The sequence below is a fragment of the Scyliorhinus torazame genome, chromosome 25 (genome assembly GCF_047496885.1).
Source record: "Scyliorhinus torazame isolate Kashiwa2021f chromosome 25, sScyTor2.1, whole genome shotgun sequence".
Classification (NCBI taxonomy): domain Eukaryota; kingdom Metazoa; phylum Chordata; class Chondrichthyes; order Carcharhiniformes; family Scyliorhinidae; genus Scyliorhinus; species Scyliorhinus torazame.
Window position 1 is genome coordinate 31,994,387 of NC_092731.1, and position 71,312 is coordinate 32,065,698.

The following is a 71,312-nucleotide window of genomic DNA, read 5'->3' on the forward strand; positions in this document are numbered from 1 at the left end:
GTTGTGGGCAGTGCTCCATGTTTGTTGTGGGCTGTGCTACATGTTTGTTGTGGGCAGGGCTCCATGTTTGTTGTGGGCAGTGCTCGATGTTCGTTGTGGGCTGTGCTACATGTTTGTTGTGGGCTGGGCTCCATGTTTGTTGTGGGCTGGGCTCCCATCATTGTTGTGGACTGGACTCCATGTTTGTTGTGGGCTGGGCTCCATATTTGTTTTGGGCTGGGCTCCCATGTTTGTTGTGGACTGGACTCCATGTTTGTTGTGGGCTGGGCTACATGTTTGTTGTGGGCTGGACCCCATGTTTGTTGTGGATTGGACTCCATGTTTGTTGTGGGCTGGGCTCCATGTTTGTTGTGGGCTGGGCTCCCATGTTTGTTGTGGGCAGTGCTACATGTTTGTTGTGGGCAGTGCTCCATGTTTGTTGTGGGCTGGGCTCCATGTTTGTTGTATGCTTGGCTCCATATTTTTTGTGGGCAGTGCTCCATGTTTGTTGAGGGCAGTGCTCCATGTTTGTTGTGGGCTGGGCTCCATGTTTGTTGTGGACAGTGCTACATGTTTGTTGTGGGCTGGGCTCCATGTTTGTTGTGGACAGTGCTACATGTTTGTTGTGGGCTGGACTCCACGTTTGTTGTGGGCTGTGTTACATGTTTGTTGTGGGCTGGACTCGATGTTTGTTGTGGGCTGGGCTCCATGTTTGTTGTGGACTGGACTCCATGTTTGTTGTGGGCAGGGCTCCCATGTTTGTTGTGGACTGGGCTCCCATGTTTGTTGTGGGCAGTGCTCCATGTTTGTTGTGGGCTGGGCTCCATGTTTGTTGTATGCTTGGCTCCATGTTTGTTGTGGGCAGTGCTCCATGTTTGTTATGGGCAGTGCTCCATGTTTGTTGTGGGCTGGGCTCCATGTTCGTTGTGGGCAGTGCTCCATGTTTTTTGTGGGCAGTGCTCCATGTTTGTTGTGGGCAGTGCTCCCTGTTTGTTGTGGGCTGGGCTCCATGTTTGTTGCGGGCTGGGCTCCATGTTTGTTGTATGCTTGGCTCCATGTTCGTTGTTGGCTGGGCTCCATGTTTATTGTGGGCAGTCCTCCATGTTTGTTGTGGGCTGGGCTCCATGTTTGTTGTATGCTTGGCTCCATGTTCGTTGTTGGCTGGGCTCCATGTTTATTGTGGGCAGTCCTCCATGTTTGTTGTGGGCTGTGCTCCATGTTTGTTGTATGCTTGGCTCCATGTTCGTTGTTGGCTGGGCTCCATGTTTATTGTGGGCAGTCCTCCATGTTTGTTGTGGGCTGGACTCCATGTTTGTTGTATGCTTGGCTCCATATTTGTTGTGGGCAGTGCTCCATGTTTGTTGTGGGCTGTGCTCCATGTTTGTTGTGGGCTGTGCTACATGTTGGTTGTGGGCAGTGCTACATGTTTGTTGTGGGCTGTGCTCCATGTTTGTTGTGGGCAGTGCTCCATGTTTGTTGTGGGCTGTGCTCCATGTTTATTGTGGGCAGTGCTCCATGTTTGTTGTGGGCTGGGCGCCATGTTTGTTGTGGGCTGGGCTCCATGTTTGTTGTGGGCAGGGCTCCATGTTTGTTGCGGGCAGTGCTCCATGTTTGTTGTGGGCTGGGCTCCATGTTTGTTGTTGGCTGGGCACCATGTTTGTTGTGGGCAGTGCTCCATGTTTGTTGTGGGCTGTGCTCCATGTTTGTTGTGGGCTGTGCTACATGTTTGTTTTGGGCAGTGCTCCATGTTTGTTGTGGGCTGGGCTCCATGTGTGTTGTGGGCTGTGCTCCATGTTTGTTGTGGGCTGTGCTACATGTTTGTTGTTGGCTGTGCTCCATGTTTGTTGTGGGCAGTGCTCCATGTTTGTTGTGGGCTGTGCTCCATGTTTGTTGTGGGCTTTGCTACATGTTTGTTGTGGGCAGTGCTCCATGTTTGTTGTGGGCAGGGCTCCATGTTTGTTGTGGGCAGTGCTCCATGTTTGTTGTGGGCTGTGCTACATGTTTGTTGTGGGCAGGGCTCCATGTTTGTTGTGGGCAGTGCTCGATGTTCGTTGTGGGCTGTGCTACATGTTTGTTGTGGGCTGGACTCGATGTTTGTTGTGGGCTGGGCTCCATGTTTGTTGTTGACTGGACTCCATGTTTGTTGTGGGCATGGCTCCCATGTTTGTTGTGGACTGGGCTCCCATGTTTGTTGTGGACTGTGCTCCATGTTTGTTGTGGACTGGACTCCATGTTTGTTGTGGGCTGTGCTCCATGTTTGTTGTGGACTGGACTCCATGTTTGTTGGGGGCTTGGCTCCATGTTTGTTGTGGGCAGGGCTCAATGTTTGTTGTATGCTTGGCTCCATGTTTGTTGTGGGCAGTACTCCATGTTTGTTGTGGGCAGTGCTCCATGTTTGTTGTGGGCTGGGCTCCATGTTTGTTGTGGGCTGGGCTCCCATCATTGTTGTGGACTGGACTCCATGTTTGTTGTGGGCTGGGCTCCATATTTGTTTTGGGCTGGGCTCCCATGTTTGTTGTGGACTGGACTCCATGTTTGTTGTGGGCTGGGCTACATGTTTGTTGTGGGCTGGACCCCATGTTTGTTGTGGATTGGACTCCATGTTTGTTGTGGGCTGGGCTCCATGTTTGTTGTGGGCTGGGCTCCCATGTTTGTTGTGGGCAGTGCTACATGTTTGTTGTGGGCAGTGCTCCATGTTTGTTGTGGGCTGGGCTCCATGTTTGTTGTATGCTTGGCTCCATATTTTTTGTGGGCAGTGCTCCATGTTTGTTGTGGGCTGGGCTCCATGTTTGTTGTGGACAGTGCTACATGTTTGTTGTGGGCTGGGCTCCATGTTTGTTGTGGACAGTGCTACATGTTTGTTGTGGGCTGGACTCCACGTTTGTTGTGGGCTGTGTTACATGTTTGTTGTGGGCTGGACTCGATGTTTGTTGTGGGCTGGGCTCCATGTTTGTTGTGGACTGGACTCCATGTTTGTTGTGGGCAGGGCTCCAATGTTTGTTGTGGACTGGGCTCCCATGTTTGTTGTGGGCAGTGCTCCATGTTTGTTGTGGACTGGACTCCATGTTTGTTGTGGGCAGGGCTCCCATGTTTGTTGTGGACTGGGCTCCCATGTTTGTTGTGGGCAGTGCTCCATGTTTGTTGTATGCTTGGCTCCATGTTTGTTGTGGGCAGTACTCCATGTTTGTTGTGGGCAGTGCTCCATGTTTGTTGTGGGCTGGGCTCCATGTTCGTTGTGGGCAGTGCTCCATGTTCGTTGTGGGCAGTCCTCCATGTTTGTTGTGGGCTGGGCTCCATGTTTGTTGTATGCTTGGCTCCATGTTCGTTGTTGGCTGGGCTCCATGTTTATTGTGGGCAGTGCTCCATGTTTGTTGTGGGCTGGGCGCCATGTTTGTTGTGGGCTGGGCTCCATGTTTGTTGTGGGCAGGGCTCCATGTTTGTTGCGGGCAGTGCTCCATGTTTGTTGTGGGCTGGGCTCCATGTTTGTTGTGGGCTGGGCACCATGTTTGTTGTGGGCAGTGCTCCATGTTTGTTGTGGGCTGTGCTCCATGTTTGTTGTGGGCTGTGCTACATGTTTGTTTTGGGCAGTGCTCCATGTTTGTTGTGGGCTGGGCTCCATGTGTGTTGTGGGCTGTGCTCCATGTTTGTTGTGGGCTGTGCTACATGTTTGTTGTTGGCTGTGCTCCATGTTTGTTGTGGGCAGTGCTCCATGTTTGTTGTGGGCTGTGCTCCATGTTTGTTGTGGGCTTTGCTACATGTTTGTTGTGGGCAGTGCTCCATGTTTGTTGTGGGCAGGGCTCCATGTTTGTTGTGGGCAGTGCTCCATGTTTGTTGTGGGCTGTGCTACATGTTTGTTGTGGGCAGGGCTCCATGTTTGTTGTGGGCAGTGCTCGATGTTCGTTGTGGGCTGTGCTACATGTTTGTTGTGGGCTGGACTCGATGTTTGTTGTGGGCTGGGCTCCATGTTTGTTGTGGACTGGACTCCATGTTTGTTGTGGGCTGTGCTCCCATGTTTGTTGTGGACTGGGCTCCCATGTTTGTTGTGGACTGTGCTCCATGTTTGTTGTGGACTGGACTCCATGTTTGTTGTGGGCTGTGCTCCATGTTTGTTGTGGACTGGACTCCATGTTTGTTGGGGGCTTGGCTCCATGTTTGTTGTGGGCAGGGCTCAATGTTTGTTGTATGCTTGGCTCCATGTTTGTTGTGGGCAGTACTCCATGTTTGTTGTGGGCAGTGCTCCATGTTTGTTGTGGGCTGGGCTCCATGTTTGTTGTGGGCTGGGCTCCCATCATTGTTGTGGACTGGACTCCATGTTTGTTGTGGGCTGGGCTCCATATTTGTTTTGGGCTGGGCTCCCATGTTTGTTGTGGACTGGACTCCATGTTTGTTGTGGGCTGGGCTACATGTTTGTTGTGGGCTGGACCCCATGTTTGTTGTGGATTGGACTCCATGTTTGTTGTGGGCTGGGCTCCATGTTTGTTGTGGGCTGGGCTCCCATGTTTGTTGTGGGCAGTGCTACATGTTTGTTGTGGGCAGTGCTCCATGTTTGTTGTGGGCTGGGCTCCATGTTTGTTGTATGCTTGGCTCCATATTTTTTGTGGGCAGTGCTCCATGTTTGTTGAGGGCAGTGCTCCATGTTTGTTGTGGGCTGGGCTCCATGTTTGTTGTGGGCTGTGTTACATGTTTGTTGTGGGCTGGACTCGATGTTTGTTGTGGGCTGGGCTCCATGTTTGTTGTGGACTGGACTCCATGTTTGTTGTGGGCAGGGCTCCCATGTTTGTTGTGGACTGGGCTCCCATGTTTGTTGTGGGCAGTGCTCCATGTTTGTTGTGGGCTGGGCTCCATGTTTGTTGTATGCTTGGCTCCATGTTTGTTGTGGGCAGTGCTCCATGTTTGTTGTGGGCAGTGCTCCATGTTTGTTGTGGGCTGGGCTCCATGTTCGTTGTGGGCAGTGCTCCATGTTTTTTGTGGGCAGTGCTCCATGTTTGTTGTGGGCAGTGCTCCCTGTTTGTTGTGGGCTGGGCTCCATGTTTGTTGCGGGCTGGGCTCCATGTTTGTTGTATGCTTGGCTCCATGTTCGTTGTTGGCTGGGCTCCATGTTTATTGTGGGCAGTCCTCCATGTTTGTTGTGGGCTGGGCTCCATGTTTGTTGTATGCTTGGCTCCATGTTCGTTGTTGGCTGGGCTCCATGTTTATTGTGGGCAGTCCTCCATGTTTGTTGTGGGCTGTGCTCCATGTTTGTTGTATGCTTGGCTCCATGTTCGTTGTTGGCTGGGCTCCATGTTTATTGTGGGCAGTCCTCCATGTTTGTTGTGGGCTGGACTCCATGTTTGTTGTATGCTTGGCTCCATATTTGTTGTGGGCAGTGCTCCATGTTTGTTGTGGGCTGTGCTCCATGTTTGTTGTGGGCTGTGCTACATGTTGGTTGTGGGCAGTGCTCCATGTTTGTTGTGGGCTGGGCTCCATGTGTGTTGTGGGCTGTGCTCCATGTTTGTTGTGGGCTGTGCTACATGTTTGTTGTGGGCTGTGCTCCATGTTTGTTGTGGGCAGTGCTCCATGTTTGTTGTGGCAGTGCTCCATGTTTGTTGTGGGCAGGGCTCCATGTTTGTTGTGGGCAGTGCTCCATGTTTGTTGTGGGCTGTGCTACATGTTTGTTGTGGGCAGGGCTCCATGTTTGTTGTGGGCAGTGCTCGATGTTTGTTGTATGCTTGGCTCCATGTTTGTCATGGGCAGGGCTCCATGTTTGTTGTACGCTTAGCTCCATGTTTGCTGTGGGCTGTGCTACATGTTTGCCATGTGCAGGGCTCCATGTTTGTTGGGGGCTGGGCTACATGTTTGTTGTGGGCAGTGCTCCATGTTTGTTGTGGGCTGGGCTCCATGTTTGTTGTATGCTTGGCTCCATGTTTGTTGTGGGCAGTGCTCCATGTTTGTTGTGGGCAGTGCTCCATGTTTGTTGTGGGCTGGGCTCCATTTTTGTTGTGGACAGTGCTACATGTTTGTTGTGGGCTGGACTCCACGTTTGTTGTGGGCTGTGTTACATGTTTGTTGTGGGCTGGACTCGATGTTTGTTGTGGGCTGGGCTCCATGTTTGTTGTGGACTGGACTCCATGTTTGTTGTGGGCAGGGCTCCCATGTTGTTGTGGACTGGGCTCCCATGTTTGTTGTGGGCAGTGCTCCATGTTTGTTGTGGGCTGGGCTCCATGTTGTTGTATGCTTGGCTCCATGTTTGTTGTGGGCAGTGCTCCATGTTTGTTGTGGGCAGTGCTCCATGTTTGTTGTGGGCTGGGCTCCATGTTTGTTGTGGGCAGTGCTCCATGTTTGTTGTGGACAGTGCTACATGTTTGTTGTGGGCTGGACTCCACGTTTGTTGTGGGCTGTGTTACATGTTTGTTGTGGGCTGGGCTCGATGTTCGTTGTGGGCTGGGCTCCATGTTTGTTGTTGACTGGACTCCATGTTTGTTGTGGGCAGTGCTCCCATGTTTGTTGTGGACTGGGCTCCCATGTTTGTTGTGGACTGTGCTCCATGTTTGTTGTGGACTGGACTCCATGTTTGTTGTGGGCTGTGCTCCATGTTTGTTGTGGACTGGACTCCATGTTTGTTGGGGGCTAGGCTCCATGTTTGTTGTGGGCAGGGCTCAATGTTTGTTGTATGCTTGGCTCCATGTTTGTTGTGGGCAGTACTCCATGTTTGTTGTGGGCAGGGCTCAATGTTTGTTGAATGCTTGGCTCCATGTTTGTTGTGGGCAGTACTCCATGTTTGTTGTGGGCAGTGCTCCATGTTTGTTGTGGGCTGGGCTCCATGTTTGTTGTGGACTGGACTCCATGTATCTTGTGGGCTGGGCTCCATGTTTGTTTTGGGCTGGGCTCCATGTTTGTTGTGGACTGGACTCCATGTTTGTTGTGGGCTGGGCTACATGTTTGTTGTGGGCTGGACCCCATGTTTGTTGTGGACTGGACTCCATGTTTGTTGTGGAATGGGCTCCATGTTTGTTGTGGGCTGGGCTCCCATGTTTGTTGTGGGCAGTGCTACATGTTTGTTGTGGGCAGTGCTCCATGTTTGTTGTGGGCTGGGCTCCATGTTTGTTGTATGCTTGGCTCCATGTTTTTTGTGGGCAGTGCTCCATGTTTGTTGAGGGCAGTGCTCCATGTTTGTTGTGGGCTGGGCTCCATGTTTGTTGTGGACAGTGCTACATGTTTGTTGTGGGCTGGACTCCACGTTTGTTGTGGGCTGTGTTACATGTTTGTTGTGGGCTGGACTCGATGTTTGTTGTGGGCTGGGCTCCATGTTTGTTGTGGACTGGACTCCATGTTTGTTGTGGGCAGGGCTCCCATGTTTGTTGTGGACTGGGCTCCCATGTTTGTTGTGGGCAGTGCTCCATGTTTGTTGTGGGCTGGGCTCCATGTTTGTTGTATGTTTCGCTCCATGTTTGTTGTGGGCAGTGCTCCATGTTTGTTGTGGGCTGGGCTCCATGTTGGTTGTGGGCAGTGCTCCATGTTTGTTGTGGGCTGGGCTCCATGTTTGTTGTGGGCAGTGCTCCCTGTTTGTTGTGGGCTGGGCTCCATGTTTGTTGCGGGCTGGGCTCCATGTTTGTTGTATGCTTGGCTCCATGTTTGTTGTGGGCAGTGCTCCATGTTCGTTGTGGGCAGTGCTCCATGTTTGTTGTGGGCAGTGCTCCATGTTCGTTGTGGGCTGGGCTCCATGTTTGTTGTGGGCTGGGCTCCATGTTTGTTGTGGGCAGTGCTCCATGTTCGTTGTGGGCAGTGCTCCATGTTTGTTGTGGGCAGTGCTCCATGTTCGTTGTGGGCTGGGCTCCATGTTTGTTGTGGGCTGGGCTCCATGTTTGTTGTGGGCTGGGCTCCATGTTTGTTGTGGGCAGGGCTCCATGTTTGTTGCGGGCAGTGCTCCATGTTTGTTGTGGGCTGGGCTCCATGTTTGTTGTGGGCTGGGCACCATGTTTGTTGTGGGCAGTGCTCCATGTTTGTTGTGGGCTGTGCTCCATATTTGTTGTGGGCTGTGCTACATGTTTGTTGTGGGCAGTGCTCCATGTTTGTTGTGGGCTGGGCTCCATGTGTGTTGTGGGCTGTGCTCCATGTTTGTTGTGGGCTGTGCTACATGTTTGTTGTGGGCTGTGCTCCATGTTTGTTGTGGGCAGTGCTCCATGTTTGTTGTGGGCTGTGCTCCATGTTTGTTGTGGGCTGTGCTACATGTTTGTTGTGGGCAGTGCTCCATGTTTGTTGTGGGCAGGGCTCCATGTTTGTTGTGGGCAGTGCTCCATGTTTGTTGTGGGCTGTGCTACATGTTTGTTGTATGCTTGGCTCCATGTTTGTCATGGGCAGGGCTCCATGTTTGTTGTACGCTTAGCTCCATGTTTGCTGTGGGCTGTGCTACATGTTTGCCATGTGCAGGGCTCCATGTTTGTTGGGGGCTGGGCTACATGTTTGTTGTGGGCTGGGCTCCATGTTTGTTGTATGCTTGGCTCCATGTTTCTTGTGGGCAGTGCTCCATGTTTGTTGTGGGCAGTGCTCCATGTTTGTTGTGGGCTGGGCTCCATGTTTGTTGTGGACAGTGCTACATGTTTGTTGTGGGCTGGACTCCACGTTTGTTTTGGGCTGTGTTACATGTTTGTTGTGGGCTGGACTCGATGTTTGTTGTGGGCTGGGCTCCATGTTTGTTGTGGACTGGACTCCATGTTTGTTGTGGGCAGGGCTCCCATGTTGTTGTGGACTGGGCTCCCATGTTTGTTGTGGGCAGTGCTCCATGTTTGTTGTGGGCTGGGCTCCATGTTGTTGTATGCTTGGCTCCATGTTTGTTGTGGGCAGTGCTCCATGTTTGTTGTGGGCAGTGCTCCATGTTTGTTGTGGGCTGGGCTCCATGTTTGTTGTGGACAGTGCTACATGTTTGTTGTGGGCTGGACTCCACGATTGTTGTGGGCTGTGTTACATGTTTGTTGTGGGCTGGGCTCGATGTTCGTTGTGGGCTGGGCTCCATGTTTGTTGTTGACTGGACTCCATGTTTGTTGTGGGCAGGGCTCCCATGTTTGTTGTGGACTGGGCTCCCATGTTTGTTGTGGACTGTGCTCCATGTTTGTTGTGGACTGGACTCCATGTTTGTTGTGGGCTGTGCTCCATGTTTGTTGTGGACTGGACTCCATGTTTGTTGGGGGCTTGGCTCCATGTTTGTTGTGGGCAGGGCTCAATGTTTGTTGTATGCTTGGCTCCATGTTTGTTGTGGGCAGTACTCCATGTTTGTTGTGGGCAGTGCTCCATGTTTGTTGTGGGCTGGGCTCCATGTTTGTTGTGGGCTGGGCTCCCATGTTTGTTGTGGACTGGACTCCATGTTTGTTGTGGGCTGGGCTCCATGTTTGTTTTGGGCTGGGCTCCATGTTTGTTGTGGACTGGACTCCATGTTTGTTGTGGGCTGGGCTACATGTTTGTTGTGGGCTGGACCCCATGTTTGTTGTGGACTGGACTCCATGTTTGTTGTGGAATGGGCTCCATGTTTGTTGTGGGCTGGGCTCCCATGTTTGTTGTGGGCAGTGCTACATGTTTGTTGTGGGCAGTGCTCCATGTTTGTTGTGGGCTGGGCTCCATGTTTGTTGTATGCTTGGCTCCATGTTTTTTGTGGGCAGTGCTCCATGTTTGTTGAGGGCAGTGCTCCATGTTTTTTGTGGGCTGGGCTCCATGTTTGTTGTGGACAGTGCTACATGTTTGTTGTGGGCTGGACTCCACGTTTGTTGTGGGCTGTGTTACATGTTTGTTGTGGGCTGGACTCGATGTTTGTTGTGGGCTGGGCTCCATGTTTGTTGTGGACTGGACTCCATGTTTGTTGTGGGCAGGGCTCCCATGTTTGTTGTGGACTGGGCTCCCATGTTTGTTGTGGGCAGTGCTCCATGTTTGTTGTGGGCTGGGCTCCATGTTTGTTGTATGCTTGGCTCCATGTTTGTTGTGGGCAGTGCTCCATGTTTGTTGTGGGCAGTGGTCCATGTTTGTTGTGGGCTGGGCTCCATGTTCGTTGTGGGCAGTGCTCCATGTTTGTTGTGGGCTGGGCTCCATGTTCGTTGTGGGCAGTGCTCCATGTTTGTTGTGGGGTGAGCTCCATGTTTGTTGTGGGCTGGGCTCCATGTTTGTTGTGGGCAGTGCTTCCTGTTTGTTGTGGGCTGGGCTCCATGTTTGTTGCGGGCAGTGCTCCATGTTTGTTGCGGGCTGGGCTCCATGTTTGTTGTATGCTTGGCTCCATGTTTGTTGTATGCTTGGCTCCATGATTGTTGTGGGCAGTGCTCCATGTTCGTTGTGGGCAGTCCTCCATGTTTGTTGTGGGCTGGGCTCCATGTTTGTTGTATGCTTGGCTCCATGTTCGTTGTTGGCTGGGCTCCATGTTTATTGTGGGCAGTGCTACATGTTCGTTGTTGGCTGGGCTCCATGTTTGTTGTGGGCTGTACTACATGTTTGTTGTGGGCAGGGCTCAATGTTTGTTGAATGCTTGGCTCCATGTTTGTTGTGGGCAGTACTCCATGTTTGTTGTGGGCAGTGCTCCATGTTTGTTGTGAGCTGGGCTCCATGTTTGTTGTGGGCTGGGCTCCCATGTTTGTTGTGGACTGGACTCCATGTTTGTTGTGGCCTGGGCTCCATGTTTGTTGTGGGCTGGGCTCCCATGTTTGTTGTGGACTGGACTCCATGTTTGTTGTGGGCTGGGCTCCATGTTTGTTGTGGGCTGGGCTCCCATGTTTGTTGTGGGCAGTGCTCCATGTTTGTTGTGGGCAGTGCTCCATGTTTGTTGTGGGCTGGGCTCCATGTTTGTTGTATGCTTGGCTCCATGTTTGTTGTGGGCAGTGCTCCATGTTTGTTAGGGCAGTGCTCCATGTTTGTTGTGGGCTGGGCTCCATGTTTGTTGTGGACAGTGCTACATGTTTGTTGTATGCTTGGCTCCATGTTTGTTGTGGGCTGGGCTCCATGTTTGTTGTGGACAGTGCTGCATGTTTTTTGTGGACTGGACTCCACGTTTATTGTGGGCTGTGTTACATGTTTGTTGTGGGCTGGACTCGATGTTTGTTGTGGGCTGGGCTCCATGTTTGTTGTGGGCAGGGCTCCATGTTTGTTGTGGACTGGACTACATGTTTGTTGTGGGCAGGGCTATCATGTTTGTTGTGGACTGGGCTCCCATGTGTGTTGTATGCTTGGCTCCATGTTTGTTGTGGGCTGGGCTCCATGTTTGCTGTGGGCAGTGCTCCATGTTTGTTGTGGGCTGGGCTCCATGTTTGTTGTATGCTTGGCTCCATGTTTGTTGTGGGCAGTGCTCCATGTTTGTTGTGGGCTGGGCTCCATGTTTGTTGTGGACAGTGCTACATGTTTGTTGTGGGCTGGACTCCACGTTTGTTGTGGGCTGTGTTACATGTTTGTTGTGGGCTGGACTCGATGTTTGTTGTGGGCTGGGCTCCACGTTTGTTGTGGGCTGGGCTCCATGTTTGTTGTGGGCTGGGCTCCCATGTATGTTGTGGACTGTGCTCCATGTTTGTTGTGGACTGGACTCCATGTTTGTTGTGGGCTGTGCTCCATGTTTGTTGTGGACTGGACTCCATGTTTCTTGTGGACTGTGCTCCATGTTTGTTGTGGACTGGACTCCATGTTTGTTGTGGACTGGACTCCATGTTTGTTGGGGGCTTGGCTCCATGTTTGTTGTGGGCTGTGCTCTGTGGTAGGCTATATTAGTATAGCCTACCACAGATTATTGCGGGACCTAGGTGGGATGTACCTTATACTGGAGTATGAGTGGTAGAACTTGCCTGCTGGTTCCGCCCATAAGACTCTGTGCTTCACCCACAGCAGTCATTCTGTACCGGAGCTGCTGGGGTAACTACTTGTTCAATAACGCCTTCAATTGGATCCCAGTCTCGCTTCAGTAGCGATTGATTGTGCATCAGGCTCCATGTTTGTTGTGGGCTGCGCTACATGTTTATTGTGGGCTGGGCCCCATGTATGTTGTGGGCTGGGCTCCATGTTTATTGTGGGCTGGGCTCCATGTTTGTTGTGGGCTGTGCTCCATGTTTGTTGTGGGCTGGGCTCCATGTTTGTTGTGGGCTGGGCACCATGTTTGTTGTGGGCTGGGCTCCATGTTTGTTGTGGGCAGGGATCCATGTTTGTTGTGGACTGGGCACCATGTTTGTTGTGGGCTGGGCTCCATGTTTGTTGTGGGCTGGGCACCATGTTTGTTGTGGGCAGTGCTCCATGTTTGTTGTGGGCTGTGCTCCATGTTTGTTGTGGGCTGTGCTCCATGTTTGTTGTGGGCTGGGCACCATGTTTGTTGTGGGCTGGGCTCCATGTTTGTTGTGGGCTGGGCACCATGTTTGTTGTGGGCAGTGCTCCATGTTTGTTGTGGGCTGTGCTCCATGTTTGTTGTGGGCTGTGCTACATGTTGGTTGTGGGCAGTGCTCCATGTTTGTTGTGGGCTGGGCTCCATGTTTGTTGTGGGCTGGGCTTCATGTTTGTTGTGGGCTGTGCTACATGTTTGTTGTGGGCTGTGCTCCATGTTTGTTGTGGGCAGTGCTCCATGTTTGTTGTGGGCTGTGCTCCATGTTTGTTGTGTGCTGTGCTCCATGTTTGTTGTGGGCAGTGCTCCATGTTTGTTGTGGGCAGTGCTCCATGTTTGTTGTGGGCTGTGCTACATGTTTGTTGTGGGCAGGGCTCCATGTTTGTTGTGGGCAGTGCTCCATGTTTGTTGTGAGCTGTGCTACATGTTTGTTGTATGCTTGGCTCCATGTTTGTAATGGGCAGGGCTCCATGTTTGTTGTATGCTTAGCTCCATGTTTGCTGTGGGCTGTGCTACATGTTTGTCATGGGCAGGGCTCCATGTTTGTTGGGGGCTGGGCTACATGTTTATTGTGGGCTGGGCTCCATGTTTGTTGTGGGCTGTTCTACATGTTTGTTGTGGGCAGGGCTCCATATTTATTGTGGGCAGGGCTCCACGTTTGTTGTATGCTTGGCTCCATGTTTGTTGTATGCTTGGCTCCATGTTTGTTGTATGCTTGGCTCCATGTTTGTTGTGGGCTGGACTCCACGTTTGTTTTGGGCTGTGTTACATGTTTGTTGTGGGCTGGACTCGATGTTTGTTGTGGGCTGGGCTCCATGTTTGTTGTGGACTGGACTCCATGTTTGTTGTGGGCAGGGCTCCCATGTTGTTGTGGACTGGGCTCCCATGTTTGTTGTGGGCAGTGCTCCATGTTTGTTGTGGGCTGGGCTCCATGTTGTTGTATGCTTGGCTCCATGTTTGTTGTGGGCAGTGCTCCATGATTGTTGTGGGCAGTGCTCCATGTTTGTTGTGGGCTGGGCTCCATGTTTGTTGTGGGCAGTGCTCCATGTTTGTTGTGGGCTGGACTCCACGATTGTTGTGGGCTGTGTTACATGTTTGTTGTGGGCTGGGCTCGATGTTCGTTGTGGGCTGGGCTCCATGTTTGTTGTTGACTGGACTCCATGTTTGTTGTGGGCAGGGCTCCCATGTTTGTTGTGGACTGGGCTCCCATGTCTGTTGTGGACTGTGCTCCATGTTTGTTGTGGACTGGACTCCATGTTTGTTGTGGGCTGTGCTCCATGTTTGTTGTGGACTGGACTCCATGTTTGTTGGGGGCTTGGCTCCATGTTTGTTGTGGGCAGGGCTCAATGTTTGTTGTATGCTTGGCTCCATGTTTGTTGTGGGCAGTACTCCATGTTTGTTGTGGGCAGTGCTCCATGTTTGTTGTGGGCTGGGCTCCATGTTTGTTGTGGGCAGTGCTCCATGTTTGTTGTGGGCAGTGCTCCATGTTTGTTGTGGGCAGTGCTCCATGTTTGTTGTGGGCAGTGCTCCATGTTTGTTGTGGGCTGGGCTCCATGTTTGTTGTGGGCTGGACTCGATGTTTGTTGTGGGCAGGGCTCCCATGTTTGTTGTGGACTGGACTCCATGTTTGTTGTGGGCTGGGCTCCATGTTTGTTTTGGGCTGGGCTCCATGTTTGTTGTGGACTGGACTCCATGTTTGTTGTGGGCTGGGCTACATGTTTGTTGTGGGCTGGACCCCATGTTTGTTGTGGACTGGACTCCATGTTTGTTGTGGAATGGGCTCCATGTTTGTTGTGGGCTGGGCTCCCATGTTTGTTGTGGGCAGTGCTACATGTTTGTTGTGGGCAGTGCTCCATGTTTGTTGTGGGCTGGGCTCCATGTTTGTTGTATGCTTGGCTCCATGTTTTTTGTGGGCAGTGCTCCATGTTTGTTGAGGGCAGTGCTCCATGTTTGTTGTGGGCTGGGCTCCATGTTTGTTGTGGACAGTGCTACATGTTTGTTGTGGGCTGGACTCCACGTTTGTTGTGGGCTGTGTTACATGTTTGTTGTGGGCTGGACTCGATGTTTGTTGTGGGCTGGGCTCCATGTATGTTGTGGACTGGACTCCATGTTTGTTGTGGGCAGGGCTCCCATGTTTGTTGTGGACTGGGCTCCCATGTTTGTTGTGGGCAGTGCTCCATGTTTGTTGTGGGCTGGGCTCCATGTTTGTTGTATGCTTGGCTCCATGTTTGTTGTGGGCAGTGCTCCATGTTCGTTGTGGGCAGTGGTCCATGTTCGTTGTGGGCTGGGCTCCATGTTTGTTGTGGGCTGGGCTCCATGTTTGTTGTGGGCAGTGCTCCCTGTTTGTTGTGGGCTGGGCTCCATGTTTGTTGCGGGCAGTGCTCCATGTTTGTTGCGGGCTGGGCTCCATGTTTGTTGTATGCTTGGCTCCATGATTGTTGTGGGCAGTGCTCCATGTTCGTTGTGGGCAGTCCTCCATGTTTGTTGTGGGCTGGGCTCCATGTTTGTTGTATGCTTGGCTCCATGTTCGTTGTTGGCTGGGCTCCATGTTTATTGTGGGCAGTGCTACATGTTCGTTGTTGGCTGGGCTCCATGTTTGTTGTGGGCTGTACTACATGTTTGTTGTGGGCAGGGCTCAATGTTTGTTGAATGCTTGGCTCCATGTTTGTTGTGGGCAGTACTCCATGTTTGTTGTGGGCAGTGCTCCATGTTTGTTGTGAGCTGGGCTCCATGTTTGTTGTGGGCTGGGCTCCCATGTTTGTTGTGGACTGGACTCCATGTTTGTTGTGGCCTGGGCTCCATGTTTGTTGTGGGCTGGGCTCCCATGTTTGTTGTGGACTGGACTCCATGTTTGTTGTGGGCTGGGCTACATGTTTGTTGTGGGCTGGACCCCATGTTTGTTGTGGACTGGACTCCATGTTTGTTGTGGGCTGGGCTCCATGTTTGTTGTGGGCTGGGCTCCCATGTTTGTTGTGGGCAGTGCTCCATGTTTGTTGTGGGCCGTGCTCCATGTTTGTTGTGGGCTGGGCTCCATGTTTGTTGTATGCTTGGCTCCATGTTTGTTGTGGGCAGTGCTCCATGTTTGTTAGGGCAGTGCTCCATGTTTGTTGTGGGCTGGGCTCCATGTTTGTTGTGGACAGTGCTACATGTTTGTTGTATGCTTGGCTCCATGTTTGTTGTGGGCTGGGCTCCATGTTTGTTGTGGGCAGGGCTCCATGTTTGTTGTGGACTGGACTCCATGTTTGTTGTGGGCAGGGCTCCCATGTTTGTTGTGGACTGGGCTCCCATGTTTGTTGTATGCTTGGCTCCATGTTTGTTGTGGGCTGGGCTCCATGTTTGCTGTGGGCAGTGCTCCATGTTTGTTGTGGGCTGGGCTCCATGTTTGTTGTATGCTTGGCTCCATGTTTGTTGTGGGCAGTGCTCCATGTTTGTTGTGGGCTGGGCTCCATGTTTGTTGTGGGCTGGGCTCCATGTTTGTTGTGGACAGTGCTACATGTTTGTTGTGGGCTGGACTCCACGTTTGTTGTGGGCTGTGTTACATGTTTGTTGTGGGCTGGACTCGATGTTTGTTGTGGGCTGGGCTCCACGTTTGTTGTGGGCTGGGCTCCATGTTTGTTGTGGGCTGGGCTCCCATGTTTGTTGTGGACTGTGCTCCATGTTTGTTGTGGACTGGACTCCATGTTTGTTGTGGGCTGTGCTCCATGTTTGTTGTGGACTGGACTCCATGTTTCTTGTGGACTGTGCTCCATGTTTGTTGTGGACTGGACTCCATGTTTGTTGTGGACTGGACTCCATGTTTGTTGGGGGCTTGGCTCCATGTTTGTTGTGGGCTGTGCTCTGTGGTAGGCTATATTAGTATAGCCTACCACAGATTATTGCGGGACCTAGGTGGGATGTACCTTATACTGGAGTATGAGTGGTAGAACTTGCCTGCTGGTTCCGCCCATAAGACTCTGTGCTTCACCCACAGCAGTCATTCTGTACCGGAGCTGCTGGGGTAACTACTTGTTCATTAACGCCTTCAATTGGATCCCAGTCTCGCTTCAGTAGCGATTGATTGTGCATCAGGCTCCATGTTTGTTGTGGGCTGCGCTACATGTTTATTGTGGGCTGGGCCCCATGTATGTTGTGGGCTGGGCTCCATGTTTATTGTGGGCTGGGCTCCATGTTTGTTGTGGGCTGTGCTCCATGTTTGTTGTGGGCTGGGCTCCATGTTTGTTGTGGGCTGGGCACCATGTTTGTTGTGGGCTGGGCTCCATGTTTGTTGTGGGCAGGGATCCATGTTTGTTGTGGACTGGGCACCATGTTTGTTGTGGGCTGGGCTCCATGTTTGTTGTGGGCTGGGCACCATGTTTGTTGTGGGCAGTGCTCCATGTTTGTTGTGGGCTGTGCTCCATGTTTGTTGTGGGCTGTGCTCCATGTTTGTTGTGGGCTGGGCACCATGTTTGTTGTGGGCTGGGCTCCATGTTTGTTGTGGGCTGGGCACCATGTTTGTTGTGGGCTGTGCTCCATGTTTGTTGCGGGCTGGGCTCCATGTTTGTTGTATGCTTGGCTCCATGATTGTTGTGGGCAGTGCTCCATGTTCGTTGTGGGCAGTCCTCCATGTTTGTTGTGGGCTGGGCTCCATGTTTGTTGTATGCTTGGCTCCATGTTCGTTGTTGGCTGGGATCCATGTTTATTGTGGGCAGTGCTACATGTTCGTTGTTGGCTGGGCTCCATGTTTGTTGTGGGCTGTACTACATGTTTGTTGTGTGCAGGGCTCAATGTTTGTTGAATGCTTGGCTCCATGTTTGTTGTGGGCAGTACTCCATGTTTGTTGTGGGCAGTGCTCCATGTTTGTTGTGAGCTGGGCTCCATGTTTGTTGTGGGCTGGGCTCCCATGTTTGTTGTGGACTGGACTCCATGTTTGTTGTGGCCTGGGCTCCATGTTTGTTGTGGGCTGGGCTCCCATGTTTGTTGTGGACTGGACTCCATGTTTGTTGTGGGCTGGGCTACATGTTTGTTGTGGGCTGGACCCCATGTTTGTTGTGGACTGGACTCCATGTTTGTTGTGGGCTGGGCTCCATGTTTGTTGTGGGCTGGGCTCCCATGTTTGTTGTGGGCAGTGCTCCATGTTTGTTGTGGGCAGTGCTCCATGTTTGTTGTGGGCTGGGCTCCATGATTGTTGTATGCTTGGCTCCATGTTTGTTGTGGGCAGTGCTCCATGTTTGTTAGGGCAGTGCTCCATGTTTGTTGTGGGCTGGGCTCCATGTTTGTTGTGGACAGTGCTACATGTTTGTTGTGGGCTGGGCTCCATGTTCGTTGTGGGCTGTGCTACATGTTTGTTGTATGCTTGGCTCCATGTTTGTTGTGGGCTGGGCTCCATGTTTGTTGTGGACAGTGCTGCATGTTTTTGTGGGCTGGACTCCACGTTTATTGTGGGCTGTGTTACATGTTTGTTGTGGGCTGGACTCGATGTTTGTTGTGGGCTGGGCTCCATGTTTGTTGTGGGCCGGGCTCCATGTTTGTTGTGGACTGGACTCCATGTTTGTTGTGGGCAGGGCTCCCATGTTTGTTGTGGACTGGGCTCCCATGTTTGTTGTATGCTTGGCTCCATGTTTGTTGTGGGCTGGGCTCCATGTTTGCTGTGGGCAGTGCTCCATGTTTGTTGTGGGCTGGGCTCCATGTTTGTTGTATGCTTGGCTCCATGTTTGTTGTGGGCAGTGCTCCATGTTTGTTGTGGGCTGGGCTCCATGTTTGTTGTGGACAGTGCTACATGTTTGTTGTGGGCTGGACTCCACGTTTGTTGTGGGCTGTGTTACATGTTTGTTGTGGGCTGGACTCGATGTTTGTTGTGGGCTGGGCTCCACGTTTGTTGTGGGCTGGGCTCCATGTTTGTTGTGGGCTGGGCTCCCATGTTTGTTGTGGACTGTGCTCCATGTTTGTTGTGGACTGGACTCCATGTTTGTTGTGGGCTGTGCTCCATGTTTGTTGTGGACTGGACTCCATGTTTCTTGTGGACTGTGCTCCATGTTTGTTGTGGACTGGACTCCATGTTTGTTGGGGGCTTGGCTCCATGTTTGTTGTGGGCTGTGCTCTGTGGTAGGCTATATTAGTATAGCCTACCACAGATTATTGCGGGACCTAGGTGGGATGTACCTTATACTGGAGTATGAGTGGTAGAACTTGCCTGCTGGTTCCGCCCATAAGACTCTGTGCTTCACCCACAGCAGTCATTCTGTACCGGAGCTGCTGGGGTAACTACTTGTTCATTAACGCCTTCAATTGGATCCCAGTCTCACTTCAGTAGCGATTGATTGTGCATCAGGCTCCATGTTTGTTGTGGGCTGCGCTACATGTTTATTGTGGGCTGGGCCCCATGTATGTTGTGGGCTGGGCTCCATGTTTATTGTGGGCTGGGCTCCATGTTTGTTGTGGGCTGTGCTCCATGTTTGTTGTGGGCTGGGCTCCATGTTTGTTGTGGGCTGGGCACCATGTTTGTTGTGGGCTGGGCTCCATGTTTGTTGTGGGCAGGGATCCATGTTTGTTGTGGACTGGGCACCATGTTTGTTGTGGGCTGGGCTCCATGTTTGTTGTGGGCTGGGCACCATGTTTGTTGTGGGCAGTGCTCCATGTTTGTTGTGGGCTGTGCTCCATGTTTGTTGTGGGCTGTGCTCCATGTTTGTTGTGGGCTGGGCACCATGTTTGTTGTGGGCTGGGCTCCATGTTTGTTGTGGGCTGGGCACCATGTTTGTTGTGGGCAGTGCTCCATGTTTGTTGTGGGCTGTGCTCCATGTTTGTTGTGGGCTGTGCTACATGTTGGTTGTGGGCAGTGCTCCATGTTTGTTGTGGGCTGGGCTCCATGTTTGTTGTGGGCTGGGCTTCATGTTTGTTGTGGGCTGTGCTACATGTTTGTTGTGGGCTGTGCTCCATGTTTGTTGTGGGCAGTGCTCCATGTTTGTTGTGGGCTGTGCTCCATGTTTGTTGTGTGCTGTGCTCCATGTTTGTTGTGGGCAGTGCTCCATGTTTGTTGTGGGCAGTGCTCCATGTTTGTTGTTGGCTGTGCTACATGTTTGTTGTGGGCAGGGCTCCATGTTTGTTGTGGGCAGTGCTCCATGTTTGTTGTGAGCTGTGCTACATGTTTGTTGTATGCTTGGCTCCATGTTTGTCATGGGCAGGGCTCCATGTTTGTTGTATGCTTAGCTCCATGTTTGCTGTGGGCTGTGCTACATGTTTGTCATGGGCAGGGCTCCATGTTTGTTGGGGGCTGGGCTACATGTTTATTGTGGGCTGGGCTCCATGTTTGTTGTGGGCTGTTCTACATGTTTGTTGTGGGCAGGGCTCCATATTTATTGTGGGCAGGGCTCCACGTTTGTTGTATGCTTGGCTCCATGTTTGTTGTATGCTTGGCTCCATGTTTGTTGTATGCTTGGCTCCATGTTTGTTGTGGGCTGGACTCCACGTTTGTTTTGGTCTGTGTTACATGTTTGTTGTGGGCTGGACTCGATGTTTGTTGTGGGCTGGGCTCCATGTTTGTTGTGGGCTGGGCACCATGTTTGTTGTGGGCAGTGCTCCATGTTTGTTGTGGGCTGTGCTCCATGTTTGTTGTGGGCTGTGCTCCATGTTTGTTGTGGGCTGGGCACCATGTTTGTTGTGGGCTGGGCTCCATGTTTGTTGTGGGCAGTGCTCCATGTTTGTTGTGGGCTGTGCTACATGTTGGTTGTGGGCAGTGCTCCATGTTTGTTGTGGGCTGGGCTCCATGTTTGTTGTGGGCTGGGCTTCATGTTTGTTGTGGGCTGTGCTACATGTTTGTTGTGGGCTGTGCTCCATGTTTGTTGTGGGCAGTGCTCCATGTTTGTTGTGGGCTGTGCTCCATGTTTGTTGTGTGCTGTGCTCCATGTTTGTTGTGGGCAGTGCTCCATGTTTGTTGTGGGCAGTGCTCCATGTTTGTTGTGGGCTGTGCTCCATGTTTGTTGTGGGCAGGGCTCCATGTTTGTTGTGGGCAGTGCTCCATGTTTGTTGTGAGCTGTGCTACATGTTTGTTGTATGCTTGGCTCCATGTTTGTCATGGGCAGGGCTCCATGTTTGTTGTATGCTTAGCTCCATGTTTGCTGTGGGCTGTGCTACATGTTTGTCATGGGCAGGGCTCCATGTTTGTTGGGGGCTGGGCTACATGTTTATTGTGGGCTGGGCTCCATGTTTGTTGTGGGCTGTTCTACATGTTTGTTGTGGGCAGGGCTCCATATTTATTGTGGGCAGGGCTCCACGTTTGTTGTATGCTTGGCTCCATGTTTGTTGTATGCTTAGCTCCATGTTTGCTGTGGGCTGTGCTACATGTTTGTCATGGGCAGGGCTCCATGTTTGTTGGGGGCTGGGCTACATGTTTATTGTGGGCTGGGCTCCATGTTTGTTGTGGGCTGTTCTACATGTTTGTTGTGGGCAGGGCTCCATATTTATTGTGGGCAGGGCTCCACGTTTGTTGTATGCTTGGCTCCATGTTTGTTGTATGCTTGGCTCCATGTTTGTTGTGGGCTGTGCTCCATGTTTGTTGTGGGCAGTGCTCCATGTTTGTTGTGGGCTGGGCTCCATTTCCGTTGTGGGCTGGGCTCCATGTTCGTTGTGGGCTGGGCTCCATGTTTGTTGTGGGCCGGGCTCCGTTTTCTTTCACAAAATAAACGTTTGATGATGTCAATACCAAGAATGTTTCTGGAGCGTTCATGATGTCACCTCCCGCCTCAAACATGCCACCTCCATGCTGCCATTGGTCTGACATGTCCACTGTCGGGGTGCCCACCTTTCCAAACCAATTGGAGAGTGAACAGACTCTTTGTCATCTGATTGGGTGTTTTTTCAGAAACAGCTTTTCCCTCCCACCCCCAGTTTCTCTCCAATTAACAAATGCGTTGAAATAAAATCGGAGAAGACCATGTTGTTAAAGGGCAGCAATGACCTTATCCCCTCAGTTATGTGGAATGTGTTCCCGGAGGATTCATCTTTCGTTCCTGAAATCTCCAGGACAATTCTTCAGAGTTGGGAACCCAATTTGAGGCTTGTTTGGAATCATTAATCCCCTGACTGAGTTTCAGTCTCTCCGTGAAAAACTTACATCTGAAATCATATCTCTTGTTTGTCACCCACTCAGATGCTGTAAAGTGCACGATGACTGTTCTAGAGAAGCTGGAATTATGAGTTGTCCCGTCTTTTATATATGGCACCTTTCAAGTTGTGAAAATGGAATTCCCAAGTGCGGTAAGTTAACACCAAACAAAATCGAAGTTGACCTCGGGAAGTTGCTCTGATTCCCTGTCCTCTCACTTCCCTCAATAGTTCAACATCAGTAAAGTACAACAACAACTTATATTTATGTGGTGCCTTCAGAGTAATGAAACATCCAAAGTGACCGACCAAAAGCTTCTGTTAAAGATGTTTTAAGGAATGTCTCAATAGAGACGGAAAGGTGGAGGGAGGGAATTTCGGAGCTTGGGGACAAGACACCTGAAGACACGGTTGAAGTGTTGGGTGCTCTGATACACAGACGAACCAACAGGGTTGCGAATGGTACAACGCAGTTTTATTTCAATCAACTATTAACACGGTAAACTTTGGTATTCAGCACATGGTGAATATCTGAGTGGCTGGCAATGAGGTCTGTGCCCTGAGCCGTCTCCTGCTCGAGTGCTCAGGAAGTGCCGTGTTCCCTGTTTTGTACTGTGTATGCTCTTGTCTATGATTGGCTGTCGTGTTTTGTGTGTTGATTGGTCCGTTGATCTGTCCATCATTATGTGTGTATGTATGTGCTGTGGTGTTCACCTGAATATCATGACATCCCCCGTTTTTTACAAGATTATGTGCCTACGTGATTCTAAATAGAGATGTGTAGTGAGTGCAGCTAAATGTGTGTTTGTGTAATATTTACAGCATGTACATAAGACCATAAGACCATAAGGCAAAGGAGCGGACGTAAGGCCATTCGGCCCATCGAGTCCACTCCACCATTCAATCATGGCTGATTTCAACTCCATTTACCCGCTCTCTCTCCATAGCCCTTAATTCCTCGAGAAATCAAGAATTTATCATCTTCTGTCTTAAAGACACTCAATGTCCCGGCCTCCACCGCCCTCTGTGGCAATGAATTCCACAGACCCACCACTCTCTGGCTGAAGAAATTTCTCCTCATCTCTGTTCTAAAGTGACTCCCTTTTATTCTAAGGCTGTGCCCCCGGGTCCTAGTCTCCCCTGCTAATGGAAACAACTTCCCTACGTCCACCCTATCTAAGCCATTCATCATCTTGTAAGTTTCTATTAGATCTCCCCTCAACCTCCTAAACTCCAATGAATATCATCCCAGGATCCTCAGACGTTCATCGTATGTTAGCCCTACCATTCCTGGGATCATCCGTGTGAATCTCCGCTGGACCAGCTCCAGTGCCAGGGGCTGTTTAGCGCAGGGCTAAATCGCTGGCTTTGAAAGCAGACCAAGGCAGGCCAGCAGCATGGTTCAATTCCCGTAACAGCCTCCCTGAACAGGTGCCAGAATGTGGCGACTAGGGGCTTTTCACAGTAACTTCATTGAAGCCGACTTGTGACAATAAGTGATTTTCATTTCATTTCATGTCCTTCCTGAGGTGTGGGGCCCAAAATTGCACACAGTATTCTAAATGGGGCCTAACTAATGCTTTATAAAGCTTCAGAAGTACATCCTGCTTTTATATTCCAAGCCTCTTGAGATAAATGACAACATTGCATTTGCTTTATTAAGTACGGACTCAACGTGCAAGTTTACCTTTAGAGAATCCTGGACTAGGACTCCCAAGTCCCTTTGCACTTCAGCATTATGAATTTTGTCACCGTTTAGAAAATAGTCCATGCCTCTATTCTTTTTTCCAAAGTGCAAGACTTCGCAAATGAGGCTTAACTATCTACAAAGGGCGATGTCGGGTGTGACATAATAACGAGGTTGTACCATAACAAAGAAGGAGGAATTGTTGAACGATAAAACGAGTTCCTGTAATGATAAGAACATAAACATATTAACACAGCGGTTGCATGAGTTCAATGTATAAACAGTCTCATAAGTCCAGTCTAGTAGGTGGGCGCCGAATTCGGGTTGACCGCCTCAAGGGTAGATCTGGAACCGCCGGCTGAGGAACGGGCCTGGCCACGGGCGACGACGGAAGGGGCATGGTAACAGGCAGCTCCACGAAGTCGATATCAGGAACAACAGGAGGACACGGTGTCAGTGTAAGGTCTCGTAGCGAGCGTGGAAGTAGGCGAAGAGCCCGGCGATTGCGCCGACGAACGGATCCATCAGGCATGCGAACCAGGAACGAGCGGGCAGCCACGCGTCGGAGAACTTCGGCAGATGCTGACCAGCCACCGTCTGGTAGGTGGATGCGGACTTCATCTCCAGGGGCCAGGGCGGGAAGATCAGTTGCACGTGCGTCATATGACCTCTTCTGGCGACCGCGCTGCAGTTGCATCCTATGCAGTACCGGAGCATGGTCGATTGTGGGCGCCAGAATGGAGGGCACAGTGGTCCTGAGGGCGCGACCCATCAACAGCTGGGCTGGTGAGAGACCAGTGGCTAGTGGGGCCGAGCGATAGGCCAGCAGGGCGAGGCAGAAGTCCGATCCGGCAGCAGCAGCCTTGCAGAGGAGCCGCTTTACAATGTGAACGCCCTTCTCCGCCTTTCCATTGGACTGGGGATGCAGAGGGCTGGACTTCACGTGTGTAAATCCAAATGAGGCCGCAAACGATGACCATTCCTGGCTGGCGAAACAGGGCCCATTGTCCGACATGACAGTCATCGGAATGCCGTGTCGAGTGAAGGTGTCTTTGCAGGCCCTTATGACAGCAGACGACGTGAGATCGTGCAGGCGTATGACCTCTGGGTAGTTGGAAAAGTGGTCAACGACGATGACATAGCCCCTGCCGAGCGCGTGAAAGATGTCCACACCCACCTTCGCCCAGGGGGGCGTCACCAGCTCATGGGGCAGAAGCGTCTCAGGAGGTTGCGCCGGCTGAAACCTTTGGCAGGTGGGGCAGTTGAGCACCATATTGCCAATGTCATCACTGATGCCCGGCCAGTATACCGCCTCTCGGGCCCTCCGTCTGCAGTTCTCGACCCCCAAATGGCCTTCGTGTAGTTGGTCGAGAACTAGCTTGTGCATGATGTACGGAATCACAATCCAGTCCAGCTTCAGAAGGACACCATCAATGACGGCCAGGTCGTCTCAGACGTGGTAGAACTGCGGGCACTGCCCTTAGAGCCACCTTCCCGTCATGTGGCGCATCACACGTTGTAGAAGGGGGTCGGCCACAGTCTCTCGGCGAATACGGGCCAAACTGGAGTCGTCAGCTGGCAGATTTGCCTCGACCTGACATACAAACCCCTCCGAATCTGGCGGAGTGCTCACTGCTCTAGAGAGGACATCCACAATGATAAGGTCCTTCCCTGGGGTGTAGACCAGTTGGAAGTCGTACCTCCTGAGTTTAAGTAAGATGCGCTGGATGCGAGGGGTCATCTCATTCAGGTCCTTGTTTATTATGCTGACCAGGGGGCGGTGGTCAGTTTCAACAGTGAACCAGGGAAGACCATACGCATAATCATGGAACTTGTCTCAACCGGTTAGCAAGCCCAGGCACTCCTTTTCGATCTGCGCGTAACGCTGCTCTGTGGGGGTCATGGCCCGCGAGGCATAGGCGACCGGGGCCCATGAGGCAGTGTCATCCCGCTGCAGGAGCACTGCCCAATGCCGGACTGGCTGGCATCAGTCGAGATTTTAGTGGCACGAGACGTGTCGAAAAACACCAATACCGGTGCAGTGGTGAGCTTGAGTTTGAGCTCCTCCCATTCCAGCTGGTGTGTGTGTTGCCACTGGAACTCTGTGGACATTTTGACGAGGTGGCGCTGAGCTGTCATGTGGGAGGCAAGGTTGGGAATGAACTTCCCCAGGAAGTTGACCATGCCTAGGAAGCGTAGCACTGCTTTCTTGTCTGCCGGCTGCGGCATGGCTGTGATGGCGCTCACCTTGTCTGCATCCGGACAGACCCCTGACCGGGAAATGTGGTCCCCCAGGAACTTCAGCTCGGTTTGGCCGAAAGAACACTTGGCTCGGTTGAACAACAGGCTCAGGCCTGTTTCCTGTATGCGTGCAAAAACGCGTTGGAGACGATAGTTGTGCTCCTGTGGTGTGGTGGACCAGATGATGACGTCGTCCACGTAGACGCGCACCCCTTCGATGCCTTCCATCATCTGCTCCATGATTCTATGAAAGACCTCGGATGCCGAGATGATGCCAAATGGCATCCAGTTGTAGCAGAACCTGCCGAAAGGGGTGTTGAAGTTGTACAGCTTTCGGCTGGACGGATCGAGTTGGATCTGCCAAAACCCCTTAGAGCCATCCAGTTTCGTAAATATCTTCGCCTGGGCCATTTCACTGGTGATCTCTTCCCGTTTGGGCATGGGGTAGTGTTCCCTCATGATATTGTTATGAGGTCTTTAGGGTCAATGCAGATCCGGAGCTCGCCGGAGGGCTTCTTGACACACACCATGGAGCTGACCCACGGCGTGGGCTCCGTGACCCTGGATAGGACCCCTTGGTCCTGGAGATCCTGCAGCTGCTGCTTGAGGCGGTCTTCGAGTGGCGCAGGGACTCTGAGCGGTGCGTGAATGACCGGGGTGGCGTCTGGTTTGAGCCAAATTCTGTAGGTGTATGTCAGTGTTCCCATGCCCTCGAATGCCTCCTGGTTGTCGGCGAGGAGCGATTGGAGCTGTGCATTAAACTCTGCTTCCGGGAAGGCAGACGTGCTGTCTGGAGAGAGAGAGTGGACTCGTTGCATGAGGTGGAGAGCCTTGCATGTCTGTGCACCTAGCAGGGAGTCCTTCGATGAGCCGACTATCTCGAACGAGAGTGTGGCCGCGTGTGTGTTGTGTGTCACCTGGAGCTGGCAGGATCCCATGGCCAGGATAACGTTCCCGTTGTAGTCGACCATCTTGCACCAGGACGGCCAAATTGGTGGTCTGACCTTCATGGCGTAAAAGTCTGACCATGCTATGAGGTTGGCGGAGGCGCCAGTGTTCAGGCGGAAAGTGATCGGCGATCGGTTGACCGTCAGGGTGGCACTCCATTCATCACCTGGATTGATTGTGTTGACTAGGTTCCCATCAATGACCGCAACCCCCAAGGCGTCTCGGTCATCTGTGTCACCGGTCTGGATGTCGTCTGGGCACGATTCGTAATGGGGAGGCTGAATGGTCCGCACGTCCCTACGAGGTTGTCGGAGTTGTGGAAGATCGACAGGTTGAGCCGCTCGACAGCAGGCAGCGTAGTGGCCCCCCTTGCCACAGCGTAGGCATTGTCGGGTTCTTGCGGGACATTGCCGCTTTGAATGTGCAGCTCCACAGTTGCCGCACGTTGTGACATCATAGCGTTCGTTGCGCCACTGCGCATGCGCAGTTTGGTCTTGCGTCGAGCGCGCCTGCGCATCACGTCCCTCAGTGTTGCCGTAGGTTTTGGCGCGCACAAGCGCAGGAGGTCCCGAAAAGCGCGCGAATTGGCCGCCCTCGTCCGGGCCGCGGGCCGGGAGGAACTCGATCACCTAGACCCGTTCGGCCTCGTGGGGCACTGGCTCCCCGATCCGGCCGCGTAGGACCCCCGCCGCGCCGATTCGGTCGCCTGAAATTGGGCATAGCGGCTAGTCGCGTTTTCGTGCAGGACACAGGCTTCGATTGCAGAGGCTAAGGTTAGGCCTTTCATTTTTAAAAGCTGCTGGCGTAGGGTGCCCGAGGCGACCCCAAAATCGATCTGGTCCCGAATCATGGAGTCTGAGGTGGTGTCGTAACCGCAGGACTGCGCGAGGATGCGGAGATGCGTCAGGAATGACTGAAAGAGCTCATCCTTACCTTGCAGGCGCTGCTGGAAGACATATCTCTCGAGGCTTTCGTTGACCTCGACGTTGAAGTGTTGGTCGAGCTTGAGAAGGACCGTCTTGTATTTGGATTTGTCCTCACCTTCCGCGAACACCAGGGAGTTGTAGACATGGATGGCGCGCTGCCCTGCGGTGGTGAGGAGGATGGCGATCTTTCTGGTGTCCGAGACGCTCTCTTTGTCGTTGGCTTCCAGGAAGAATTGGAAGCGCTGCTTGAACAGCTTCCAGTTTACGCCGAGGTTTCCAGCGACTTGCAGCGGCTGCGGTGTGTTGACGGTGTCCATGGCGCAGGATGGCAGATTTGTGGATAGGTGTAAAATCATTCCTGGTATCTTGAAGTGTTGGGTACTCTGATCCACAGACGACCCAACACGGTTGCGAATGGTACAACGCAGTTTTATTTCAATCAACTATTAACATGGTAAACTCTGGTACTCAGCACATGGTGAATGTCTGAGTGGCTGGCAATGAGGTCTGTGCCCTGAGCCATCTCCTGCTCGAGTGCTCAGGAAGTGTCGTGTTCCCTGTTTTGTACTGTGTCTGCTCTTGTCTGTGATTGGCTGTCGTGTTGTGTGTGTTGATTGGTCCGTTGATCTGTCCATCATTATGTATGTGTGTATGTGCTGTGATGTTCACGTGAATATCATGACAACGGCCACCAATGGTGAAGCGATTAAAATTTCGAATGTTCAAGAGACCAGGCCCGGAACTTTCCGATTGGGAGACTAAGGGCCGGATTCTCCGTCGCATCGGGAAATCCGCTACCAGCGGCGGGCAGCGGAGAATCCAGCGCGGGCAGGAAACGGGATTGCCGACGGGCACCATCGGGAGAATGTGAATGGGTCATTAAGATTTATTTGCATCCTATTATTGGGCTGTGCCCCATATTCTCCGAATCGTCGGGATTCTCCGGTCCTCTGGGCCGGGAATCACGTGGGCAGGAATTAGTGCCGGTCTTGACCAGCGTGGCCCTGATGTGGTGGGCCTCACGGTGGGCCAAGGGGGTAACTCTTTACGGGAGTTGCCCCCAAAGTCCAATGGAGGGCCACCCTCCCCACCACCCACAATGCAAGACCTTCCCACCCCACCCCCACCAGACACCCCCTCACCAGAGGCCCCCTAATTAAAGAGACCCCCACCAGAGACCCCGCCACAAGAAAGACCCCGGCCTGGAAGCCCCCCAGAACAGAGACACCTGCCAGAAGCCCCTTACGGGTGGGGCAGGTCATCCCCATGCTGCGGGGGCTGGGGGGCAGTCGCTTCCTGATTTGTGCTCCCAGTGGGAATGCAAATCAGTGGAATTCAGCTCCGGTGTGAGAACATTGGGCTGGATTCTCTGCCTCGCGACACCGGAAACGGGAATCACGGTCGGGCGGAGGATCAGGGGCGGGATTCTCCCGCAATTGTCGGGGTGGCCCGTACCGGCGCAAATAACTCCGGTCTCAGGCGTCCCGGAAGTTCCGGAATCCTCCGCACTTCCGAGCGCTCGGCCAGCGCTGGAGGGGTTGGCACCGCGCCAACCGGCGGCGAAGGGCCGCGGCCAGCCTGCGCGAGTTGGCACACGTGCCGGACTGCCATCGTGTACCGGCCCTGGGGAGGGGGTGGGGATGTCCCCACGGTGGCCGTGCCCGCGATCGGGGCCCACTGATCTGCAGGCGGGCCTGTGCTGTGGGGGCACTCTTTCCCTCCGCGCCAGCCTTGACAGAGCCTTACAGAGGCGGGCGCGTAGGGAAAGAGTGCCCCCACGGCACAGGCCCGCCTGCAGATCTGTGAGCCCGGATCGCGGGCCAGGCCACCGTGGGGGCATCCCCCCCCTCCCCCCGGGGCCGGATCCCCCCTGCACCCCCCTGAGGGCCCCGCTAGATGGCCGGCAAGCCAGGTCCCGCCGTGATGGACCATGTCCATTTCACGCCGACGGGACTGGCTGAAAACGGGCGGCCGCTCGGCCCATCGGGGCCCAGAGAATTGCCGGGGGGGCCGCTGCCAACAGCCCTCGACCGGCGCGGTGTGATCCCCGCCCCCGCTCGTAAACTGGCGGCGGAGAATTCGGCAGCCGGCGTCGGAGCGGTGGTGCAGGATTCATGCTGCCCCCCAGCGATTCTCTGACCCAGCGGGGGGTCTGTGCCGATTTGGGCGGCATGCTCCGGACCCTCCCCGGCGGCAAAAATAATTTGTGACTCGCACCGGCGGGGAAATGCGGAATCAGCATTGAAATGCGATTAGCAGCGTGGACATTTCATTCTTCCCCTTCCCGCGATGCTCCGGCCCCTCGACGCCTGCACCGTGGCCTTTGGAGGCCTCCCTGGTTCTCTGCCCCTCTCAGGGCAGAGGCCTCACCAGTGACCCCCACCCCTCAGGATCACCAGCTGTCTCCTCCCGGCGAGTCTGTTCTCCACTCTCTCTCACTGACCGACTCTGCCACCACCTCCCAGGCAGTGTTCAGGAGGACAGGCGCGAGCCTGCGGCCCACACTGGGGAAGAGGGTGTCCCCCCGCTCCTCACTGGCCTGGAGCTGTGGGTCCACCTGGGCCTCCCGACCTTGGGGGGCAGGTCTTCTGTGAACCATCTTGGTGGTTGCAGTGAGTGTGGTAAGTGGAGGGTTTCAAAACAGCTCCAGCTTCCAGGGTCTTTAGCGCTAACTCCAGCTCCAGAGGTTAGAGCGCCCGCTGGGCCGGGAATCGCTCGGAATTCTCACCGGCAGAGTGCTGACTCATTTGCATATCCTTCCTCTCTTTGTGAATAGCGCCCCCAACGAGGATGTGGGGGCTTCCCAGCGACGTGGGCGGTTTCTGGGACAGCCACAGCGACAACAATGAAAATGGACTTTAATGAACAATTGCCTAGGATAAATTTACGTCATTACGAATTTACAACTCCCAGTGAGGTCTCCCAGTGAGCCCTATGGTCTCACACCGGAGCTGAATTGCACCTGATTTACAAATCGGCACAGAGTGAGACAGCAAAGAGTGAGTTTGGGAATTTGAATCTAGGTGGGAATTCGAAGCTGGGTGGGGAGGAGGTGCTGTTTATCCCTGGTAAGTGACTGGTAAGTAGTGTTTCTGTTTTCTTTTTCTTTTCATTGGTATATATATTCATTTTTTTCTTCGTTGTTTATTTATTTTGGTAAATTGTAATTGTTGAAGTTTACCGAAGGTTTAAGACATGGCAGGAGATCTCAGACCCGTGTCATGCTCCTCGTGTGCGATGTGGGAGCTCAGGGACACGTCCACTGTCCCTGGCTACTTCACGTGCAAGAAGTGTGTCCAGTTGAAGCTCCTGTTAGACCGCTTGACGGCTCTGGAGCTGCGGATGGACTCACTTTGGAGCGTCCGCGATGCTGAGGACATCGTGGATAGCACGTTTAACGAGTTGGTCACACCGCAGGTGAAAGGTACTGAGGGAGATAGAAAATGGGTAACCAAAAGACAGAGCAAGAGTAGGAAGGCAGTGCAGGTGTCAACAAAGAACAAAGAACAAAGAAATGTACAGCACAGGAACAGGCCCTTCGGCCCTCCAAGCCTGTGCCGACCATGCTGCCCGACTAAACTACAATCTTCTACACTTCCTGGGTCCGTATCCCTCTATTCCCATCCTATTCATGTATTTGTCTAGATGCCCCTTAAATGTCACTATCGTCCCTGCTTCCACCACCTCCTCCGGTAGCGAGTTCCAGGCACCCACTACCCTCTGCGTAAAAAACTTGCCTCGTACATCTACTCTAAACCTTGCCCCTCTCACCTTAAACCTATGCCCCCTAGTAATTGACTCCTCTACCCTGGGGAAAAGCCTCTGACTATCCACTCTGTCTATGCCCCTCATAATTTTGTAGACCTCTATCAGGTCGCCTCTCAACCTCCTTCGTTCCAGTGAGAACAAACCGAGTTTATTCAACCGCTCCTCATAGCTAATGCCCTCCATACCAGGCAACATTCTGGTAAATCTCTTCTGCACCCTCTCTAAAGCCTCCACATCCTTCTGGTAGTGTGGCGACCAGAATTGAACACTATACTCCAAGTGTGGCCTAACTAAGATTCTATACAGCTGCAACATGACTTGCCAATTCTTATACTCAATGCCCCGGCCAATGAAGGCAGGCATGCCGTATGCCTTCTTGACTACCTTCTCCACCTGTGTTGCCCCTTTCAATGACCTGTGGACCTGTACTCCTAGATCTCTTTGACTTTCAATACTCTTGAGGGTTCTACCATTCACTGTATATTCCCTACCTGCATTAGACCTTCCAAAATGCATTACCTCACATTTGTCCGGATTAAACTCCATCTGCCATCTCTCCGCCCAAGTCTCCAAACAATCTAAATCCTGCTGTATCCTCTGACAGTCCTCATCGCTATCCGCAATTCCACCAACCTTTGTGTCGTCTGCAAACTTACTAATCAGACCAGTTACATTTTCCTCCAAATCATTTATATATACTACAAAGAGCAAAGGTCCCAGCACTGATCCCTGTGGAACACCACTGGTCACAGCCCTCCAATTAGAAAAGCATCCTTCCATTGCTAATCTCTGCCTTCTATGACCTAGCCAGTTTTGTATCCACCTTGCCAGCTCACCCCTGATCCCGTGTGACTTCACCTTTTGTACTAGTCTACCATGAGGGACCTTGTCAAAGGCCTTACTGAAGTCCATATAGACAACATCCACTGCCCTACCGGCATCAATCATCTTAGTGACCTCCTCGAAAAACTCTATCAAGTTAGTGAGACACGACCTCCCCTTCACAAAACCGTGCTGCCTCTCACTAATACGTCCATTTGCTTCCAAATGGGAGTAGATCCTGTCTCGAAGAATTCTCACCAGTACTTTCCCTACCACTGAAGTAAGGCTCACCGGCCTGTAGTTCCCGGGATTATCCTTGCTACCCTTCTTAAACAGAGGAACAACATTAGCTATTCTCCAGTCCTCCGGGACATCACCTGAAGACAGAGAGGATCCAAAGATCCTCTGCGGTCATCTCCATGCAAAACAGATATACCGCTTTGGATACTGTTGAGGGAGATGGCTCTCCAGGGGAAGGCAGCAGCAGCCAGGTTCATGGCACCGTGGCTGGCTCTGCTGCGCAGCTGGGCAGGAAGAAGAATGGCAGGGCTATAGTGATAGGGGACTCAATTGTAAGGGGAACAGACAGTCGGTTCTGCGGACGCAATCGAGACTCCAGGATGGCATGTTGCCTCCCTGGTGTAAGGGTCAAGGATGTCTCGGAGCGGCTGCAGAACATTCTGTGGGGGGAGGGTGAACAGCCAGCTGTCATGGTGCATATAGGCACCAACGATATAGGTAAAAAACGGGACGAGGTCCTACAAGCTGAATTCAGGGAGTTAGGAGTTAAACTAAAAAGTAGCACCTCAAAGGTAGTAATCCCAGGATTGCTATCAGTGCCACAAACTTGTCAGAGTAGGAATGTCAGGATAGATAGGATGATTGCGTGGCTCGTGAGATGGTGCAAGAGGGAGGGATTCAAATTCCTGGAGCATTGGAACCGGTTCTGGGGAGATGGGACCAGTACAAACCTGACGGTCAGCACCTGGGCAGGACTGGAACCGATGTCCTATGGGGGGTGTTTGCGAGAGCTGTTGGGGAGAGTTTAAACTAATGTGGCAGGGGGATGGGAACCGATGCAGGAAGTTGGAAGGTAGTAAAACAGGGACAGAAACAAAAGGCAGTAAGGGGGAAAGTGTAAGGCAGAGAAGCCATAGTCAAAAATCAAAAAGGGCGACAGTACAAGGTACAGTGACTGACGGGAGCTCAGTGAAGAAGACCAGGAATACTAAAAGGAATAAAACGGGAAGTGAAAACATTAATGGTAAGCGACGTGGCAGGTTGTTACATGAAGATATGGGTTCAACGACAAGGAAAATTAGGAGGAAAGTTGAGAGGAAATATAACTTAGGAGGGGTTACTGATCGAGGTGTTAAGATTCAGAACGGAGGTAAAAAAGCCAACATAAGTGTACTTGACCTGAATGCTCGTAGTATTCGGAATAAGGTAAATGAGTTGATGGCGCAAATCATCATGAATGACTCTGATTTAGTGGCCATTACTGAAACATGGTTAAAGGATGGTCACGACTGGGAGTTAAATATCCGAGGGTATCAAACTATTCGGAAGGACAGAGTGGATGGTAAGGGAGGTGGTGTAGCTCTGATATTTAAGGATGACATCCGGGCAACAGTAAGGGATGACATCGGTGCTATGGAGGATAAGGTTGAATCCATTAAGGTGGAAATCAGGAATAGTAAGGCGAAAAAGTCACTGATAGGAGTAGTCTACAGGCCACCAAATAGTAACATTATGGTGGGGCAGGCAATAAACAAAGAAATACCTGATGCATGTAGAAATGGTACAGCAGTTATCATGGGGGATTTTAATCTACATGTCGATTGGTTTAACCAGGTCGGTCAAGGCAGCCTTGAGGAGGAGTTGAGAGAATGTATCCACGGTAGTTTCCTAGAACAGTATGTAATGGAACCTACGAGGGAACAAGCGGTCCTAGATCTGGTCCTGTGTAATGAGACAGGATTGATTCAGGATCTCATAGTTAGGGATCCTCTCGGAAGGAGCGATCACAATATGGTGGAATTTAAAAATCTATGGACAGAATCCACAGCAGACGATTACAGGCCACCCACGTTAAAGACTCTCCACAGCTTCAGACCCCACCCACCCCCTCAGTACCAAAGTATTAGATTAAAAATTAATGACCATCCAGAACTTGAGGACGGCCATTTGCACAACATCAGAGACATTCGAAGACGTTAGCTGCCCCGTTGTTTAGGAAGCTTCAAGAACATTATTTGGCCCCAACCATTGTGAGTCACCCACAACATTAAGGACCCAACAACAATGAAGATTTTTCAACGATGCGGAATCTCACATCCTTAACCCCACCCAGCACATTAGTGTGTACATTAATGTGTGTGTATTGCAGTGTGTGTTTCCATGGAGACATTACTGTGCATATTTTACACTGTGTATATTTTGTTGTTCTCTCCTCTTTTTCAGATGATTTCTCGGTGACGTCTTACTTCGCAGGGTGTGTTAAGAAGTTGTGCGACTGTGGCATTGCAGCTGCCCTGTGCATCAAGGAGAACAGCCACAAATTCAACCCAAAGTTTGTGGATTATGACCGAAACCTGTGCAAGACCGTCCCATAGCTCCAGCTCGCAATGAAGCGATGGGGATGTGGCCGAGAGTCACACTGACAAGAATCTCTCCAATAGAATATTCCGGGTGTGATTGATGGGATTTCTCTCTCGCCGTCTCCCTGATTTCTAATTGCTCACTGAGTCTCTCTCAGATCTCGCTTTTGTTGCTGTTTTACCTTTAATTCATTTCAAATGTACTTTACAATTCTGGTGAAATAAAATACACTGATTGAAGCATGCAATGCTGGGAGTGGGAGTGTTTATTCATTATTGATACAGGGGGCAATGTCCAATTAGTTTCCTCACAGACATTCTGATCTTTCGCAGACAGTATGGGATCCTGCTGTTCTCTTTGTACTTTGTGGTGCGACACTGCCACCTGCTGGTGTAACAGCAGCAGCAGCCGTCACGTCTCTGCTCTCAAATGATGACAGAGACACCCCTGGTGTCAGTCTGAAAATACCAACTTCATTGAGCCGAATGCTGCAACTCGTGGGGTAATTTCGACATTGCTGCAATCGGTGTAAATATAAATTGGGAGAGATATAAAGTGGGCTCTCAAACCCGGGTCACAATTACCCCCAGTAAATAGTGTTAAATCTCTCATTCATTCAGACTCCTGCCCCAAGTTATTGCAAAGTGTTTAATTCTTTAGCAATGTGAGACCAAACTGTGTTCACTACAGGAATCTTCTCACCAGAGACATTGTCAAATATCATAAAAACATGAGAAATGGGAACAGGAGGAGGCCACTCGGCCCCTCGAGTCTGCTCCACGTTCAAAATTATTATGGCCGATCCTTGCCTCAATTCCTCTTTCCTGTCCACTCCCCACATCCTTGATTCCCTGAGTGACCAAAACTCTGTCCATCTCAGCCTCAGGACCAATGGATCCAGGAGAGACTCCCGACAATGTCAGGGTGGTGACCTCCTCCCCTGTTGGTCACCCTGCTCCAGGGCTGCTGGTTAGTTTACCTCCTGCTGAGGGTCATTTCCTGGCCCTTTGCAAACTCTTGCTGAGATGAGGCTGTGGGTGGGTCAGGAGACTGAGATTCAATTGGAGGGTAAAGACATCTTCCACGTGATGCCATCCTCCCAGCTCCGGAATGTCGCCATGGCAGCCGGATCAGGGAGAGCTTGCTGTTTCTGGGGCCCGGTTAGAAGTTGATGCGATGAGAAATTGCCCTTTGCTGTTTGACCATGAGTTCATTTAAAGATGAGGTTGTGGTGAAATAAAGCAGAGTGAGGTAGCCTCTCTGCTGCTCTCACTGATTGGAGCTTGCAATGCTGGCAGTGGGAATGTGTGTTAATTACTGACACAGAAATCGCTCTTGGCTCCGGTTGTCAGGACCCCGGGGGAGACGAACAACAATGTGGGAACAGGCAGACCCAGGCAATGCTTGTCATTTGTTATCCTGAAATGTCATTGTCAATTCCAAAGCAGATATCTTCAATTCTTGATTCCATGCACCTCCAGACACACAGACTAATTAATAGTCTTTCTTTTATTTAGCTAATTAACTTAAAAGTTGCTGTTTGGTTTAGAAGGTGAATTTTCAATCAGCTTTAAACAAGCTTCTACTTGTAGGCACTTGCAGCTGGAGCTTGTTAATTAGTTAATTGGATTAGGCCAGTTTTCAGAGGCTAGATTCACAGTATAAAAGTGATCCCCTGCAGTGCAGACTTTGTTTGCACTGAGTGCTGAATTTGGTGCATTTTGAGTGCTATAGTAAGAGTTTGGTGACCGAGGGAGTGCTGAATTTGGTGCATTTTGAGTGCTATAGTAAGAGTTTGGTGACCGAGGGAGTTTGAAGAGGAGGGAGTAAGGTGCTCCTTTCATTTTGTTTCTGACATTTCCGCAAAGAGTGAGAAGAGATTCAGGAGTTTACAGAAAGTGTAGCTGACTGGAAGCAGAGTCGGAGGGCGGAGATCTAGTTAGTCCACAGGGAAGCTATATTCTGTCAGGTAAGAGGGGATGGAGGCTAGGCCAGTTGCATGCTCCTCCTGTAGGATGTGGGTGGTGAGGGATACCACCGGTGTCCCCGCTGACTATACCTGCGGGAAGTGCACCCAACTCCAGCTCCTCAGAGACCGTGTTAGGGAACTGGAGCTGGAGCTGGATGAACTTCGGATCATCCGGGAGGCAGAGGGGGTGATTGAGAAGAGTTACAGGGAGGTAACCACCCCCAAGGTACAGGACAAGAATAGCTGGGTTACAGCCAGGGGGAAAAAAACAAACAGGCAGACAGTGCAGGGATCCCGCGTGGCCGTTCCCCTTCAAAACAAGTATACCATTTTGGATGCTGTTGGGGGGGGTGACCTACCGGGGGAAGGCCCTAGCGGCCAGGTCTCTGGCACAGAGTCTGGCTCTGGGGCTCAGAAGGGAAGGGGGGAGAATAGAAAAGCAATAGTTGTAGGAGATTTAACGGTTAGGGGAATAAATAGGAGATTCTGTGGTCGCGAGCGAGACTCCCGGAAGGTATGTTGCCTCCCGGGTGGCAGGGTCAGGGATGTCTCAGATCGTGTCTTCAGGATCCTTAAGGGGGAGGGGGAGCAGCCAGAAGTCGTGGTGCACATTGGTACCAACGACATAGGTAGGAAAAGGGGTGTGGAGGTAATAAACAAGTTTAGGGAGTTAGGCTGGAAGTTAAAAGCCAGGACAGACAGAGTTGTCATCTCTGGTTTGTTGCCGGTGCCACGTGATAGCGAGGCTAGGAATAGGGAGAGAGTGCAGTTGAACACGTGGCTGCAGGAATGGTGTAGGAGGGAGGGCTTCAGGTATTTGGATAATTGGAGCGCATTCTGGGGAAGGTGGGACCTGTACAAGCAGGACGGGTTGCATCTGAACCAGAGGGGCACCAATATCCTGGGAGGGAGGTTTTCTAGTACTCTTCGGGAGGGTTTAAACTAATTTGGCAGGGGAATGGGAACCGGATTTGTAGTCCAGCAACTAAGGTAGCCGATATTCAGGATGCCAAAGCGTGTAATGAGGCAGTGGGGAAGGGAACACTGACAAAGGAGAGTACTTGCAGGCACGGAGATGGGTTGAAGTGTGTATACTTCAACGCACGAAGCATCAGGAATAAGGTGGGTGAACTTAAGGCATGGATCAGTACTTGGGACTACGATGTGGTGGCCATCACGGAAACTTGGATAGAAGAGGGGCAGAAATGGTTGTTGGAGGTCCCTGGTTATAGATGTTTCAATAAGATTAGGGAGGGTGGTAAAAGAGGTGGGGGGGGGGGGGTGGCATTGTTAATTAGGGATAGTATAACAGCTGCAGAAAGGCAGTTCGAGGAGTATCACCCTAATGAGGTAGTATGGGTTGAAGTCAGAAATAGGAAAAGAGCAGTCACCTTGTTAGGCGTTTTCTATAGGCCCCCCAATAGTAGCAGAGATGTGGAGGAACAGATTGGGAAACAGATTTTGGAAAGGTGCAGAAATCACAGGGTAGTAGTCATGGGTGACTTTAACTTCCCAAATATTGAGTGGAAACTCTTCAGATCAAATAGTTTGGATGGGGTGGTGTTTGTGCAGTGTGTCCAGGAAGCTTTTCTAACACAGTATGTAGATTGTCCGACCAGAGGAGGGGCAATATTGGATTTAGTACTTGGTAATGAACCAGGGCAAGTGATAGATTTGTTAGTGGGGGAGCATTTTGGAGATAGTGACCACAATTCTGCGACTTTCACTTTAGTAATGGAGAGGGATAGGTGCGTGCAACAGGGCAAGGTTTACAATTGGGGGAAGGGTAAATACGATGTTGTCAGACAAGAATTGAAGTGCATAAGTTGGGAACATAGTCTGTAAGGGAAGGACACAAGTGAAATGTGGAACTTGTTCAAGGAACAGGTACTACGTGTCCTTGATATGTATGCCCCTGTCAGGCAGGGAAGAGATGATCGAGTGAGGGAACCATGGTTGACAAGAGAGGTTGAATGTCTTGTTAAGAGGAAAAAGGAGACTTATGTAAGGCTGAGGAAACAAGGTTCAGACAGGGCATTGGAGGGATACAAGATAGCCAGGAGGGAACTGAAGAAAGGGATTAGGAGAGCTAAGAGAGGGCATGAACAATATTTGGCGGGTAGGATCAAGGAAAATCCCAAGGCCTTTTACACATGTGAGAAATGTGAGAATGACTAGAGCGAGGGTAGGTCCGATCAAGGACAGTAGCGGGAGATTGTGTATTGAGTCTGAAGAGATAGGAGAGGTTTTGAACGAGTACTTTTCTTCTGTATTTACAAATGAGAGGGGCGATATTGTTGGAGAGGACAGTGTGAAACAGACTGGTAAGCTCGAGGAAATACTTGTTAGGAAGGAAGATGTGTTGGGCATTTTGAAAAACTTGAGGATAGACAAGTCCCCCGGGCCTGACAGGATATATCCAAGGATTCTACGGGAAGCAAGAGATGAAATTGCAGAGACGTTGGCAATGATCTTTTCGTCCTCACTGTCAACAGGGGTGGTACCAGGGGATTGGAGAGTGGCGAATGTCGTGCCCCTGTTCAAAAAAGGAACTAGGGATAACCCTGGGAATTACAGGCCAGTTAGTCTTACTTTGGTGGTAGGCAAAGTAATGGAAAGGGTACTGAAGGATAGGATTTCTGAGCATCTGGAAAGACAATGCTTGATTAGGGATAGTCAGCACAGATTTGTGAGGGGTAGGTCTTGCCTTACAAACCTTATTGAATTATTTGAGGAGATGACCAAGCATGTGGATGAAGGTAAAGCAGTGGATGTAGTGTACATGGATTTTAGTAAGGCATTTGATAAGGTTCCCTACTGTAGGCTTCTGCAGAAAGTAAGGAGGCATGGGATAGTGGGAAATTTGGCCAGTTGGATAATGAACTGGCTAACCGATAGAAGTCAGAGAGTGGTGGTGGATGGCAAATATTCAGCCTGGATCCCAGTTACCAGTGGCGTACCGCAGGGATCAGTTCTGGGACCTCTGCTGTTTGTGATTTTCATTAATGACTTGGATGAGGGAGTTGAAGGGTGGGTCAGTAAATTTGCAGACGATACGAAGATTGGTGGAGTTGTGGATAGTAAGGAGGGCTGTTGTCGGCTGCAAAGAGACATAGATAGGATGCAGAGCTGGGCTGAGAAGTGGCAGATGGAGTTTACCCCTGAAAAGTGTGAGGTTGTCCATTTTGGAAGGACAAATATGAATGCGGAATACAGGGTTAACGGTAGAGTTCTTGGCAATGTGGAGGAGCAGAGAGATCTTGGGGTCTATGTTCATACATCTTTGAAAGTTGCCACTCAAGTGGATAGAGCTGTGAAGAAGGCCTATGGTGTGCTTGCATTCATTAACAGAGGGATTGAATTTAAGAGCCGTGAGGTGATGATGCAGCTGTACAAAACTTTGGTAAGGCCACATTTGGAGTACTGGGTACAGTTCTGGTCACCTCATCTTAGGAAGGATGTGGAAGCTTTGGAAAAGGTGCAAAGAAAATTTACCAGGATGTTACCTGGAATGGAGAGTAGGTCTTACGAGGAAAGGTTGAGGGTGCTAGGCCTTTTCTCATTAGAACGGAGAAGGATGAGGGGCGACTTGATAGAGGTTTATAAGATGATCAGGGGAATAGATAGAGAAGACAGTCAGAGACTTTTTCCCCGGGTGGAACAAACCATTACAAGGGGACATAAATTTAAGGTGAAAGGTGGAAGATATAGGAGGGATATCAGAGGTAGGTTCTTTACACAGAGAGTAGTGGGGGCATGGAATGCACTGCCTGTGGAAGTAGTTGAGTCGGAAACATTAGGGACCTTCAAGCAGCTATTGAATAGGTACATGGATTACGGTAAAATGATATAGTGTAGATTTATTTGTTCTTAAGGGCAGCACGGTAGCATTGTGGATAGCACAATTGCTTCACAGCTCCAGGGTCCCAGGTTCGATTCCGGCTTGGGTCACTGTCTGCGGAGTCTGCACGTCCTCCCCGTGTCTGCGTGGGTTTCCTCCGGGTGCTCCGGTTTCCTCCCACAGTCCAAAGATGGGCAGGGTAGGTGGATTGGCCATGATAAATTGCCCTTGGTGTCCAAAATTGCCCTTGCTGTTGGGTGGAGGTGTTGAGTTTGGGTAGGGTGCTCTTTCCAAGAGCCAGTGCAGACTCAGGGGGCCGAATGGCCTCCTTCTGCACTGTAAATTCAATGGTAATCTATGATTAATCTGGGACAAAGGTTCGGCACAACATCGTGGGCCGAAGGTCCTGTTCTGTGCTGTATTTTCTATGTTCTATGTTCAATTATGCCATTTTTAAGCATATTCTCAATCTCTTTGTTAACCTGTGCCAATTGTAAAGGGTTAAGTCTGTATGGATGTTGTTTGATTGGAACCTTACTGGCAATACTACTTGATGAACTTCTGCCCACTTTTCATCCGCCTGCATATGTAAAGGTCACCATTTTTCGTCAAGACATCACTTTTACAGAAATAACACTCTGGTATACACTCAGATTCCTCTTCCGTGTATGCTTTCTGATACATCTATTTTATTTCTATATATTTTTGTTGTAACTCCGCCAATTTTCCTGAACTAAAAATATCCGCCTCATCCTCCACCTGGTCTTGTTCTTTTTCAACCATCTGATCAAAAATTGTTTCTGATAATTGCACTTCAACTTCATCTTCACTCTTTGATTCATCCTCTTGTCTTAACCTGTGACTTTGCGACCTTGCTCCGACACAATCTGGAAAAATCCCAGGATATTCATCCCTCAACCCTTCAGTTGTCTGATTTTCCACTGGCTTATCAACCACATTAGGCATCACTCCCACCTGTGATCCAGCTATATCATTACCCAAGATAAACTGTATTCCTGGACAAGATAGTTTCTTTATTACTCCTACTACCACTTCACCACTCTTCACTGGACTTTTCAACCTTACCTGAGATAATTGAACACTTCTCCTCTCACCCTGAATTCCACATATTACCACCTTTTCTGGAAACATTCTTCCCAGACTACATAACTCCTCATCTCTTACCATTAAAGATTGACTAGCTCCCGTATCTCTTAAAATTGTGACTTCTTTACCTGCTCCTCCTGATACACATGAATAAACTTTACCCACACGAGTAAATTCTTTAAAGAGATCTGGCACCTTCTTATCAATCACCTCTTGATCAGGCTGTACAATCTTTCGCACCTCCTTCGCTTCACTTGGGATTTCCTTGACCACTCTAACAAACCCCACTGTCTTATCCTGTTTTACCACATCAGCCTTCCCAGTGCTTTTCTTCAACCACCAACACTGTGACTTTACATGGCCTAGTTTATAACAGTGAAAACATTTGAAACTTTTCATGTCTCTTCCATCCTCCTGAATTTCATTTTTAATCTGAGGTACACTCTCCTTATTATCTCCCATCAGATCACCTTTACCTTTACCACTTGAGTATTTCTCATGTCCCCAGTTTCTATCACTCACAGGCTGAAACTGATGTCGGAAACCAAGCTTTGATTTATGAACTAATTCATAATCATCTGCCATTTCGGGAGCTAATCTTGCAGTTTTAACCCTCTGCTCTTCCACATGAGTTGGGCATTTTGAAAAACTTGAGGATAGACAAGTCCCCCGGGCCTGACGGGATATATCCAAGGATTCTATGGGAAGCAAGAGATGAAATTGCAGAGACGTTGGCAATGATCTTTTCGTCCTCACTGTCAACAGGGGTGGTACCAGGGGATTGGAGAGTGGCGAATGTCGTGCCCCTGTTCAAAAAAGGAACTAGGGATAACCCTGGGAATTACAGGCCAGTTAGTCTTACTTCGGTGGTAGGCAAAGTCATGGAAAGGGTACTGAAGGATAGGATTTCTGAGCATCTGGAAATACACTGCTTGATTCGGGATAGTCAGCACGGATTTGTGAGGGGTAGGTCTTGCCTTACAAATCTTATTGAATTCTTTGAGGAGGTGACCAAGCATGTGGATGAAGGTAAAGCAGTGGATGTAGTGTACATGGATTTTAGTAAGGCATTTGATAAAGTTCCCCATGGTAGGCTTCTGCACAAAGTAAGGAGGCATGGGATAGTGGGAAATTTGGCCAGTTGGATAACGAACTGGCTAACCGATAGAAGTCAGAGAGTGGTGGTGGATGGCAAATATTCAGCCTGGATCCCCGTTACCAGTGGTGTACCGCAGGGATCAGTTCTGGGTCCTCTGCTGTTTGTGATTTTCATTAATGACTTGGATGAGGGAGTTGAAGGGTGGGTCAGTAAATTTGCAGACGATACGAAGATTGGTGGAGTTGTGGATAGTAAGGAGGGCTGTTGTCGGCTGCAAAGAGACATAGATAGGATGCAGAGCTGGGCTGAGAAGTGGCAGATGGAGTTTAACCCTGAAAAGTGTGAGGTTGTCCATTTTGGAAGGACAAATATGAATGCGGAATACAGGGTTAACGGTAGAGTTCTTGGCATTGTGGAGGAGCAGAGAGACCTTGGGGTCTATGGTCATACATCTTTGAAAGTTGCCACTCAAGTGGATAGAGCTGTGAAGAAGGCCTATGGTGTGCTCGCGTTCATTAACAGAGGGATTGAATTTAAGAGCCGTGAGGTGATGATGCAGCTGTACAAAACTTTGGTAAGGCCACATTTGGAGTACTGTGTACAGTTCTGGTCGCCTCATTTTAGGAAGGATGTGGAAGCTCTGGAAAAGGTGCAAAGAAGATTTACCAGGATGTTGCCTGGAATGGAGAGTAGGTCTTACGAGGAAAGGTTGAGGGTGCTAGGCCTTTTCTCATTAGAGCGGAGAAGGATGAGGGGCGACTTGATAGAGGTTTATAAGATGATCAGGGGAATAGATAGAGTAGACAGTCAGAGACTTTTTCCCCAGGTGGAACACACCATTACAAGGGGACATAAATTTAAGGTGAAAGGTGGAAGATATAGGAGGGATATCAGAGGTAGGTTCTTTACCCAGAGAGTAGTGGGGGCATGGAATGCACTGCCTGTGGAAGTAGTTGAGTCGGAAACATTAGGGACCTTCAAGCAGCTGTTGGATAGGTACATGGATTACGGGAAAATGATATAGTGTAGATTTATTTGTTCTTAAGGGCAGCACGGTAGCATTGTGGATAGCACAATTGCTTCACAGATCCATGGTCCCAGGTTCGATTCCGGCTTGGGTCATTGTCTGTGCGGAGTCTGCACGTCCTCCCCGTGTCTGCGTGGGTTTCCTCCGGGTGCTCCGGTTTCCTCCCACAGTCCAAAGCTGTGCGGGTTAGGTGAATTAGCCAATGATAAATTGCCCTTAATGTCCAAATTGCCCTTGGTGTTGGGTGGAGGTGTTGAGTTTGGGTGGGGTGCTCTTTCCAGGAGCTGGTGCGGACTCGAGGGGCCGGCTGGCCTCCTTCTGCACTGTAAATTCAATGATAATCTATGATTAATCTAGGACAAAGTTTCGGCACAACATCGTGGGCCGAAGGGCCTGTTCTGTGCTGTATTTTCTATGTTCTATGTTCTATGAGTTCTCACTACATCAGGAATTGAATTTTTAAACACCTCCCAAAGTATAATTTCTCTGAGAGCTTCATACGATTGGTCTATTTTCAAAGCCCTTATCCACCTATCAAAATTACACTGTTTGAGCCTTTCAAACTCCATGTATGTTTGACCAAATTCTTTCCTTAAATTACTAAACCTTTGTCTGTAGGCTTCAGGCACTAGTTCATATGCACCTAAAATGGATATTTTTATCCTCCTCAGACGTCCCAGATACCTCCGCCGGTAGTGATGCAAACACTTTACTAGCCCAGCTACCAGCTTTGTTTGAATCAGTAATACCCACATGTCCTGTGGCTATTTCATTTGTTTTGCTACCTTCTCAAATGAAATGAAAAAGGCTTCTACCTCCTTCTCATCAAACCTTGGCAATGCTTGGACATATTTAAATAGATTCCCACCAAGCCTTCGACAATGATGCTCTCTCTCACTATCCTCATCACTATCCACCAACTGTACGTTTCGCTTTACGTCTGCAAATTTTAACTGACTGTCATGTTTCATGGCCATTTCCTGAAATTCCAACTCTCTCTCATTATCTTTTTCCATGATCTATATCTCCCTTTCTCTTTCTTTTTTGGTCTGCTCGGGCTATTCTTTTTGTTTTCCCTTCTTCTTGATCTTTTTCTTCTCTCTCCCTTTATCTTTCTCTTTCTTTTTCCTCTCTCTTTCTTTCTCTTTCTCTTTCTTTTTCTTCTCTTTCTCTTTCGTACTCAAGCTGCTTTAATTGTTTCTCATGTTCCATTTGTTTAATTCGTAACTGAATTTTTGCTATTTAAAATGAGTCAAACTGTCTCTCAGGCAACTTTAAATACTTAGCCACTGCCATAATGACCTCATCTTTTCGCATTTTCTCAGGCAATGTTAACTGCAATGTTTTTGCCAAATCTAACAGTCTGTTTTTTGTCTCTGTCCGTAAGGTACTGCGTGTGACCGTCTCCACCCCAAAAACTTCACAGACTCTGAAAGAGCCATTGTCCACAACTCACTCCCTGCTTAAATTAAAATACCACACCTGAAAAGCACCCACAATATGCTCACACCTCACTGTCTTTAAGTTCACAAAGCGAATCTAATAGATAGACTTTTATCTTGGATGAGTCCCCAATTTGTTGTGGGCCAAGGTTTAGAGAACCCCAAAGTGTATCTTGGAGTTCACCTGACCCACAACTTTTAATAGATTGTGGTATGGGGAGCACACGGCCCACTCTACAGGTGTGGGACAGCAGAAATGGAAAAGTATTTTTTTCTGCAAAACAATGTTTATTCTATGAACTCAAGTTAACCTTTTTAAAACATACATTGAACATCTTAGCAACCATCAATTCAAATACAACCCCCAAAGAATACAACACTAAGCAAACCTTTAAGCTTTCCTTTTCAACATCGATACGAGTTCAAAACAAAACCTTTGTCAGAAGCACATCAGGTTAAAGTCACTACTGAAAATATGTATAATTCTGAATTCACCAAATGATCAAGAGATAATCTTTTGATGGAAGAGAGAACAAAGCAGTACACCTGCTTGGTCTGGCTTCAGCTCCAACATTGAAAATGAAACTAAAACACCTGCTCAAAAATGAAAGTAAAAAGCTGACAGAAAGCCCAGCTCCACCCACTCTCTGACATCACTGCAGTAATAAATATCCATTTCTTAAAGGTACTCTCACTGCAGATATTTATATACACACCCATTTATAAACACCCATTCCTTAAAGGTACTCTAACATGACAGTACCCTAACAGTTTGATTGCCATGTTGCAAAATAATTGTTTTGCCATCGTTGCCTATGATCTTCCCTGGGCCGTTCCATTGTTTAAAATTGTCTCTCTTATAGTACACCATGTCTCCTTGCTGAAAAACGGTGTTTGCTGGCCGTACATTATGTCATAAAGCTCTGTGAATTCTTTCAGAGACTTCTGCTTCCAAAAAAGCTTTTCTATTTCTATTTAATGCGTTTAAATGCTCAGCAAAGGCTGAGCTAATTGTAGTCCCTTCCCAAGCTGGAGGCTGGTCATCTAAAATGGATGGAATTTTAGGATTTCTACCAAACACTAATTGGTAAGGACTATAGGCCCCAACCATCTGCAATAAATTTTTTTGCATGTACCGCCCATGCTAAAGCTGAATTTAGCTTGCAGTTTGGTCTCTGCCAAAATTTTCCAGAGCATGTCATCTATTACCGCATGGTTTCTTTCACACACACCATTACTAAATGGGCTTTCCACAGCCATATTCATAACTGTGGATATTTACATTTTCACATATATCCCTAAACTCATCATAAGCAAATTCTCCCCCATTGTCCGTAAGGAACTTTGCCGGTGGGTCCATTCCTGTCCCTATCCATTTTTCTACGATTTGATCCAGAATTACTCACTTTTCTTTACTTTGTACAATTGTTGAATGAATAAATCTGGTTGCAAAATCTACAAAATGCAAAATAAATATATTATTGGCTTTCTCCCAGTTCTTAATGTCCATGGCCACAATGTCGTTGAAATCTCTGGCCAAAGGTAGGGTTACTATCGGTCGTGCTGGCGTCCTTCTGTACTTCCTGTTATGGGCCATGGTTTAGAGAACCCCAAAGTGTATCATGGAGTTCACCTGACCCACAACTTTTAATAAATTGTGGTATGGAGAGTTCACAGCCCACTCTACAGGTGTGGTACAGCAGAAATAGAAAAGTATTTTTTAAAATAAAACAATGTTTATTCTATGAACTCAAGTTAACCTTTTTAAAACATACATTGAACATCTTAGCAACCATCAATTCAAATGCAATCCCCAAAGAATACAACACTAAGTAATCCTTAAGCTGTTCTTTTAACATCCATAAAACTTAAGAAAAACCTTTAAACAGAAGCACATCAGGTTAAAGTCACTACTGAGAGCAGGTATTAGTCTTAAATCACCAAAGGATCGATTTACAGTTTTTAGATTACTGAGAGAGATACTCAAGCCCCTTCTGGCTGTGACTGCAGCTCTGAAAACAAAACTAAAACACACCCTGCAGCAAACAACCTAAAACAAAGGTAAAACGCTGACAGACAGCCCAGCTCCACCCACACTCTGACATCACTGATAAATCCCCATTTCTTAAAGGTACATTTCTTAAACACCCATTTCTTAAATGCACTCTCACATGACATTCCTACAAACTTCACAGCGATCACTAACCTGTTCTATCAGTTTAGTACAGTCTTCATCCCTTACCCTTGCATCCATTAATAAATTTGTCAGCCTCCAATGAGACGGATGTGCAAATTGCCTATGCAGTTATAATACAACATGATTTATATCAGCTAAAGTTCCATTTTCAACTGCTATTAACACATCCTTAACAACTGTACTTGAAATATTATTTGTCGGTAATGGAATACAATCGTGTACCGACTGTGTAAATTGTAAGTCCACCATCTTTGCAAAAACTGTTGCCTTATCCTATTCCATATCCAGTTTCATGTGTGCTTTCTTCATCGACGGTCTGCTCAGAAGCAAAGGTATCTCACTTGATACAACATCTGTGCTAATGAAATGATTCACTCTGGCAATATTGCAAGGGATCACCACTCTTTTCAGCGACTGCAGAGTATTATCATCCCCAAACATGAAACTTGTGGAACTTTCAAATTCCTTAACCTTGTTACGATTTTCAGCATTCAAGGAGTCCAGGTAACATTTTAACCAATCAATTCCACACCCAGTAGATGTTCAGCCACCGTCCAATACAGCACAGCTGAAGGATTCTGCAACCAACACCCTCATTACCGGCGTAAAACTGTTTGTCAATAGGACAATACCTTCTTCCTGGTCACTATCTTTTTCCTCTTCTGTGTCATGTGTCACTTCAAACACTCTATTATAACGTGTTGGACAGTTGAAAGCATCATGGTATTGAGAGTCACATCGAAAACATCGATTTATCATGCCCCGTGCATTTCTGGTGTTCATCTTCCTATTGTAGGTTCTAACTGGGTTTCTGTCTTCATAATTTCTGGGTCCCGGTCTCCTTCTATAGTCATGGAACCTGTTTGTAGCCGTGCGATTTCGCCATCCTGTTAGGTGTGTATCTTCCATATTCTGCTTTGTGGAAAAATTACCTATTTGGGTCATCAGAGCCATCGGAATCGAATGTTTCCCCAGAAACTTTTTTACATCTTCTGTCATCTGATTGAATAAGGTATCCTTATCCTCAAACTGAACTCCTGTCAAAACCAGGAGCCTATCCATGTTGCTCACTCTAGCACAGTCAAGTAATATAAAGGCTAACACAGACTGTGGAAATTCCAGGTTCTGTTTCTGCAGCCTTTTATATCGTCTGCCAAATTCCAATATATATTCTTCAATGGAGAAATCCTCTATTTTCCAGAACCTATCAAAATCTGACCATGCTTCATACGCACTTAACAAGTCATCCTTTTAAGAAATCGTATCCAAATAACGTAATAGAGTCTCCAGACCTTCTTCTGAGTCGAACTCTTCCAAATCCAGTTCAGAAAACACTTTGTTTCGGATTTTACTGCCATATGGTAGAGAAAGAGCCAATGCCATACCTTGTTTTCTCTTTCCCAAAGCAGTTACCTTAGTCCACATAAATACTGCACTTCTCCATTCGTTGTACGATACCCTTTCAGATAAGAAGGGGGGGTAGTCAGATCTGGCCATCTTTATCCTGGGTACAGCCATATATCTTTTTTTTTCTCACTCACACCTTGGTTTGATCTGGAAAAGTTGTATCTTTCAACCCTTCACATTTACACAGCAGCTATCCTCTGCTGCCATTTGTAAGATGTTTAGATGATGGTGTACAAAGAGTCAAAGGTACTGCTCCTTTTTACAAACACCTTTATTTTACTTTAACAGACTCTGCACAAAAGTCTATCTTCACATCACCAGACACAAAGGCCACCTGTAGCCTCTATACACACCAGTGTCAATTATTGGATACTTAACATAAATGAGACAACTAATTGGAATGTCTCTTAACCCATTACTTAACATGGGGTACCGTTCCTGAAGGTGCTGACTCTCACTGGGGTATAGTTCCTGAAGGTGCTGACTCTCACTGGGGTACAGTTCCTGAAGGTGCTGACTCTCACTGAGGTACAGTTCCTGAAGGTGCTGACACTCACTGGGGTACCGTTCCTGAAGGTGCTGACTCTCACTGGGGTATACTTCCTGAAGGTGCTGACTCTCACTGGGGTACAGTTCCTGAAGGTGCTGACTCTCACTGGGGTACAGTTCCTGAAGGTGCTGACTCTCACTGGGGTACAGTTCCTTAAGGCGCTGACTCTCACTGGGGTACAGTTCCTGAGGGTGCTGACTCTCACTGGAGTACAGTTCCTGAAGATGCTGATTCTCACTGGCGTACAATTCCTGAAGGTGCTGACTCTCATTGGGGTACAGTTCCTGAAGGTGCTGACTCTCACTGGGGTACAGTTCCTGAAGGTGCTGATTCTCACTGGCGTGCAATTCCTGAAGGTGCTGACTCTCTCTGGGGTACAGTTCCTGAAGGTGTTGTCTCTCACTGGGGTACAGTTCCTGAAGGTGCTGACTCTCACTGGGATACAATTCCTGAAGATGCTGACTCACACTGGGGTACAGTTCCTGAAGGTGCTGACTCTCACTGGGGTCCAGTTCCTGAAGGTGCTGACACTCACTGGGGTACAGTTCCTGAAGGTGCTGACTCTCACTGGGGTACAGTTCCTGAAAGTGCTGACTCTCACTCGGGCATAGTTCCTGAAGGTGCTGACTCTCGCTGGGGTAAAGTTCCTAAATGTGCTGACTCTCACTGGGGTATAGTTCCTGAAGGCGCTGACTCTCACTGGGGTACAGTTCCTGAAGGTGCTGACTCTCACTGGGGTACAGTTCCTGAAGGTGCTGACTCTCACTGGGGTACAGTTCCTGAAGGTGTGGACTCTCACTGGGTACAGTTCCTGAAGGTGTGGACTCTCACTGGGTACAGTTCCTGAAGGTGTGGACTCTCACTGGGGTACAGTTCCTGAAGGTGTGGACTCTCACTGAGGTACAGTTCCTGAAGGTGCTGACTCTCACTGGGGTATAGTTCCTGAAGGTGCTGACTCTCACTGGGGTATAGTTCCTGAAGGTGCTGACTCTCACTGGGGTACAGTTCCTGAAGGTGCTGACTCTCACTGGGGTACAGTTCCTGAAGGTGTGGACTCTCACTGGGGTACAGTTCCTGAAGGTGTGGACTCTTCCTAGTTCACTCATCGGAATTCTCCTTGTTTGTGGGTGAACCACTTTGCAAATTGTGGCAGGATATTTAACCAAGTGGTGCATCACTTCGTGCAATTTTTAAAAAAAAATTGCTATTATCCAATTCAACTTCTACCCAGAGATGGAGCCAATGCTCCCGAGGAGCTTCATTATCTCATCCAGAGTGGATACTGGGTATGTCATATAAAGAAGCAGGTCATCCGTGTACAAGGACACCGTCTGCTCCACCCCTCCTTGATTCGTCCCCCTCCACTTACTGGAAGATCTCAGCCCGATGGACGGCAGATCTATTGGCAAAGCAAACAGGAGACAATGAATATTCCTGCCTCGTGCCCCTATTCAGCGGAATGTCACCGAATTCCCCGTATTTGTGTGAACACTCGCAGTGGGGGCCCGAGACAATAAACAATCCAGGATATAAACTTTTGTCCAAATCCGAACCTGCCATGAATCTCAAAGAGAGATGCCCACTCCACCCTATCAAAGGCATTTTCAGCGTCTCGGGAACCTATCACCTCCGGCTCGAGCACCGAAGAGGGGGAGAGGACAACATTTAATAGGCGATGTATTTTGGCCAACAGTTGCCGACCTTGACGACGCCAGTCTGGTCTTCCTAGATCACCTCTGGGAGGCAGGACTCCAACCGCTGCCAACACTTTGGCAGTAACTTAGTGTCCGCATTTAAAAGTCAAATAGGTCGGTGCGACCCTCATTCTGTCGGTAACGAGCAACAAACCCGGGACAAGGAGTCGCTGAACATATCGAAAATTAGAGCGACCAATTGTTCCACAAAGTTCAAACTCAGTGGGGAATCCATCAGGGCCAGGAACTTTACCCGTCGGCATCACCCCAACGCATTTCCTCATTTTCTCTGGGCCCAACCGGGATTCCAACTCTTCCCGCCTCTCCCGCTCCATCACTGGGATGGGTAACCCATCCAAAAAATCCGTCATGGTCGAAACCCCCCACCGGGGGCTCCGATGTACTGAGATCCTGATCAAATGTTTCAGGAGCTGCATTGAGCTGAGGCGGGTGGAAACCAGGCTGCCACTCGAGACCCGTCTCTGCTCAATCTCCCGGGAAGCTGCCTGCTGTCTGAGCTGGTGAGCTAAGAGGCGACTGGCCTGCTCCCCGTGTTCATAAATACTCCCCTCGAACGTCACAGCTGGCCCACCGCCTTATCCAGTGATAAGAATTCTTTTTTAAAATCTAAATTTAGAGTGCCCAATTCTTTTTTCTTCCATTTCAGGGGCAATTTAGCGTGGCCAATTCACCGACACTGCACATCTTTGTGATGTGGGGTGAGACCCACGCAGACACGGGGAGAATGTTAAACTCCACACGGACAGTGACCCGGGGCCGTGATCGAACCCGGGTCCTCGGCGCCGTGAGGCAGCAGTGCTAACCACTGCGCCACCGTGCCGTCTTATTGATAATAATTCAAATTGTGTCTGCAGCTTTTTCCTACTTGGCAACAACTGGGACAAGTGAGTATTGATGATGCACCTCAAGGATGGAGTCCACCAGCCTCTGCCACTCCGCCCTCACTTTCCTTCCCATGGGCACTTTGAGGGAAATTATCTCCCCCGATAACCACCTTAAGGGCTTCCCACAGCGTAGAAGATGAGAAAGATGAGACGATGAGAAAGGGTAGAACGGTAGCCTTGTGGATAGCACAGCTGCTTCACAGCTCCAGGGTCCCAGGTTCGATTCCGGCTTGGGTCACTGTCTGTGCGGAGTCTGCACGTCCTCCCCGTGTGTGCGTGGGTTTCCTCCGGGTGCTCCGGTTTCCTCCCACAGCCCAAAGATGTGCAGGTTAGGTGGATTGGCCGTGCTAAATTGCCCTTAGTGTCCAAAATTGCCCTTAGTGTTGGGTGGGGTTGCTGGGTTATGGGGATAGGATGGAGGTGTGGATCTTGGGTCGGGTGCTCTTTCCAAGAGCCAGTGCAGACTCGATGGGCCGAATGGCCTCCTTCTGCACTGTAAATTCTATGATCTGTGATCCAAGTCTCACTTTTATTACATTTAAATCTATTCCCCAATGGCGGTGGACATGCGTTCACAAACTCTCTTGTCCGTTAATAATGCCGGATCCAATCTCCATGGCGGACGCTGGGAGGGGCCTGACTCTGGAACCAAATCAATACAATGTGGGGCATGATGGGAAATCACAATGGCCGAGTAGCTCGTCCCCTCCACCAAAGGGAGGAGAGATTATCCACCACAGAAAAGTCGATAGGCGAGTATACCTGGTGGACACGGGAGAAAGAGGAAAAGTCTTTATCACCCGGGTACAAAAATCACCACGGATCTGCCCCCCCCCCACATCTGCTCCATGAAAACCAACAATACCTCGGCCACCCCTGACGGGGTCAGAGATTTGGGTCTGGGTCCATCCCAGTGTCCGCAACACAGTTTAAATCGCCCACAAAATAAGCTGAAATGAATCCAAATTGGGGATGGAGGCTAGCAGCTTGTTAATAAAACCCGGATTGTCCCAGTTTGGAGATGAGACGTGAACCAGGACCATCGAGGTGCCCGTCAAAGACCCACAGACAATAACATTTCTGCCATTGGGGTCAGCCAAGATCTTAGCGGCAGAAAACTGAACCCTTTTATTGATTAAAATTGCCTCACCCCGGACCCCACCATCAAAACCCGAATGAAAAACTTGTCCCACCCACACCTTCCCCAACCTCGTCCCGTCGCTGAGCCAGAAATGAGTCTCTTGCAGAAACACCACATCGGCAGTTAAACCTTTAAGGCGAGGAAATACCCTCGACCTTTTCACTGGGCCATTCAACCCCCCCCTCATTCCAGGTGACAAAACGAATTGGGGGCCACCACCCCTCGATCCGGAGTCAGCCATTTCCACCAAGAGGTATTATCCAACAGTTCCATCGAAAGTGCAGCAACCAGGCCCACCCAAGATGGCCGCCAAACCCACTGACAAGATTAAACAAAGAGAAAACTGCAATCACGTTCAGCAAACTGCCCCTCCCCCCTCCTCCCCACCCTCAGGCACGACTACACCCAAATATGCAGACAGAAAACGGCAAGGTGAACATAAACCACGAAAACCTACTTCTAATAAACCTCACCCCAAACTGAACAAAAACACAGCTCATTATCTAAAACAGAACTAATATACTGAGCTGCAGTCAATCCCTCAGCACCGCTCCCGTTAGCTAACTCTTCAGCTGGCAGGGCGGCTCCCACCCAGAGTGAAGAAAGATGCGAACAGAAAAAAGTCACAAAGTTTATAAACTACATAAAACATAGTATTCCAACAGGGTGCGATATATTTTCACAACGGTTAGAACAAATAGAGCAAAAACCCACATAAAAATAAATCCCCTGTCCAAGTCCAACTTGCAAAACATTCAACCCAAACAAAAACAGAAAAATACAAACATGAACAAGGATCCCCGACAATTCCACATCTGGACCTCCGGTGATGACATGTGAAAGTGGGTAGCATGAAATGTGGCTCCTGCCATAGTCCCGGTATTTTGATTCCTTTTCCTGTTGTTTTGGGGGATTTGGGGCTCTAACCCAGTCGGTTGGTGTGGAGATCGGAAAGGCGGCAGAGGAATATCAAAAGCCTCGGCGGAAGCTCCGGCTGGAAGGCCGGCAAAGGAATCTGGGAAGAAAAGATGGCGGAGGCGGCCACACCCATCCCGTTAGAGACGCTGGCTGGGGTGCTGGTGCAGGAGTTGGGAAGGTTTGATCAAATTAGCTACAAGGGAAGGAGATTAAAGAGTCGTTCAAAACCGGAGACTTTCAGCGGCGGCCATCGTGTGACTGGTCGCACATTCGGTGGCTCCCGCTCGTCATGGATTTTTTGGGCCTTTTCCCCGATTAACGGCGGAGCTGAGTGATGGTGTAAGGTGCAGGAGGAGTGGAAGACAAGAGTATCCCACTGGTGTATGGATTTGTGGACCAGAAGTGGTTGAAAAAAGAGGGACAATTTCTCAACGCTGGTGTGGAGCCTGCGACACAGGGGAAGGTGGTGAAGGGTCAGGGTCCGGGTCTGCGAGACAGTGGAAGGTGGTGAAGGGTCAGGGTCCGGGTCTGCGACACAGGGGAAGGTGGTGAAGGGTCAGGGTCCGGGTCTGCGAGACAGTGGAAGGTGGTGAAGGGTCAGGGTCCGGGTCTGCGAGACAGTGGAAGGTGGTGAAGGGTCAGGGTCCGGGTCTGCGAGACAGTGGAAGGTGGTTGAAGTGTTGGGTACTCTGAGACACAGACGAACCAACACGGTTGCGAATGGTACAACGCAGTTTTATTTCATTTATCTATTGACATAGTAAACTCTGGTACTCAGCACATGGTGACTGTCTGAGTGGCTGGCAATGAGGTCTGTGCCCTGAGCTGGCTCCTGATGGACTGCCCAGGAAGTGTCCTATTCCTTGTTTTGTACTGTGTATGCTCTTGTCTGTGATTGGCTGTTGTGTTGTGTGTGCTTATTGGTCCGTTGACCTGTCCATCACTATGTCTGTGTGTATGTGCTGTGATGTTCACTTGAATATCATGACATCCCCCTTTTTTTACAAGATTATGTGCCTACGTGGTTAGAAATAGAGATGTGTACTGAGTGCAGCTAAATGTGTGTGTGTGTAATATTTACAGCATGTACCTGGGGCTTAACTATATACAAGGGGCGATGTCGGGTGTGACATAACAACGAGGTTGTACCACAACAAAGAACGGGGAAATGTGGAACGATAAAACAAATTCCTGTAATGATAAGAACATAAACATGTTAATACAGTGGTTGCATGAGTTCAACGTGTTCAACAGTCTCATAAGTCCAGTCTAGTAGGTGGGCGACGAATTTGGGTTGACCGCCTCAAGGGTAGATCTGGAACCACCGGCTGAGGTGCGAGCCTGGCCACGGGCGACAACGGAAGGGGCATGGTAGCAGGCAGCTCCACGAAGTCACTATCAGGAACAACAGGAGGACACGGTGTCAGTGTAAGGTCTCGTAGCGAGCGTGGAAGTAGGCAAAGAGCCCAGCGATTGCGCCGACGAACAGATCCACCAGGCATGCGAACCAGGAACGAGCGGACAGCCACGCGTCGGAGAACTTCGGCAGGTGCTGACCAGCCACCGTCTGGTAGGTGGATGCAGACTTCATCTCCAGGGGCCAGGGCGGGAAGATCAGTTGCCCGTGTGTCATATGACCTCTTCTGGCGACCGCGCTGCAGTTGCATCCTGTGCAGTACCGGAGCATGGTCTATTGTGGGCGCCAGAATGGAAGGCACAGTGGTCCTGAGGGCGCGACCTATCAGCAGCTGTGCTGGCGAGAGACCCGTGGCTAGTGGGGCCGAGCGATAGGCCAGCAGGGCGAGGCAGAAATCCGATCCGGCAGCAGCAGCCTTGCAGAGGAGCCGCTTTACAATGTTAACGCCCTTCTCCGCCTTTCCATTGGACTGGGGGTGCAGAGGGCTGGACGTCACGTGTGAAAAACCATATGAGGCAGCAAACGATGACCATTCCTGGCTGGCGAAACAGGGCCCATTGTCCGACATGACAGTCATCGGAATGCCGTGGCAAGCAAATGTGTCTTTGCAGGCCCTTATGACAGCAGACGACGTCAAATCGTGCAGGCGTATGACCTCTGGGTAGTTGGAGAAGTAGTCAACGATGATGACATACTCCCTGCCGAGCGCGTGAAATAGGTCCACACCCACCTTCTCCCAGGGGGACGTCACCAGCTCATGGGGCAGAAGCGTTTCAGGAGGTTGCGCCGGCTGAAACCTTTGGCAGGTGGGACAGTTGAGCACCATATTGGTAATATTGTCACTGATGCCCGGCCAGTATACCGCCTCTCGGGCCCTCCGTCTGCACTTCTCGACCCCCAGGTGGCCTTCGTGTAGTTGGTCGAGAACCAGCTTGTGCATGCTGTGCGGAATCACAATCCGGTCCAGCTTCAGAAGGACACCATCAATGACGGCCAGGTCGTCCCGGACATTGCAGAACTGCGGGCACTGCCCTTTGAGCCACCCTCCCATCATGTGGCGCATCACACGTTGTAGAAGGGGGTCGGCCGCAGTCTCGCGGCAGATACGGGCCAGACTGGAGTCATCAGCTGGCAGATTTGCCGATGTTAAGGCCACCTGCGCCTCGACCTGACAGACGAACCCCTCCGAATCTGGCGGCGTGTTCACTGCTCTGGATAGGGTATCCGCCACGATGAGGTCCTTCCCTGGGGTGTAGACCAGTTGGAAGTCGTACCTCCTGAGTTTCAGTAGGATGCGCTGGAGGCGAGGGGTCATCTCGTTCAGGTCCTTGTTTATTATGCTGAACAGGGGGCGGTGGTCAGTTTCAACAGTGAATCGGGGAAGACCTTACACATAATCATGGAACTTGTCTAAACCAGTTAGCAAGCCCAGGCACTCCTTTTCGATCTGCGCGTAGCGCTGCTCTGTGGGGGTCATGGCCCGTGATGCGTAGGCCACTGGGGCCCATGACGCCGTGTCATCCCGCTGCAGGAGCACTGCTCCAATGCCGGACTGGCTGGCATCAGTCGAGATTTTGGTGGCACGAGACGTGTCAAAAAACGCCAATACCGGTGCAGTGGTGAGTTTGCGTTTGAGCTCCTCCCATTCCAGCTGGTGTGTGTGTTGCCACTGGAACTCTGTGGACTTTTTGACTTTTTGAGGTGGCGCAGAGCTGTCGTGTGGGAGGCAAGGTTGGGAATGAACTTCCCCAGGAAGTTGACCATGCCTAGGAAGCGTAGTACTGCTTTCTTGTCTGCCGGCTGCGGCATGGCTGTGATGGCGCTCACCTTGTCTGCATCCGGACAGACCCCTGACCGGGAAATATGGTCCCCAGGAACTTCAGCTCGGTTTAGCCAAAGGAACACTTGGCTCGGTTGAGGCGCAGGCCGTTTTCCCGTATGCGGGCAAAAACGCGTTGGAGACGATATATGTGCTCCTGTGGTGTGGTGGACCAGATGATGACGTCGTCCACGTATACGCGCACTCCTTCGATGCTTTCCATCATCTGCTCCATGATCCTATGGAAGACCACGGATGCCGAGGTGATGCCAACTGGCATCCGGTTGTAGCAGAACCTGCCGAAAGGGGTGTTGAAGGTGCATAGCTTTCAGCTGGACGGGTCCAGTTGGATCTGCCAAAATCCTTTAGAAGCATCCAGTTTCGTGAATATCTTCACCTGGGCCATTTCACTGGTGCTCTCCTCCCGTTTGGGTATGGGATAATGTTCCCTCATGATATTGCTATTGAGGTCTTTTGGGTCAATAAATATCCGGAGCTCGCCGGAGGGCTTCTTGACACACACCATGGAGCTGACCCACGGCGTGGGCTCCGTGACCCTGGATAGGACCCCTTGGTCCTGGTGATCCTGCAGCTGCTGCTTGAGGCGGTCTTTGAGTGGCGCAGGGACCCTGCGAGGTGCGTGAATGACCGGGATGGCGTCTGGTTTGAGGCAAATTCGGTAGGTGTATGGCAGTGTTCCCATGCCCTCGAATGCCTCCTGGTTGTGGGTGAGGAGCGATTGGAGCTGTGCGTTGAACTCTGCATCCGGGAAGTCAGACATGCCGTCTGGAGAGAGAGAGTGGACTCGTTGCACGAGGTGGAGAGCCTTGCATGCCTGTGCGCCCAGCAGGGAGTCCTTCGATGAGCCAACTATCTCGAACGAGAGTGTGGCCATGTGTGTCACCTGGAGCTGGCAGGATCCCATGGCCGGGATAACGTTCCCGTTGTAGTCGACCATCCTGCACCGGGACGGCTGGATTGGTGGTCTGACCTTCATGGCGTAGAAGGCTGACCATGCTATGAGGTTGGCGGAGGCGCCAGTGTCCAGGCGGAAAGTGATCGGTGATCGGTTGACCGTCAGGGTGGCACACCATTCATCACCCGGATTGATCGTGTTGACTAGGTTCCCATCAATGACCGCAACCCGGAAGGCGTCTCGGTCATCTGTGTCACCGGTCTGGATGTTGTCTGGGCACGATTCGTAATGGGGAGGCTGAATGGTCCGCACGTCCCTACGAGGTTGTCGGAGAGGTGGCAGATCGACAGGTTGAGCCGCTCGACAGTAGGCAGCGTAGTGGCCCCCCTTGCCACAGCGTAGGCATTGTCGGGTTCTTGCGGGACATTGCCCTTTTAAATGTGCAGCTCCACAGTTGCCGCACGTCGTGACGTCATGGCGTTCGTTGCGCCACTGCGCATGCGCAGTTTGGTCTTGTGTCGTGCGCGCCTGCGCATCACGTCCCTCAGTGTTGCCGTAGGTTTTGGTGCACACAAGCGCAGGAGGTCCCGAAAAGCACACGAAACAGCCGCCCTCATCCGGGCCGCGGGCCGGGAGGAACTCGATCGCCTGGACCCGTTCGGCCTCGTGGGGCGCCTGGCTCGCCGATCCGGTCGCGTAGGACCCCCTCCGTGCCGATTCGGTCGCCTGAAATTGGGCATAGCGGCTAATCGCGTTTTCGTGCAGGACACAGGCTTCGATTGCGGAGGCTAAGGTGAGGTCTTTTATTTTTAAAAGCTGCTGGCGTAGGGTGCCCGAGTGTTGGTCGAGCTTGAGGAGGACCGTCTTGTATTTAGATTTGTCCTCGCCTTCCGCGGACACCAGGGAGTTGTAGACATGGATGGCGTGCTGCCCTGCGGTGGTGAGGAGGATGGCGATCTTTCTGGTGTCCGAGGCGCTCTCTCTTTGTCGTTGGCTTCCAGAAAGAGTTCGAAACGCTGTTTGAACAGCTTCCAATTTACGCCAAGGTTCCCAGCGACTTGCAACGGCTGCGGTGTGTTGATGGTGTCCATGGCGCAGGATGGCAGATTTGTGGGTACGTATTAATTCACTTCTGGTATCATGAAGTGTTGGGTACTCTGAGACACAGACGAACGAACACGGTTGCGAATGGTACAACGCAGTTTTATTTCATTTAACTATTGACATAGTAAACTCTGGTACTCAGCACATGGTAACTGTCTGAGTGGCTGGCAATGAGGTCTGTGCCCTGAGCTGGCTCCTGATGGACTGCCCAGGAAGTGTCGTGTTCATTGTTTTGTACTGTGTATGCTCTTGTCTGTGATTGGCTGTCGTGTTGTGTCAGCTAATTGGTCCGTTGACCTGTCCATCATTATGTCTGTGTGTATGTGCTGTGATGTTCACTTGAATATCATGACAGTGGTGAAGGGTCACGGTACGAGTCTGCGACACAGGGGAAGGTGGTGAAGGGTCAGGGTCCGGGTTTGCGACACAGGGGAAGGTGGTGAAGGGTCAGGGTCCGTGTTTGCGACACAGGGGAAGGTGGTGAAGGGTCAGGGTACGAGTCTGCCTGCCCAGTGGGCGTTGGATCAGCTGGTGAGCCTACTCCACGAGATGTTTGCCCAGCAGAGGAATGAGAACATGGAGGACCTGGCCAGGGTGGTGGATCCGATAAAGGCGGGGATCGACCACATGGAGATGAGGTTCGAGGCCAAGGGGCAAGCAATCCAGAAGGTGGAGGAGGCGGTGGGGAAACACGAGGAACAGCTTGCCTCAATATGTGCGGAGATGGGGAAGATCCAAGAACAACAAAGGAGCCTGCAGAAGGATGCTAGGCACTATGGGCGGGGTCTACCAGGCTAGCTGGGCGGGCTAGCTCAGGGAGTTCAGTGGGGGGTGAGCTGGTGGTAAGTGTGTTGATGGGGATTGGGATTGTTATTTTGCTATGGGGTGGGGGTGGGGGGGGAGGGAGGGGGGAGAGAAGACTGCTGACAGGAGAGGGGTTGTTGAAGGGTGACGTGGTGAGGGTCGATGACGGTTGGCGCCCTAGGGCGGGCCCGAGGAAGTGTGCGACGTGGGTTGGAGGCTGGCCCAGGAAGGATGTGGTTTATCGGCAGAGGGGTGCGGGGTGCCACCGCCCCCCCCCCCCCCCCCCCCGACCAGGCTATCACATGGAATGTGAGAGGGTTCAATGGGCCAATCAAGAGGGCCCGTGTGTTGGCACATTTGAAAAGCTTAAAGGCGGACGTGGCAATGATACAGGCGACATACCTGAGGGTGGTGGATCAGACTAGGCTGAGGAAGGGGTGGGTAGGGCAGGTATTCCATTCGGGGCTAGATTTTAAATCAAGGGGGGTGGCGATTCTGATTTACAAGCGGGTGGCATTTGAAGTGGGAGCTACAGTGGGGGCTCGGGGGGCAGAAACGTTATAGTGAGCGGGAGGTTGGAGGGGATGGCGGTGGTGCTGGTGAACATTTATACACCGAACTGGGACGACGTAGGGTTTATGATGCGGGTATTGGGGAAGATCCCTGATCTGGACTCGCATCGGCTGATTATGGGGGGGGGGGGTGACTTTAATACGGTTATGGATCCAAGGCTGGATCGGTCGAGTTCGAGGACAGGGAGGGTGTCGGTGGGTGCAAAGGAACTAAAGGGGATTATGGAAGTCATGGGGCGGGGGGATAGATCCATGAAGGTTTGGACAGCCGAGGGCGAGAGAGTACTCATTTTCTCCCCATGTACACAAAGGGTACTCGCGGATTGACGTTTTCGTTATGGACACGTAGTTGGCGGGGGTGGTGGACGATGAGTCCTCGACGAGAGTAATGTCGGAACGTGCCCCACACTGGGCGTACGGGTGAGTAAGGAGGGGGGCCAGCGCCCGCAGGAGGTTAGATGTAGGACTATTAGTGGAGGAGAAGGTGTGTGTGCGGGTGAGGGGGGCCATTCGGAGGTATGTGGAGATAAACGATACGGGGGAGGTTTCGGCAGCTACGGTATGGGGGGCGTTGAAGGCAGTGGTGAGAGGGGAGTTTATCTGGGAGGAGGTGGAGCGGGCGGAGGTGGATAGGTTAGTGAGGGAGATCCTCCAGGTAGACAGGGGGTACTCGGAGGCCCCGGAGGCGGGGTTGTTGAAGGAGTGGCAGAGGCTGCAAATGGAGTTTGGGTTGCTATCTACAGGGAAGGCGGGTGGGCAGTTGAGAAAGGCGAGAGGGGCAGAGTATGAATATGGGGAGAAGGCGTGCAGGATGTTAGTGTCACAATATATACACAAGTATTTGATGGTGCACAGACAGACAGTGAGTGACACAAAGGATGACCAATGAACATACAGAACACAGCAGCCAATCACCAGACAGGACACGGCCACTATATAACCAGGGGGCACTAGTTTTCCCGCTCTCTTGGGGTGCAGCCTCTGAGACAGTCAGAGCCCGTGAGCAGCAACTAGAACATACATCATGTGGTAGTAAGATAGTCTGGTCAGGTTAGCCTCAGGTCTCCAGTCAACTCAGCATAGTGTCAACCCACAGTTAAAGTATGTTTAATAGTTAAGAGTTTAATAAAATAGAGTTGCATTTCTTTAAGTGTTGGAAGCCTGTCTCTCTCACTGCTACAGTAAACGCAGTCCTCGCAGACCCAGCTTACCCAACACATCATGGTACCAGTGAGTAATGCTTGAGTTTGACAGACCTAACTTGAGATAGTCTGCCTTTGACCAGCGATCAGCCATCCGGTAACATGGACAGCGTCCGCCCTCCCCCGCCGCTCCTCATCGCCGGCAACCTCGGTGCGAACTGGAAGATTTTGAAGCAGAAGTTTCAGTTGTATCTTGAAGCCATCGACCTCGAGGCCGCATCGGATAGCAGAAAGATTGCCCTCTTCCTCTTTTTGGGGACCACGCTATCCACATTTTTAACTCCCTCATCTTTGCTGAAGGTGAGGACAAGACAAAGTTTAAAACAGTCCTGCTGAGGTTCGACAGCCACTGTGACATCGAAGTCACCGAGAGCTTTGAACGCTATGTGTTCCAGCAGAGGCTTCAGGGTAAGGAGGAACCTTTTCAGTCCTTCTTAACCCATCTCCATATCCTCGCGCAGTCCTGCAACTACGGCTCCACTTCCGACTCCATGATCCGCGACCAGATCGTTTTCGGGGTCCATTCCGATCCCCTTCGCCAGCAACTCCTCAAAGTCGCAGACCCAGCTTCCCCAACACACCAGTTAGCGCACCAGCTCAGGAAACGGGATGCAGCGAGGGAGATTGGGAAAGTGAAGGATAGAGGGGGGAACATGATCTTGGACGTGGTGGGGGTGAACGGGGTGTTTCGGGACTTTTACAGCAGGTTATATCAGTCGTAACCCCCAGCCAGGATGGAGGGGATCAGGCGGTTTTTGGAGGGATTGGAGTTTCCGAGGGTGGAAGAAGAGCTGCTGGGGGCCCAGGACCCCAATTGGGCTGGTTGAAGTGGGGGAGGGGCTGGAGGCGATGCAGTCGGACAACGCCCCGGGGCCGGACGGGTACCCAGTGGAGTTTTATCAAATGTTTTCAGGAGTGCTGGAGCCCCTGCGGTAAGGGTGTTTAATGAGGCTAGGGAGCGAGGGGTCCTCCCTCCGACGATGTCACAGGCCTTGACTCTCTCATCCTGAAGCAGGATTATGACCCGGAACAATACGGGTCGTACAGGCCAATCCTCCTTCTAAATGTAGATGACAAGCTACTGACCAAGATCTTGGCCTGGAGAATAGAGGATTGTGTGGCAGGGGTACGAGGGGAGGACCAGACGGGGTTTGTGAAGGGGAGGCATTTGGCAGCAACCATTAGAAGGCTTTTAAATGTGATTATGATGCCCTCCGAGAGAAGGGAAGTGGTGGTTGCCATGGATGCGGAGAAGGCCTTTGACGGGTGGAGTGGGAATACTTTTGGGAGGTCCTGGTGCAGTTTGGGTTTGGTCAGGGCTTTGTGGACTGGGTCCGGTTCTGTACCAGGCACCGGGGGCGAGCGGACGAACCGAGTGAGCTCGGATTGTTTCAGGCTGCACCGGGGGACGAGGCCGGGATGTCCACAATCCCCACTATTGTTTGCCTTGGCCAGAGAACCACGGGCAATGGCGCTGAGAGCGTCAAATGACTGGCAGAGGATAGTATCGGGGTGGTGGAGCACAGGGTCTCGTTATGTAATAATAACCTTCATTGTCACAAGTAGGCTTACATTAACGCTGCAATGAAGTTACTGTGAACAGCCCCGTGTTGCCACATTCCGGCGCCTGTTCGGGGACCCTGAGGGAGAATTCAGAATGTCCAATTCACCTAACAAGCACGTCTTTCAGGACTGTGGGAGGAAACCGGAGCGCCCGGAGGAAACCCACGCAGACACGGGGAGAACGTGCAGACTCCGCACAGACAGTGACCCTGCGGGGAATTGAACCTGGGACCCTGGCGCTGTGAAGTAACAATGCTGCTCACTGTGCTACCGTGCTGCCCAATCAACCTGCGGACTACCGACCTTTGTATATTTCTGACCCGCTGGGGGTGGGGAGGGGGTGGGGGTGGGGGGTGGGGGGTGGGGGGGGGGTTCGAGAGATTATGGGGATCCCAGAGCAGAGGGTGTCCTTGTACACGGATGACCTGCTTCTTTATATTACATACCCAGTATCCACTCTGGATGAGATAATGAAGCTCCTCGGGAGCATTGGCTCCATCTCTGGGTATTAGTTGAAGTTGGATCAGAGCGAATACTTCCTGGTTCCCCCCCGGGGAGGGGAGCCTTTCTGGGGATGTTACCTTTACACCTTGCCAGATCGAGCTTTCGTTACCTGGGAATCCGGGTGGCCCACGATTGGACCTCGCTTCATAAATTAAATTATACTCGTCTGGTTAATGGGGTCAACTCTGATTTACAGAAGTGGGGTACCCTCCCCCTGTCCTTGGGGGGGGACAGGGTCCAGACAATTAAAATGAATGTGCTCCCGAGATTTTTATTTGTTTTTTAATGTCTCCCCACTTTCTCCCCAAGTCCTTCTTTGTCAAAATTAATAAACTGGTGTCCTCATTAATTTGGGCAGGAAAGACCCCAAGGATCCGGAGGGCATTCCTCCAGAGGGATAGACAATCAGGAGGCTGGGCTTTACCCAGTTTATTATTTTACTATTGGACAGCCAATAGTGAGAAGGTACTGGGGTGGTTTAGTGATCCGGCTTCCATAGGGGGGTAAATGGAGGCGACTTCCTGTCAGGGTTCTAGCCTTGGTGCTTTAGTAACCGCATCGCTGCCGTTCACTCCGGCAAGATGTTCCTCGAATCCGGTCGTGGTGACCACCCTGAGAATCCAGAAGCAGTTCAGACAACATTTTAAACTTAGTTCCTTGCCTCTGCTGCCCCCTATCTGCAATAATCAGCTCTTTTTGCCAGCGGGTTTGGACTCGACGTTTAGGTCCTGGAGGGGAAGGGTTTGGAGAGGTTTGGGGACTTGTTCGTGGAGGGAAGGTTGGCCAGCTTTAAGGAGCTGTCGGAGAAATTCCGACTCCCTGGTTCCAATCTGTTTAGATACTTTCAGATTCCCGACTTTTCCCACATTCCCTCTTTTCCCTTGACACCCCCCCTCCTCCCTGTTGAAGAGGATTTTGTCTTTGGTCGGGTCTGGTAGGGGGATTATTTTGTGCAGAAACGGTCAGATTCTATCAGCGGAGTCGGCTCCGTTGGATGAGGTAAAGGTGGAATGGGAGGGTGAATTGGGTCCTATTCTGGATGAGGCGGTGTGGAGCGAGGCTCTTCACAGGGTCAGCTCCACCTCCTCTTGCGCTCGGCTCAGTCTGATCCAGTTCAAGGTGGTGCAAGGGTTTGTCTGACCAGGGAGAGGATGACGGATGGGGTGGGGGACAGGAATGAGCGTTGTTCTCGGGGGGCGGGGGGGGGGGGGGGGGGGGGCGGCTAACCACACTCACATGTTCTGGTCTTATCCTAAGTTAGTAAGTTTTGGGTTTTTTTTCATCAACACCATGTCAGAGAGACTCAATGTTGGGCGAGATTCTCAGACTCCCCGCCGGGTTGGAGAATCGCCGGGGGCGGGCGTGAATCCCGCCCCCGCCGGTTGCCGAATTCTCCGGCACTGGATATTCGGCGGGGGCTGGAATCGCGCCACGCCGGTTGGCAGGCCCCCCCCGCTCGATTCTCCGGCCCAAATGGGCCGAAGTCCCGCCGCTAAAATGCCTGTCCCGTCGGCGTAGATTAAACCACCTCTCTTACCGGCGGGACAAGGCGGCGCGGGCGGGCTCTGGGGTCCTGGGGGGGGGGGGCCGCGGTGGCCTGGCCCGCGATCGGGGCCCACCGATCCGCGGGCGGGCCTGTGCCGTGGGGGCACTCTTTCCCTTCCGCCTTCGCCACTGTCTCCACCATGGCGGAGGCGGAAGAGACTCCCTCCACTGCGCATGCGCGGGAATGCCGTCAGCGGCCGCTAACGCTCCCGCGCATGCGCCGCCCGGAGATGACATTTCCGCGCCAACTGGCGGGGCACCAAAGGCCTTTTCCACCAGCTGGCGGGGCGGAAATTCGTCCGGCGCGGGCCTAGCCCCTTAAGGGTGGGGCTCGGCCCACCAAGATGCAGAGCGTTCCGCACCTTTGGGGCAGCGCGATGCCCGACTGATTTGCGCCGTTTTGGGCGCCAGTCGGCGGACATCGTGCTGATACCGGAGAATTTTGCCCGTTCATCTGGAGCCATGTCCGCTGGTGGCCATTTTCAGGGTATCGGACTCGCCGGTGCTGAGGTCGGGGGTGAAGGCGGATGTCATCACATTTTCCTCATTAATAACCAGAGACGAGTTCTGATTGGGTGGAGGTTTCCGACTCCGCCCAGGGCCTCGGCTTGGCTGGGTGACCTCGTGTCGTTCTTACATTTGGAGAAGGTCAAGTTCACCATTAGGGGGGGGGGGGTTGAAGTGTTCGATCGAAGATGGCAGCCAATCATGGAATCATAGAATTTACAGTGCAGAAGGAGGCCATTCGGCCCATCGAGTCTGCACTGGCCCTTGGATTGGGGCTCCCCACCCAAGCCCACACCTCCAACCTATCCCCGTAACACAGTAACCCCACGCAAACTTTTCTTTGGACACTAAGGGGCAATTTAGCATGGTCGCTCCACCTAACCTGCACATCTTTGGACTGTGGGAGGAAACAGGAGCACCCGGAGGAAACCCACGCAGACACAGGAAGGATGTGCAGACTCAGCACAGACAGTGACCCAGCGGGGAATCGAACCTGGGACCCTGGAGCTGTGAAGCAACTGTGCTAACCACTGTGACACCATGCTGCCCATTTACTTTTTTAAGATCAAGTCACCGTCAGTTGTTCAGGCGTTTTGTTTCCTGTTGGGGGGTTAGTTAATTCGAATTTTTGATTGTCATGTTCTTTGTCATTGTAACTTGAATGAATCGTTTTATATGACATTGTTTACAATGAAAAATTTGCAATAGTATATTTTATTTAAAAAGCTTTGCGATAGGTGATGTACCACATGGTTAAATATCCTGCCAGAATTTGCACTGTGGCTCACACATAAACAAGAGAAATTCTTATGAGTGAACTAGGAAGAGTCCACACCCTCAGGAACTGTACCTCAGTGAGAGTCCACACCCTCAGGAACTGTACCCCAGTGAGAGTCCACACCTTCAGGAACTCTACCCCAGTGAGAGTCCACACTTTCAGGAACTGTACCCCAGTGAGAGTCAGCACCCTCAGGAACTGTACCACAGTGAGAGTCAGCACCTTCAGAAACTGTACCCCAGTGAGAGTCAGCACCTTCAGGAACTGTACCCCAGTGAGAGTCAGCACCTTCAGGATCTGGACCCCAGTGAGAGTCAGCACCTTCAGGAACTGTACCCCAGTGAAAGTCAGCACCTTCAGGAACTGTACCCCAGTGAGAGTCAGCACCTTCAGGAACTGTCCCCCAGTGAGAGTCAGCACCTTCAGGAACTGTACCCCAGTGAAAGTCAGCACCTTCAGGAACTGTACCCCAGTGAGAGTCAGCACCTTCAGGAACTGTCCCCCAGTGAGTCAGCACCTTCAGGAACTGTACCCCAGTGAGAGTCAGCACCTTCAGGAACTGTACCCCAGTGAGAGTCAGCACCTTCAGGAACTGTATCCCAGTGAGAGTCAGCACCTTCAGGAACTGTACCGCAGTGAGAGTCAGTGAGAGTCAGAACCTGCAGAAAGTGGACCTCAGGATAGTTCACCATCTGTAGGTACAGTAGCTGATAAAGAAAACCTAGATTTGTAGCTGGTGTGAAGAATGATCTTTTGTATTTGGAATGGTGTCATGTTGATGCAACAGCAATTACGACGAGACGAGAGTAGAGAGTAATCGAGGCTTTATTACACAGAGATGTGGAGCCTCCCGCAGCTGCTGCTGAAATGGCTGCAGTTCGGAGAGCACACACATTTATACTCCGCCTACTGGGCGGAGCTAGCAGGCAGGGATCTACCCCCGTACCTGTAGTACAGGGGATTACCGTAATACCCTCGTATGCAGTATACACAATACAATAGTGGGGACTACCACATTCACCCCCTCTTAAAAAAGTGTCCAGGTGGGGTGGTGTAAACTATTTACATTCAGGTTGTTCTAAATTTAAGAACGAGGTTACAATTTAGACGATCGGGCGCCTTGATCCGTCATCGCGAGCCCCGCAGTTCTGGTGGTGATTCAGGCGTCGGTTCGGTCGTCGGTGACTCCGGCAGCGTGTCGACCTCATCTTCATCCCCGGGTGGGACCAAGGGGAGGACGGATTGTCCTGGAGCGGGGGCTGTGGTGGGGTGCGCCGGGGGGAGGCAGAGTGACGCCGGGGCAGAAGGGGGTTGGGGGTGGGGACCCAGCTGGCGCCAGGTCCCTGGGGGAGACTGTGTCTTGGCGGCCGTCGGGATACACTACGTAGGTGTATTGCGGGTTCGCGTGGAGTAGCTGTACCCTCTCTACCAACTGGTCCACCTTGTGGAGCCGCACGTGCTTGCGGAGGAGCTGCCAGCTACGTTGGGAGCGAAACCCCGGAGGTGGACTTCCTGGGGAAGGCAAGGAGACGTTCATGGGAGTTTCAATGTCGTAGTGCACAGGAGCGACCGAATGGAGTGAAGGGCGTTGGGGAGGACCTCCTGCCAGTGGGAGGCCGGGAGATTTCTGGACCGTAGGGCCAGCTGGACGGACTTCCAGACCGTCCCATTCTCCCTCTCCACCTGCCCGTTTGCCCGGGGGTTGTAGCTGGACCTCCTGCTCGAGGCAATGCCCCTGTTGAGCAGGAACTGACGCAGCTCATCGCTCATAAATGAGGATCCCCGGTTGCTGTGGATGTAGGCGGGGAAACCGAACAGAACGAAGATGGTGTTGAGGGCTTTGGTGACGGTGGCAGATGTCAAATCGGGTCATGGGATGGCGAAGGGGAATCTTGAATATTCGTCGACCACATTAAGAAAGTAAGTGTTGCGGTCGGTGGAGGGGAGGGGCCCTTTTAAGTCCACGCTGAGGCGTTCAAAGGGGCGGGAGGCCTTCACCTGGCACGCACGGCCTGGCCGGTAGAAGTGCGGCTTGCACTCCGCACAGACCTGGCAGTCTCTGGTGACAGCCCTGACTTCCTCGATGGAGTAGGGCAGATTGCGGGCCTTTATGAAGTGACAAAAGTGGGTGACCCCTGGGTGACAGAGATCGTCGTGCAGGGTCCGGAGTCGGTCCACTTGTGCGCTGGCACATGTACCTCGGGATGGGGAATCGGGGGGCTCGTTGAGCTTACCGGGGAGAGACAAAATCTCGTAATTGTCGGTGGAGAGCTCGATCCTCCACCTCAAGGTCTTATGATTTTTACCTTACCCCGCTGTGTGTTGCTAAACAGGAAGGCAACCGACCATTGGTCAGTGAGGAGAGTGAATCTCCTGGCAGCCAAGTAATGTCTCCAATGCTGCACAGCTTCAACGATAGCCTGGGCCTCCTTTTCGACAGAGGAGTGCCGAATTTTGGAGGTATGGAGGGTGCGGGAAAAGAATGCCACGGGCCTGCCCCCTAGTTGAGGGTGGCGGCCAGAGCGACGTCTGAAGCATCGCTCTCGACTTGGAAGGGGAGCGTCTCGTCGACCGCGTGCATCGCGGCCTTGGCGATGTCGGCCTTGATACGGTTGAAGGCCTGGTGAGCTTCGGCCGTCAGGGGAAAAACTGTGGCGTGGATGATTGGCGGGCCTTGTCCGCATAGTTAGGGACCCACTGGGCGTAGTACGAGAATAACCCCAGGCATCGTTTGAGGGCCTTGGGGCTGTGGGGAAGGGGGAGTTCCATGAGGGGGCGCATGCGATCGGGGTCGGGCCCTAGAACTCTATTCTGAACCACCTAACCGAGGATGGCTAACCGTTTCGTGCTGAACACGCACTTCTCCATGTTGTAGGTTAGGTTGAGGAGTTTGGCGATGTGGAGGAATTTGGAAAGGTTAGCGTCGTGGTCCTGCTGGTCGTGGGCGCAGATGGTGACGTCATCCAGGTATGGGAAGGCGGCCCGCAGTCCATACCGGTCAACCATTCGGTCCATCTCCCGTTGGATGACCAAGACCCCGTTAGTGATGCCAAAGGGAACCCTAAGGAAGTGGTAAAGGCGGCTGTCCGCTTCAAACGCGGTGTACGGGCGGTCCGCCTTGCGAATGGGGAGCTGGTGGTAGGCAGATTTCAGGTCCACTGTGGAGACGACCCAGTACTGTGCAATCTGATTGACCATATCAGCTATGCGTGGGAGGGGGTACGCGTTGAGCTGCGAGTACCGATTGATGGTCTGACTGTAGTCAACGACCATCCTGTTTTTCTCCCCAGTTTTCACTACCACCACTTGGGCTCTCCAGGGGCTGTTGCTGGCCTCGAGGATGCCTTCCTACAGCAGCCGCAGGACCTCAGACCTGATGAAGGTCCTGTCCTGGGTGCTGTACCATCTGCTCCTGGTGGCGACGGGTTTGCAATCCGGGGTGACGTTTGCAAACAGAGAAGGCGGGTCGACCTTGAGGTTCGTGAGGCTGCACACAGTAAGAGAACAAAGAGAACAAATTACAGCAGAGGAACAGGCCCTTCGGCCCTCCCAGCCTGCACTGATCCACATCCTTTATCTAGACCTGTCACCTATTTTCCAAGGATCTACTTCCCTCTGTTCCCCACCGTTCATATATCTGTCTAGATGCATCTTGAATGATGCTATTGTGCCCGCCTCTACCACCTCCGCTGGCAAAGCGTTCCAGGCACCCACCACCCTCTGCGTAAAAACTTTCCACGCACATCTCCCTTAAACTTTCCCCCCCTCACCTTGAAATCGTGACCCCTTGGAAAAAGCTTGATGCTATCCACCCTGTCCATGCCTCTCATTATTTTGTAGACCTCGATCAGGTCCCCTCTCAACCTCCGTCTTTCCAACGAAAACAATCCTAATCTACTCAACCTTTCTTCTAAGCTAGCACCCTCCATACCAGGCAACATCCTGGTGAACCTCCTCTGCACCCTCTCTAAAGCATCCACATCCTTCTGGTAATGTGGTGACCAGAACTGCACGCAGTATTCCAAATGTGGCCTAACCAAAGTCCTATACAACTGTAACATGACCTGCCGACTCTTGTACTCAATACCCCGTCCGATCAAGGCAAGCATGCTGTATACCTTCTTGACCACTCTATCGACCTGCGTTGCCACCTTCAGGGTACAATGGCCCTGAACTCCCAGATCTCTCTGGACATCAATTTTCCCCAGGACTCTTCCATTGACCGTATAGTCCGCTCTTGAATTAGATCTTCCAAAATGCATCACCTCGCATTTGCCTGGATTGAACTCCATCTGCCATTTCTCTGCCCAACTCTCCAATCTATCTATATTTTGCTGTATTCTCTGACAGTCCCCCTCGCTATCTGCAACTCCACCAATCTTAGTATCATCTGCAAACTTGCTAATCAGACCACCTATACCGTTGTCCAGATCATTTATGTATATCACAAACAACAGTGGTCCGAGCACGGATTCCTGTGGAACACCACTAGTCACCTTTCTCCATTTTGAGACACTCCCTTCCACCACTACTCTCTGTCTCCTGTTGCCCAGCCAGTTCTTTATCCATCTAGCTAGTACACCCTGAACCCCATACGACTTGACTTTTTCCATCAACCTGCCATGGGAAACTTTATCAAACACCTTACTGAAGTCCATGTATATGACATCTACAGCCCTTCCCTCATCAATTAACGTTGTCACTTCCTCAAAGAATTCTATTAGGTTTGTAAGACATGACTTTCCCTGCACAAAACCATGCTGCCTATCACTGATAAGTCTATTTTCTTCCAAATGTGAATAGATCCTATCCCTCAGTATCTTCTCCAGCAGTTTGCCTACCACTGACGTCAAGTTCACAGGTCTATAATTCCCTGGATTATCCCTGCTACCCTTCTTAAACAAAGGGACAACATTAGCAATTCTCCAGTCCT

General features: G+C 51.0%; 1 long non-coding RNA gene across 1 annotated transcript; it reads left to right on the top strand.

The window, feature by feature from the left end:
- Positions 1 to 21,416: 21,416 nt before the first annotated feature.
- Positions 21,417 to 34,598, top strand: LOC140402539 (uncharacterized). Its single transcript, XR_011938163.1, has 2 exons — positions 21,417 to 21,511; positions 34,214 to 34,598. It is a non-coding gene; the product is annotated as an uncharacterized lncRNA (long non-coding RNA).
- The last annotated feature ends 36,714 nt before the right edge of the window (positions 34,599 to 71,312 follow it).